At 45.6% G+C, this 54,091-nt stretch overlaps 1 protein-coding gene across 4 annotated transcripts; it reads right to left on the minus strand.

Moving 5' to 3' along the window:
• Positions 1-14,224: 14,224 nt before the first annotated feature.
• LOC127336741 (beta-fructofuranosidase, insoluble isoenzyme 7) lies at positions 14,225-46,966 on the minus strand. 4 transcript variants are annotated; one of them, XM_071826798.1, is made up of 5 exons: positions 46,701-46,966; positions 46,555-46,563; positions 15,042-16,314; positions 14,844-14,937; positions 14,225-14,752 (listed from the first exon to the last, which is right to left on the minus strand). In XM_071826798.1, the coding sequence occupies exons 1-5, from the start codon at positions 46,870-46,872 to the stop codon at positions 14,516-14,518; spliced, it is 1,785 nt and encodes a 594-aa protein (XP_071682899.1). In that variant the 5' UTR covers positions 46,873-46,966; the 3' UTR covers positions 14,225-14,515. The 4 variants fall into 4 exon arrangements, with proteins under 4 accessions (XP_071682899.1, XP_051219545.1, XP_071682898.1 ...); XM_071826797.1 differs by lacking the exons at positions 14,225-14,752; positions 14,844-14,937; positions 15,042-16,314 and adding exons at positions 42,929-43,456; positions 43,548-43,641; positions 43,746-45,018; XM_051363585.2 differs by lacking the exons at positions 46,555-46,563; positions 46,701-46,966 and adding an exon at positions 17,754-18,188.
• Positions 46,967-54,091: the final 7,125 nt, after the last annotated feature.

The following is a 54,091-nucleotide window of genomic DNA, read 5'->3' on the forward strand; positions in this document are numbered from 1 at the left end:
CGGCAATTGAAAAAATAAAGACCATACATGACAAGATGATTACTATGAGATTTATTTGGGCATTACAACAAGATTCATAGACCGTAATCCAACTGCGTCTATGACTAATAATCCACCTTCCGGTTAGCATCCGCACCCATTTCAGTATTAAGTTGCAAGCAACAGATTATTGCATTAAGTAAAGTGTGTAAAGTAACGATAGAATTATCCTTGGATAAAGCATTGTTGTTTTCTCCCTAGTAGCAACAACACATCTACAACCTTAGAAGTTATTGTCACTCTCCCAGATTACTAGAGGCATGAACCCACTTTCGAGCATAAATACTCCCTCTTGGAGTCACAGGCACATACTTGGCCAGAGCATCTACTAGCAACGAAGAGCATGCAAGATCACAAATAACATATGACAAGTATATAATCAATCTTAACCATAGTATTCATTATTCATCGGATCCCAGCAAACACAACATGTAGCATTACATAAAGATGATCTTGATCATGATAGGCAGCTCACAAGATCTAAACATGAAGCATAATTGGAGAAGACAACCATCTAGCTACTGCTATGGACCCGTAGTCTAGAGATGAACTACTCACGCATCACTTCGGAGACGGGCATGGCGATGTAGAGGCCTCCGGTGATGATATCCCTCTCTGGTAGGGTGCTGAGAAGAGCTTCAGAACCCTCTCGAGCTAGGGTCAACGATGGCGGCGGCGACGAAACTTTTCATGGATGGAGGCTCGGGTATTTAGGTTTTTCCTGAACAGATGAATATATAGGCCGAAGGGCAAGGTCGGTGGGCGCCCGAGGGGCCCACACCATACCTAGGCGTGGCCAGGGGGTGGGCCGCGCCTAGGGGTGGTGCGGCCACCTCCTGGCACTTCTCCGACTCTCCTCTCGACTCCGTCTTTGTTACAGTAAAATATGAACTTCAGCTTTCGTTTCGTCCAATTCCGAGAATATTTCCTGTACAACTTTTCTGAAATACAAAAACAGCAGAAAACATGAACTGGCACTATGGCATCTTGTCAATAGGTTAGTTCCAGAAAATGCATAAAAATGCCACGAAGTGTAAACAAAACATATAGAAATTGGTGTAAAACAATCATGGAGCATAAAAAATTATAGATACGTTTGCAACATATCAATGAACAGGCCAGCCACAGGGTGATCAATTCCCGTGGCGACGCGTGACGCTCGATTTCGATGCCAGTAATGGCGACGCGACGATCGGCTTCCACGAGAACGAATCGTTTGACTTTAAGTCCCGGCATGTGTCACCAGCCGGGACTAAAAGGGGTACCGCAGGCGCAGTGGGCCGCAAAACCCTTTAGTCCCGGTTTGGGATACAAACCGGGACAAATGGGTCCTAACGAACCGGGACCTATGGGTGCCGTACGATTGGGAGGATTCGGGGCGACGTGGCCAGGCCTTTTGTCCCGGGCCAGGACACGGCCGGGACCAAAGGGGCCTGACGAAAGGCATGTTTTCTACTAGTGCCCAATCACTCCCCATTTTCTCCCACCCCACCCCCAACCCTTCCTCCTCTCACGACGACCAGACCCCATGGAGGGAAAACTCCATGAAAAAGTAGAATGAAGACCACCAGCAATCAAGAACAAGATGAAGGGATTCAGGGAACGAACGGATCTGATGGGAGCATCAAGTACTACCCATGGTGAGTAGATCTCGCATTCGGAACATCCATTGATCTTTCTCTCCTTCTAGTTTATCTTCTTAGAATCCACTCCTGCATCGATCCACGTTCCTGTGCGAAATTTAATTAAATACAACTCGAAAAAATGATCATCTTGTAATCCCATGTAGGTTTAATGAATACAGGAGGAATCAGCACATACTGGAGTAAGAAACATGTATCCTTCAATGTTGGTAAACCCTTGAAGCATATTTACTGTTGTCAAAATCCTTGGAAAATGTTACTTGCAAACAAAAAAGAAGTAACATTATTTTTTGGGAAGGTATAATGAACAACTATGGTGATTACCTGCTAGGTACACAACATGATATAACACAAGTACAAGATAAACATGAGACATCACTATTTCACAATGATCTCGACATAGGGAAATTCTTCCATGGTTGTCACTTTTGGTTAAACTAGATGATTAATTCGCGCGTTGCAGCGGTACTTGTTATCCATGAATTGAAATGAAAAAAAAAACATAAAGATGACAACATGGTGTATATTCTGAACTTAACGGATATATCGAGCATAATCGCTAATTTACGTTACACCATACTATTTTAAAATATAATTTAATTGACTTGTTGAATCGAGATATCTGTATGAGGTTCCAATATTCTTCTCGCGTGGTAGATACTAACAACATAATAAATAGCTAGTGCATGTGCTGGCTCTTTTCTTGAGGAACTAAATCCAAAATTTAGTAGAATAAAATAGACTTGTGAGTGTGAAGCAGAATATGAGTTAATTGACATCTCGCAAATATATATTTAAAAACATATAGAGTGTACATAAGTTTGTAGTAAGAATATTAACCGAACTGAACAGATTAACAGTTGTAGCAAATATTCTGCATGCATAGAGAAGAGCATGAACTTGATATGAAGAAACTCCCATTTGGATCAGTGGTTGATATTTCACGACGGAGACCGAAAAAATATGTTACAACAGATAATGAATAGACTCAAGACTCAAGACTCGAGAGTTCTAGACACTACATACCACAATGACAATAGGCAGCTTTGTTCCGTGTATTTGCTCCCATGACTCTAACGATGTATCCTGCACCAATGAAAAAAGAATCAGCAACACATTCATTGATAGATGTAGGCGTTCGCCAAATTTTGTTACCAAATCTCGGTGTCATTTGTTGTGATTGTTTGTCCTCGTGTGATCTATTGTGCGCCTCCAACGTTAACAGTGTAGGTGCCCTTCCCTGATACAAACTAATTGTCACCATTCTCCTTATTTTGGTGGGTTGTGTCGTTTCTTCCGAGTTGGTCTTGTAATTCTTCTTTGATCCGGTTCGGGTTCGTTCCGTTTGTTCAGCTAATTTCCTTGTGGGGTGGGGTAGGGCACGTGTAAGTCATCGACCAAACCGACTAAATTATTCTCATAATTACGAGTGATTGTTTCTCGGTCAACTTAAAACTAGGTATTTATCCAAGCATATTCATATATATGTCCAATGAAGATCTTCTCGTGCCTTTGTAAGTTCCAATGAGGGTTGAGAAAGACGGTGAAGGTAGGGTGCGTGCGTGTGAAGGTTTTAATGTTGCGTTCTTGAAAAAAATATCGCACCTAACAATGAAGACAGAGATGAGTGTACATCCATGTTTGTGAGCGAGAATCTGCGTTGTAGTGTTTACTACAAAAAAAAGAAGGCGGCCATATGAAAATAGGAGATATGGGCCACTGGTAGAAAAAGGGGTTTCCATACGACCCCTTTAGTCCCTAAAATGTCAGAACCGCGACTAATGGGGTCTTTAGTCGCGGTTCGGGAGGCGAACCGCGACCGAAGGTCTGGGCCCAGCGGGCTCGGTCGACAGGTGGTGGACGGGAGAGGCTTTAGTCCCGGTTGGCCTGGCCAACCGCGACTAAAGGTCCTCATGCCTGCCCCGAAGGCCTTTAGTCGCGGTTGGCCAGGCCAACCGGGACTAAAGGCCCACCCCTATAAATGCACTTCAGTACACTTCACTTAGCAACTTGGTGTGCCACTTCTATTCACAAGGGGTGGTGGGTTTGGCTTGGATCCTCTTATGCACACAAGGTGTTCGATGAAATGCGCGAGAGCATGAAACAAACATGATATGAAGTGTCCGAGCCACACTTAAGATTTCTCATTTATTTTTCCTCCTCGATCACGGTTAGCAACTTGAACCTTTCATGTGTCATTGATAAAATATGCATGTGTGTAGTTCATTGTTTAATTTCTATTATTTCTAGCTAGTTAGTTTAACAAATACATGATGGTTAATTATATACTTTATATAATAATAATGCAGATGAATCGGCAATGGATGTACGGTAACCGACTCTCGGGCGAGTTCATTACGGGTTTGAATGATTTCCTCGCAGTGGCTAATGCGAACAAGCAGGGGGGTTTTGTTATATGTCCATGTGCTGACTGTAAGAATCAGAAGGGTTACTCTTCCTCAAGAGTCGTTCACGTGCACCTGCTTCGGCACGGTTTCATGCCAAGCTATAATTGTTGGACCAAGCATGAAGAGGGGTTAGAATGGAAGAAGATGAAGAAGGGGATGATATCGATGACAACTATCCTGATCATTTCGGTGATACTTTCATGGAGGATGCTGAAGGAGGGGAAGCAGAAGGGGAAGGTGAAGGGGATGGTGAAGAAGAGGCACGTGATGAGCCCGCTGATGATCTTGGTCGGACCATTGCTGATGCACGGAGACGCTGCGAAACTGAAAAGGAGAGGGAGAATTTGGATCGCATGTTAGAGGATCACAAAAAGTCGCTGTACCCAGGATGCGATAATGGTCTGAAAAAGCTTGGCTGCACACTGGATTTGCTGAAATGGACGGAACAGGAAGGTGTAGCTGACTCAGGATTTGAAAAGTTGCTGAAAATGTTGAAGAATATGTTTCCAAAGAATAACGAGTTGCCCGCCAGTACGTACGAAGCAAAGAAGGTTGTCTGCCCTCTAGGTTTAGAGGTTCAGAAGATACATGCATGCATTAACGACTGCATCCTCTACCGCGGTGAATACGAGAATTTGAATGAATGCCCGGTATGCACTGCATTGCGTTATAAGATCAGAGACGATGACCTTGGTGACGATGTTGAGGGCGAGAAACCCAGGAAGAGGGTTCCCGCCAAGGTGATGTGGTATGCTCCTATAATACCACGGTTGAAACGTCTGTTCAGGAACAAAGAGCATGCCAAGTTGTTGCGATGGCACAAAGAGGACCGTAAGTCGGACGGGGAGTTGAGACACCCCGCTGATGGAACGCAATGGAGAAAGATCGACAGAGAGTTCAAAGATTTTGCAGCTGACGCAAGGAACATAAGATTTGGTCTAAGTACAGATGGCATGAATCCTTTTGGCGAGCAGAGCTCCAGCCATAGCACCTGGCCCGTGACTCTATGCATCTACAACCTTCCTCCTTGGTTGTGCATGAAGCGGAAGTTCATTATGATGCCAGTGCTCATCCAAGGTCCGAAGCAACCTGGCAACGACATCGATGTGTACCTAAGGCCATTAGTTGATGAACTTTTACAGTTGTGGGGCAGACCTGGTGTACGTGTGTGGGATGAGCACAAAGAAGAGGAATTTGACCTACGAGCGTTATTTTTCGTAACCATCAATGATTGGCCTGCTCTTAGTAACCTTTCGGGACAGACAAATAAGGGATACAACGCATGCACGCACTGCTTACATGAGACTGAAAGTATATATTTGGGTAATTGTAAGAAGAACGTGTACATGGGGCATCGTCGATTTCTTCCCCGACATCATAACTTAAGAAAGAAAGGCAAGCATTTCAACAGCAAGGCAGATCACCGGCCGAAGCCTGCGGAACGTACTGGTGCTAAGGTATTTGATATGGTCAAGGATTTGAAAGTCATATTTGGAAAGGGTCCTGGCAGACAATCAGTTCCGCAGGGAGTTGACGGGCACGCACCCATGTGGAAGAAGAAATCTATATTTTGGGAGCTAGAATATTGGAAAGTCCTAGATGTCCGCTCTGCAATCGACGTGATGCATGTTACGAAGAATATTTGCGTGAAACTGCTAAGCTTCTTGGGCGTGTATGGGAAGACAAATGATACAAAGGAAGCACGGCAGGACCAGCAACGTTTGAAAGACCCAGAAGACCGGCATCCGGAATGGTTTCAAGGTCGTGCCAGCTACGCTCTTACCAAAGAAGAGAAGGTCATCTTTTTTGAATGCCTGAGCAGTATGAAGGTCCCGTCTGGCTTCTCGTCGAATATAAAGGGAATAATAAATATGGCGGACAAAAAGTTCCAAAACCTGAAGTCTCACGACTGCCACGTGATTATGACGCAATTGCTTCCGATTGCTTTGAGGGGGCTCCTACCGAAAAATGTTCGAGTAGCCATTGTGAAGCTATGTGCATTCCTCAATGCAATCTCTCAGAAGGTAATCAATCGAGAAGATCTACCACGGTTACAGAACGATGTGGTCCAATGTCTTGTCAGTTTCGAGTTGGTGTTCCCACCATCCTTCTTCAATATTATGACGCACCTCCTGGTTCACCTAGTCGAAGAGATTTCCATTCTCGGTCCTGTATTTCTACACAATATGTTCCCCTTTGAGAGGTTCATGGGAGTATTAAAGAAATATGTTCGTAACCGTGCTAGGCCAGAAGGAAGCATCGCCAAGGGCTATGGAAATGAGGAGGTAATTGAGTTTTGTGTTGACTATGTTCCTGACCTTAAGCCGATTGGTATTCCTCAATCGCGGCACGAGGGGAGACTAAGTGGAAAAGGCACGATCGGAAGGAAATCAACGATATGTATGGACGGCCATTCTATGACTGAAGCACACCACACAGTTCTGCAAAAATCCAGCTTGGTGGCTCCGTACTTCGAGGAACACAAGAATATTTTACGCTCGGACAACCCGGGGAAGCCTGAATCCTGGATTAGAAAGGCCCACATGGAGACTTTCGGCGGTTGGTTGCGAAAACATTTAATGAATGACAATGATGTTGGAGATCAGCTGTACATGTTGGCCAAGACACCATCTTCGACTATAACGACTTTCCAAGGGTACGAGATAAATGGGAATACATTTTACACGATTGCCCAAGATAAAAAAAGAGCACCAACCAAAACAGTGGTGTCCGCTTTGATGCAGCAACCGGGAATGGGCAAAAGGTCACATATTATGGTTACATAGAGGAGATATGGGAACTTGACTATTAAGGTCCCTTTGTTCCGGTGCAAATGGTTCAAGCTAACAGGAGGTGGGGTAAAGGTGGACGAGCAATACGGAATGACAATGGTGGATTTCAACAATCTTGGTTACCTTGACGAACCATTCGTCCTAGCCAAAGATGTCGCTCAGGTTTTCTATGTGAAGGACATGAGTAGCAAACCGAGGAAAAGGAAAGATAAGAAAACGAGTACATCATGTGATGATCCAAAGCGCCACATTGTTCTTTCAGGGAAAAGAAACATCGTGGGAGTGGAGGACAAGATAGACATGTCAGAAGATTATAATATGTTTGGTGAAATTCCGCCCTTCAAAGTGAACACTGATCCAAGCATTAGGTTAAATGATGAGGATGCTCCATGGATACGGCATAATCGTAAGCAAGGGACACAAGGGAAGAAATGATGTGTAATAATTTATTGTACCAAACTTTGTTGAATGGATCATGTGAATTATATTATATGTGATGTGTTTGGTGTCCATTTTCGAATGATTCGATTGATTCGAGATACCACTGATGATACATGAAATTTGATAGGCCTAGGAGTACATCTTGGAATGTTGGAGTGATTTAGTCATACTCCTGCCTAGGCCTATAATATGCATACTCGTAGTCTTCGTAGTCGCCGCCGTTGTACTGGTAGTCGTCGCCTTCTAAGTTGCCGCCGTCGTCGTCGCTGCCGTCGCTGTCGTCGTCGCTGTCGTCGGGCGGCGCTCGTGGGTCGAACCTCGACTGGTACTGAGGGTAGCGCAGGCGGGGGATATCGCCGGCCGTGATGTAGTCCATGACTCTCTGTAGAGTCCGGCCGCCCCACCATAGCCGACGGCCGGCCTCGTGGAAGTTCCCAGGAGGCAGACCGTCCTCCTCATACCTGGCGAGCGCCCTCTCACGCCGATTGATGAAGAAGGCGTCCCGAGTCTGCTGGTTGTCAGGATGCCAGCGGGGATTCATCCGCTGCTCCGGCGTGAGGTCGAGGTAGTAGTGGTTCGTGATGGCCGCCCGGCGCGTAGTACCCTGAGGGACGGGAGGGACCGGCACGCCTCCGGCTCTTAGGCTCCAGCCGGCGGGGACGCGGTAGCCCGGTGGGCAAGGGTAGTTCGAGGCGCAAAGCTCCTCCACCTGCTGGTAGGTTAGAGTGGGTACGGTGGAAGCCATGAGAGAGTGATGAGAGATTGAGATGTGATAATGCTGGCCAAGCCGGGCTACATATATATAGTGAGAAATGGCGGGAAAAATAGGGGCGGGAAGACAGGAGGCGGGAAGAAAGAGGCAGGAAGAAAGAGGTGGGAAGAAATGGCGGGAAGCGGGAGGCGGGAAGACATGGAAAGCGGGAAGACAGGAGGCGGGAAGAAAGAGACGCGAAGAAATGGCGGGAAGCGGGAGGCGGGAAGACAGAGAGGCGGGAAGAAATGGCGGGAAGAAATGAATTAGTTTTATTTTTCTGAATTTTTTCATATATTAATTGTATTTTTATGATTTTGAAATGAATTAGTTTTATTTTTCTGAATTTTTTGATATATAATTTGTATTTTTATGATTTTGAAATGAATTAGTTTTATTTTTTTGAATTTTTTGATATATAATTTGTATTTTTCTGATTTTGAAATGAATTAGTTTTATTTTTCTTAATTTTTTGATAAATTATTTGTATTTTTCAGATTTTGAAATGAATTAGTTTTATTTTTCTGAAATTTTTGATATATTATTTGTATTTTGCTGATTTTGAAATGAATTAGTTTTATTTTTCTGAATTTTTTGATATATTGTTTGTATTTTTAAGTTTTGAAATGAAAAGTAATTGGAAAAAGACCTTTAGTCACGGTTGGTGAGACCAACCGCGACTAAAGGGTCTTTCCGCGGGAACCCAAATCCCGGCGAAAAAACCCTTTAGTCGCGGTTGGTGTCACCAACTACGACTAAAGGGTCCCCGCTATAAAATCTCGTGGGCGCGGAACGGCCGCGCACTTCTTACATCTCCCGAACTTACAGACGAAGTCGACGAAGACGACGCCGACGAAGAGACGCCCCCGTACGCCGTCAGGCTGCCCAGCCGCGCCCTCGCCGACCGCCGCTCGCCTTCCCTCGCGCCGCCGCCGTCGCCCGCCGCGCCGCCCTCGTCGTTTGATCTCGCCATACGTCACCGCCGTCGGCCGCCGCCTCTCTCCTTCTTCCCGCGCGCCGTCGTCTCGATCGATCTCGCCGTCGCCGCCACGCCGCTGCTCGGGCCCCAGACGGCCGCCGCTGCTCGCGTGCTCTGTAGGCGCCGCTGCTCGTCGGTGTGTCGCCGCGCGCGTGTTTCGCAGGTGCCGGCCAAACAGAGAGAGAGGACGGAGAGGGCGCGCGCCCGGCCGGAAGGAGAAGAGAGGAAGAAGGACTTTTTTGTGTTTTTTTTGTGTTTTTTTGTTTTGTTTTTGTTTTTTTAGAGAGAAATCACCGCCACCCGCAGCGCCGGCCACCAGCACAGCTAGCCAACAAGGAGATAGAGAGAAATCACCGCCGCGCCTGCGCTCTCTGCCCGCGCGCTCGCCTAGCTCGCCGCCGATTTCCTCCCCCGCCGACATTTTTTTGTAACTTACATTTTTTTTAGTTTTTTTTAACTATAAATTTTGTAAACTTAAATTCGCCGGAGAACGCCCGACTTCGCGCGACGTCTCCTTCTCTTCTCCCTGTTTGCCTTTATGATCTTCGTCTTCTGCTCGTTCTAATGCGCCGCCCCGCGTTGTCCAGGACCCTCTGTAATCGCCGCCATCGTCGATCGTCCAGGGACGCCTGCGGAGAAGAACTCGTTGCGAGGAGTGGTTGCTGCTAGCTAGGGTGGGAGAAGACGCCGAGCTGCCCCTGGATAGCGCCAGCACCCCGCCGCCGCCCTCTCTCTTTTGCTCGCAGCAGAGCAGGTAATACGTGCCCTCCTCGCCTCCCTCGTCGCCCTCTCTCTTTTTTCCTTTACTTAATTAGTTTTTACTACATGTCTTCAGGAGTGACATATGGCGGACGATAGAGACCCAATTTTGGAAAGCTATGATCCGGATGCTGAAGCACATATAACCGCCATCATAAACGGCGATATTCCTTATGTGCCGGAAGAAGATGAAGAAGACGATGTCTCTTCTTATCTAAACATTGACGGTGAAGGTGAAGGTCGACAAGGGGATGATGAAGGAATGGACATTGTTGATGGAGGGCAAACATCGACAAACGACGATCTCGAATTGCAATTAGCAACCACCTCCCGCGAGGTATATATATACATTGAGCCTCTGGTGATACAAATTTACTGATTTGAATAAATATGTATTAACGCGACTCTCTTTCTTTTTTTTAGCCCTTGGCCGGATCGTCGAAAAAATTGAGTACAAAGCCGCGTGGCAAAACCAAGACGATGAGACAAGGAGAAACATATACCATCGATGTTGTCAGTGAACACGGCAGGCCGTTGGAGCCCAAAAAGCACTACACAAAGTTTATCAACCAATGCGGAGTCGTTGTTAGAGACAACGTCCCGATCACCGTCCAGGAATGGAATGAGCCAAAAAAGGCACGTGTTGGTTTCAGTTTTGTCGACAAGAGAACAAAAAAGGATTGCTGGAGAAAGCTTATGGAACATTTCATTCTACCTCCGGAATTCAACAAACGCGATAAAGAGGGTAACGAGATTCCGGGTGGACGTGAGAAGAGGAGGCTAGTCAAAGAGTTCGCTCTTCAGAAGATGACCGAAGCATTCCGGAACTTCAAGAAAAATTTAGCCCGTGAGTATGCCGCGCAGAACAAGACTCCGGATTTCACAGGACAGTATGAGAAACTGAAAGATTATTGGCTCAAATTTGTGAAGCAAAAGCAATCGGAGCATTTCAAGGCCATATCGGAAAAAAATAAGGCAAATGCGGCTAAGAAAACGTACAATCATATTATGGGGCCAGGAGGATACTGCCTTTCGGAGCCTAAGTGGAAGAAGATGGAGAACGACCTGAGGGAGCGAGGAATCCCTCTAGGTACAGAGGGATGGGACCCAAGGGCCAAAAGCTGGTGGTACGGGCATGGGGGATCGCTAGACCCCGAGACAGGGAGGTGTGTTCACCAGAAGAAAGTGTTTACTCCCACCCAAGCCCTTATTGACGCAATGGCCCAAGCTCAAGAGGGGAAGATCAAGTTCAACAGAGAGAACGACGCGCTGACATTAACCCTCGGGAATCGTGAACACCCAGGACGTGTACGAGGCAAAGGCGTCATTCCGTGGAAAGTAGGGTTTCCCTAGGACAATGACCCGTACAGTTACAGAAGCCGTAAGAGAAAGACGGAACGGGATGCAGATCGTATGGGGAGGATGGAATCAGAACTATTTGAGGTGAAGCAGATTGTGCATGAACTAGTAAAAGAAAGATCGGCACGGCCGCATGAAGATCGTGCAGCGGATGTCGGAAGCCAGCAGCATAGAAGCAGCGTGGCTTCCACGGAGGCCCCGGCTGGTGCTAATGCATCGTTGCTGGCCCCGGCTGGTGCTAATGCACCGACGATCGAGATTCGTGCACCGGAGCCTCACTACCCCGTGGATGATGTAAAGGAGATGAAAGAATGTGAGCTGCATTATCCAATGGGGAACATTTCCATGAAGGTAGCGATCGGCAACGCTTTACCTTGTACACCTGGAGCACTCCACCACAACAACCCCATTCAAGATGGCTATGCTTGTGTCACGGTGGAAGACATAGTCCAAGGGTGTGAGGACCTGGAGATTGACTATGCTACACCCGAAGGGGATGTGAGACTTCGAGATGTCAAGCGCCAGTTCATTCTATGGAAAAAGAAGTACATAGTGTTTCCAGGCGAGGCGCCAAGGCCAACAAGTCCACCCCCCTCCGGTGGTGGTGGTGGTGGTGATCCACCTACACCTCCTTCACGTCAGCCGACGCCGCCCCCCAATCCACCTTCGGCGGGTAAGCAGCCGCCGCCCCCCCCAGTCCACCTCCGGCGGGTACGCCGCCACCCAGTCCACCTCCGGCAAAGAAGCAGAAGCAGGCGGTTACGGGGGACAGCAAGGCAACCCCCTCCTGGACTATTAACCCGGAGCCTTATGTACCTAAGACCACAAGGGTACCAATGCCATCACTGAAGCCTCTCCTCCCGAGACCTTGAGAACTTAGTGTCGAGGAAACCAACGTGGCCGCGGCTGCTCACCATGAGAAATGGAAGGCGGATATCAAGGCGAAAAAAAGAGCCTGAGCCCAAGCCGGTATTCACTGAGAAGCAAAAGAAGTGGGCTAAGGATTTTTTGACGACACCGTCCCAAATCCAGCAGAATCTGCCAGACGACTATGGACGTGAATTTCGTAGGCAAGTAGCAATATTGGCGGAGAAGAAAGGCTTGGAGGAGAAGGAGAAGAAAGCCTTGGAGGAGAAGAAAGAAGCAAGTAAAAAATGCGGGAAACAAGTTTCTCAGCTCGGGGAACAGAAAAAACAATCGATCCCCCCGCTCATAGTGGAAGCCGGTACTTCCCTTACGGCGTCCTTAAGAGCCGATATGGATAAGGAAATGGAACTATTGGACCCCGATATCCTAGCAGCTGCTACAGCTCAGGGAATGACTGTAACGGCGGCCAAAGAAAGAGCGGCTGAGTTCGGTATGACTCTTCGTGCATTGTTAGGCCTTGAGGATGCTCCAGTAAGTGAGGTAGCATTTACATATGTGCGGAATGGGCCTCTCGTCGAGCCTGCGCAGGAAGCAAGTCTACCAACACAAATGCGAGGTCTGCTACGCTGGTACAAGAATTTCATAAAAAATAAGGCGTCCGACGAAGAATATATTTATGCGGAAGTTAGAGAGGAGCACCACTTCAAAGAGTACTGTGTACAAGTTCATATGAGTGAATTGTTCCAGTTGTTCAATCTACGGGAGCTCGACAAATCTATCCTGAGGTGCTACGTTCTGTAAGTGAATTATTTCTATAATTAAATCTTTACATCATCTCGTTCATTGCCTGCACTATATTGTCCTAACTATATTCTTGTGTACGCTATTATGCAGAATGAAGCTTGGGGAATGCAGAAAAAAGAACATCCTTGATGTTGGGTTCATTGACCCACATATCATTAATGGATATGTGTTAGAAAAACACCCCCAAGACGTGGAGAAAGACCTGTACGAGTTTCTTACAAAGCAGGAACTCAAAAGTGAAATTCTATTTCCTTACCATTTTGGGTGAGTGTTTCTGTCTTGTGCACATTCTCTTTTGTTTACTCCATGTTATGTCTAATCGATGAGTACTTATGCATGACTGTGCGTGTAACGTGTGTCCGCAAGTTCCACTGGATTCTGCTAACAATTCAGTTTGACAGCTCCAAAGTTCTCGTCATGGACTCTTTGAATATGGAACCAAAGCATTGGATCGGCATAAGATTAATGCTGCAAAAGTAATTATTTTCAATCATTTGCGCACTATATCGGCCTCTTTCCTTCATTTCCTGATATCAAGTAACTAATAACTCTCTTGTTCATTTAATTTCTTTGCCCTGTAGGGTTTGGAAACGGTTCAAAGAAGACATAACCGGTGAATTCAAAGATGAGCTAACATTTAGAAGGTTAGCTAATGTGGATACTCAGCCACCGGGGAGCAATCTATGTGGATACTATGTTTGTGAGTTCATCCGGGGACACACCTCTGAGCGGAGGGCTGAGGATATCAACTTGCGGAGGAATGACTTGCGGAAGAAGCTTAATCCAGAAGCTCGCTTCCGACCAATTCAAGAGGAATTGGCAGGATTTTTGATGAGGGAAGTCCTCCATCCTACTGGAGAACACTATTACGAGGACTAAGAACTTCTGCTGCCGTAAATTGTATATGGAAACTTGTTTGAAGTTGTATATGGTCACCCGAGATTGAATATTATATATTCCTCTTGAATTCTTCTTGTTTGAAATTTTAAACTTGTTTGAAATTGTACATTCATATGCATCAAAGTGTAACGTGTATATAGTAGCGTAGAATATGTGTACTGAAACTTCTTTGAAATTAAAATAAAACATAAAATAAAATATAAAAGAAATGAAACACAACAAAAAAAACCAGATTTAGGGGGGTAAAAACCCTAAACCTGTGGAGACCTTTAGTCCCGGTTGGTCCGGCCAACCGCGATTAAAGGTCCTCCGCCCCGACGGACGCCTGCCGGCCACGTGGATGAGCCTTTAGTCACGGTTCGTAAGCAACCGCGACTAAAGGGGGAGGCCTTTAGTCTCGCATAATTAGTCCCGGTTGCGCAACCGGGACTAAAGCCCGTTACCAACCGGGACTAAAGCCCCTTTTTCTACCAGTGGGCATGGAAATGTAGAACATATGTACTTTCTCTATTTCTTTTGTACAAAAATAAACATGACGCGGACTGTTGGCTGACATGTGTTAATCAGCAAACACTCTTGGAGTACTCTTCTTTCTTATGGGCTTTCTTATACTACTTACACACTATCCTGAGAGATACTTACTATCCTGACATACACAACTAAAAAATTTCCCAAATACACCCCCAAAAGACCATAATTTGGCCACGGAAATCCAATCGGCCGCGTAATTGGCCATCCACCGAACCGAAGGAACTACTAATCACAATATCCTCCTAATACGCTTCGCGTAGGTGCATCGAGGAGGCAGCGGTGATGAGCCCGTCGCCCGGGAGGTTCACTTTGGCCGGCGCCAGCTCCCAGGCGTCGAGCTTGGACACCTTGATGGCGCCGGTGCCGTTGTTGAACATGAAGAGGCGGCTGTTGGCCGTGGCCACATGCTCCGGATACGCCCGCGCCGTGATGACCGTCCGGCCGCCGCCGCCGTAGCTCTCCACCACCGAGTGGTCAACCTGTTGCAAGGATAGAACACATGTTAGCACTCGATTTTTACAGTGCAGATAAGCATTTGAATCTATGCTGCGTTTGTGGCCAAGAGCTCACCAATGTCCTGAGCGATATGCTCCTCTCCTTCTCGATGTCGATGTCCACGAACCCTCCGTACGGCGGCTTGTACACGTCAGCTCTCGTAGTCGATCTGCCAAAGTTAATTTGCAGGATGATTGTTAGTGTGAGTATGATTTTGCTGTCACCGCGCATGCCTATATGTTCAGAACTGAGAGAGCTCTGTTTTTTATGTACCTTCTGAGGTCGGTGCACATGAGAACCTTGTACTTGCCATCGTGCCTGAACACTCTGAAGAAGACGGAGGTGTGCTCCTGCAGGTCGCCGGACGCCAGGACGATCAGCCCGAACGGGCCGACGCCGCCGAGCACCGACGCGCCCTTCTCACCGCACAGCCTCTGCGGGTCAAGCAGCTGGTTGGGGTCGAGGTTTTCAGCGCCCTCTAGGGATGGGACCTCGAAGACCACCTCCACATCCGCCTGCATGCCGGCGACGCCGATGATCTCATTCATGCCACCGGCATTCATCTCCGCTCCCAGAAACCCGACCCGCGTCTTCCTCAGAGTCTCGATCTCCTCGATCGGCCACTGCAGCAGCTGCTTCCCGTCGTTGGAAAGCCAGATCCTCCTCGGGACCGTCTGGACGCCAGCCCAGCCCCTGGCGATGTAGTCGGCCTCGGGGTCGGACTCGTTGGCCCAGCTCCAGAGCACACGCCGGTTCTTGCCCGCGTCGTAGAAGGACTTGGACGCGTAGACGTGGCCGTAGTCGAAGCGCTGCCAGGTCCGGCAGTCGTTGTCCGCCTCCACCGGCGAGAAGGTGTCTGCAGCGTCGTCGTACCGCCCCAACACGTAGTAGTCGCTGAGCGTGACCATCACGCTCTGCTTCAGCACGTGCCTCACCGCGGCGCTGTTCGAGGGCGTGTAGTCGAGTCCGTTCTGGTCGCCGGGCCCAGCCACGGGGAACAAGTCCGGGCACTCCACCATGCCGGTGACGCCCGACGAGTAGAGCGGCTCGGCATTCCGCTCCCACTGCCGGAAGTCCTTGCTGCGGTAGACCAGCGTGGACCCCGTGCCGTCCTTGAGCCCTGCGGAGACGGCGACGCGCCAGAGGCCGTCCCGGCCGATCCACGCCGTGGAGGGGTCCCGGAAGTTGTCATGTACGACGTCGTCGGGGAGTGCGATGACGGGGTTGTAGCTGGGCTTCACCCACTCGCGGAGGAGCGGGTCAGAGGCGTTCTTGGGGAAAGCAACGTTCTGGACCTGGTTGTTGTTGGCGTCGATGCCAGTGTAGAGGAAGGCCGGGGTGCCGTCGGCGAGGAAGGTGGCGGAGCCGGACCAGCATCCGTTGATGTCGAAGGAGGAGTCCGGGTCCATGGCGTTCTCGAGGGCGGACCAGTTTATGAGGTCGACGGAGACGGAGTGACCCCAGGAGAGGTTGCCGTTGCCCCAGGTGGCCCGGTAGGGGTTGTGCTGGTAGAAGAAATGGTAGACACCCTTGTAATACATCGGCCCTGTACATTCAAAGGAAAAAAAAAATGACCGTCAGTTGAGTTCCCAGTGCTCTGTTTTTCTGCAGTTTCAGTGCTCTGTTTTGCAAGCAGACCCAGTGTTCTCTAACTACTTAAGCAGAAAAGAAAATCAGCAATCTTTCATGGCCGGGTAAAACTTGCTACATCTACAACCCGTTTGATCACTAAGAGAGATGACAACATAACTTTGAACAGAGCGGTCAGAACGTGTAAAGTTCAAGTACACACTAGTCTGGTGCAAAACATGACTCTGTCAATCAAATGTGTTATTAAGGCTTTTGTCTGACTTAATGACGACAAATCGTTTAGTACGTTTCTATGTGGCTGAAAACCAAAGCATATCTTCCTTCCGTCTCGGGGAAGAAAAGTAAGTATATCAAACTTTAATCAACCGACCAGGAGACACTAGAAACAATTTAGCTGTCCTTTGTAACTTTGTAAGCAAGCTTTTGAACTAGTACTGGATACGTTGCCACTTTGCCCACGGTAGCGACCAAATGAACATTGGCAGCAACACTTGGACGCAAAGACAATTCAGCTGTCCTTTCCGAGCAAACTTTTAAACTTTAGATACGTTGCCACTTTGCCCACGGTAGCGACCAAATGGATCACTTGGAAGCAACACTTGGACGCAAAGACAAGAAGCGAAGCCACACTTGGACGCAGAAACAAGAGCAAGCAAGCAACCTTTGGACGCAAGGCGCCAACCAGACCGCCGTGTCGCTGCGGGCCACACAACACAAGCCTAACCGTAAAATCCAGTGTTCACCGACGACGACATCCGAAAGTTCATTCCAGGTAGAATTTCAGACGGCCAGGAAACTAAGAAAAATCCCAACACATGTTTGGAGGAAAGAGTTGTACAGATTTTTTACTAACAACTTATGCTAGGTAACCAAAGTCTAACTTGCATCTTGGGGACGAAGAGTATAGCTCCTTTAATCCAAAGTCTAACTTCCTGTCTTGTAGAGGGGAAGGATACAACATGTTTAGAGAGCCGCGCGCTGTTACTTGTCTAAACAAACATGCATGTGAACAAGAAGACGGAGGCGTGAGGCGAGGAGGTCACGTCAGGTAAGGTGCAGCCACATCAGCGCACACGACAGACGACACGGACGTCAGACGCATGCTATTACAGCGTCCTACTAGTAGAGGCACGCACGCGCACGCGTACACTGGCATGGCCCCTGCCTTTCTCCACCATGTATCTATGGACTATGGATAATTCCCGCCCCGCAATAGGAAGGAAGGAAGTAAGTAAATCTATCCGCGGATAAACATATATAGTAAGCGTGTCCCGTGTTCTCCGATGGCGACGTCCCATAATTCCGGGGTAATCGTAAATTCGCGGGAAATCTAATATAGCAAGCAAGCGAGGAGGGAGGTTAATGAGAGAGAGAGAGAGAAGCGCGCGCGCGTACCATTTGGATCTGATCCGCATGCAGCATCAAGAGGAGGCCGCCATGAATCCAGCCGCGATCGACGGATACACACAGAGGAGAAGATCCAGGTTAGCCAGCCGAATGAACAATACATAGTTGGGCGGAGCGAATAGGGGAGCTTGGATTCCATACCGTTCTGCCAGTTCTCGGCGGGCTGGAAGTGGTAGGCGGTGCGGAAGCTATCGTGGCCTTGGCCGGTGGCGGAGGCGGCGGTCTCCGGCGCGGGGTCGGCTAGCCATCGGAGGGCGGAGGAGGGCGAAAGGAGGAGGCAGAGGTGCACGGCGGCGACGGCCGCGGCGAGTCGGAGCCCCGCCATGGCGAACCAGCCAAGTTGGCAACGGAGAGCGGGTGGGAGGTACGAGGTCCAAGTGGACAGGTAGGCACACGGCTGGGTACGGTGGTTGCTCTGCCTCTCCCGCCTCGCCTCGGGGTCTGCATTTATACTGCTTGCCATCCACCTAGAACAAACAGTATCCATATTTCTTTTTCTTTTCTTTTTTGGAATTTCGGTGTCTAAGAGAGTCGGGTCGGGTCCTCGGAACGAAACGGAACGGAACGCTGGTCCCTGGTTCCTTCCTTTTTTTTCCTTTCCTCGGAGTCGGAGGCCACCGGCCAGTCGACCGACCAATCACGATTTTTCGACCGGCGGATGGGATTGGGATCTACGCCTGCTTCGCCGCCGCGCGCGGCCAGCCAGCGACGCCGACGCCGACGCCGACGTTTTTTTATTTATTTTCCTGCACGCGCACCCCACCGAACTAACTTTCTTTTGAAAAGGACGCTTGACCAAACTAAATCACCAAATGAAAAGCGTTACGTCGGCCACGTGTACCTCGACACCTTCTTATCACCAAATGAATCATATTTGTTTTTTTTAGAACATGGAGGTGTGGCATCTGATAATGAGATGCGGGTGCAACTAATTGCAAATGGGAGTTTCCCTAGGTCTACGCTTTATCTGACGTATCTGTCGATAACGTTGTTTTCGGGTTCTTCATCTATTGAATGCACGGTTTGGACTTTGCTTGGATTTGATTGTTGGGGTGGAAACTCATATTCCGCCCTTAAGTGGTTTGATTCTGCAACAATGATGGTTACACGTCGGTCATTTTCTGGAGGCGTTGCTTTTGAAAAAAAAATATTCTTGTAGTCCACGTGTCATAAAAGGATGGTCGGTGTTGCTATTCACAACCTATCACCGTTGCTCTTTTTAAAGAAGAAGAAGAAGAAGAGGCCATGTGCCCCAATTCATGTAACACGGCCTTACGTAGGAAAATTTGGAACGGTCGGTGTTATAGTATGGTCCCTTTCTATAGAAAATATGACTTTACTTTTGTGTAGCTTTCTCAAGTAGCCGGTCTTGAGCTCCAGGATGGAAATCCTAGGTCGAAGCTTTATTGGACGTATCTGTCAATGACGTTGTTTTTGGATTGTTCATCTATTGAATGCACTGGTTGGAGTTTGCATGAATTTGATTTTCAGGTGAAAACCCGTGACCCGCCGGCCATCAATGGGTTTTATTCGGCAACAGTGACAGTTACGCGTTGGTCCCTTTCTGGAGATGTTGCTTTTGAAGAATCATCGGTCCACGTGGTATTAAAGGATGGTCGATGTTGCTTCTTAAGAATCATCAGTTCACGTGGTATTAAAGGATGGTCGTTGTTGCTACTCACCGTCGATCACCGATGTTCTCTTTTTCCGCATTAATTTGGTTCTTCGCGTCCTCGATGCCTTGACTAGCTTCTGATACCATGTTCCCTTAAAGACTGGTTGAAAAAATTTCTTGAGAATGTAGACCGTATTCTTGATAGTAATATATGGACATATTGCCCCCTTGCCGGGAAAAGGATGGTCTAACATCTTTTCATTTATGCTTCATGTAGGAAGAAGACTCCTGGAATACTAATATATAGCCCCTCAAGTCTACTCTTTGTCACAAAATTTATTGCAAGTATGACTTCTCCCCAGGTTCTATAATAATCCCTAGTACTTTAGCACAAGAGGCAAGTTTGTATGCCAATAGTTCCGACCTCGGATGCACACATGTTGATAGTTGATTTTTTCGCACCTAGATTCCTAGCACATGGGGGTAGATTTACAGGTCTCTATTTCAACAAATGACTTGGAATTTGTTTTTTAAAGGCACGGCACAAAAGACAAATTGGAAACCGGGCTGGAATCACATGCTCCATGATCGATGAGTCATACCTTCTCCTCTAGCAACAAAATATATTCAAATTAATTGGAAGTGTTCGGACATCTTTTATCTGGATTTTTTTCAGTGCCGAACAGGACGCTTCAACGAACTTTATCAAACGAAAAGTGTCACGTCGGCCACGTGTATCTCGACGCCTTCTTATCCGGCAGGAGCCGACGTGGAAAGAGAGAGCGGACAACGACACCCCCGATGAGTGACTAGGCATCCGGTGGTCCTCGTGGAAGAAAGGCGATATTGTTCTTTGCCAGCGGTGACGAACGTCCAGCACCAACTGGGATGAATCTTGGGCAGGTATTATCTGTTAATTGCCATGGTGGCCCAGGTATGTCTTCCCGGATGCTTAACACCTAGCCATTCTGCATGGGCTTTGCTGACCTCTGATTTGTGAGCTCAATTATTCTAGTGTTTAGATTAGGAACGCCATGCAGAGAGTTGCTTCAAACGAACTACTACTCTTAGAGCTGACTGCTTTGGGGCAGAACCAAGGTCTGTGGCTTGTAGACCTAACTTAGGCATTTCATCGAACACCTTATTAGCACTAGAAAAATAATACGAGTTAAACTAGCAAAGAAATGAGCTAAATTAGGAACGCCGGAAGAAAGGATGATATTGTTAACCCTTGGATAGCTGGATGTCGTTAATCTTGTTAAAATGGTGGAGAAAAAAAGAAGATTTGTTGGAGCGTGAGAGGTGCAAAATTTTTAGAAATGTGTGAGAGAGAGAAGGAAATGGGAGAATGAGAAAGGGTCGGGCGCGCTGAAGAAATAGGGCAGGGACCCTTTAATACCGGTTCCTTAGATGAACCGGTACTAAAGGTCCAGCCCTGGCCCCACCTCCGCCTGGAAACTGGGCAGAAACCCTTTCGTACCGGTTCGTAACACGAACTGGTATAAAAGGCCCTCAACGAATCGGTATAGATGTTCCTCGCCCGGCTGGGCAGAGGAACCGGTACTAATGCCCCCTTTAGTACCGGTTCGTAAGGGAACCGGTACTAAAGGCTTAGACGGATGCCCATTTTTCTACTAGTGTGTACTAACACACTTCTAGTGATACAATACAAGAGAGATTGCGGCCCTGATGTGAGTCATGTTTGTTGTTTAGCTCAACTGAGGTAGCGCGTAAGCAACAATGAGTGTTCAGGTCTTTGGAGATGTGCGAACAAGTTTGTCACGTTACACTTCAGATGAAATGTCCATATAGAAACCTACGGTATGTTCTTTTTTTTTGTACATGTCCTACTCGGCTGCAGAAGGAAGGACGATTTCTAATGGACGATCTTAAAATCAAAAGGCCAAGGCTCTATGAAATCACGTCGATACTTTCACAAGTTATCTGTAGTCATAGGCTACATCACTATTTTTCTCTAGGGTCTATATTATTACTGCTTAGCTTTTAATTTGCCTATGACCATCAAAGTAAATGTGTATATACTGATTTGAAAAGGGGCGACTCTGGCCAATGGTTAAGTTGTTTCAAGCTTGTGAAGACTCACGTGCCTGCCGGCATTATAATTGTCAAGTTCTTATTGAGGAAAAAATGCCACGGTCCGTGCCATGGTTTGGTTTCTTCATACATAGGAGGTGTCACTGCAATTTGGTGTTGCTTTCTCGAGTACTTGGAATTTCGGGATCAATATATCTGACTTTTGTTGGTTGTACCTACCAAAAATGATGGTGTTATTGCATTACTCCCGGGTTAAAGGCATTGTCGTGTGTTTGCGCAGACGTGCATGCGCTTCAGGATGAAAACCCAGACCTCGCCTTAAATGGTTTGATTGGGCAACAACAACGGTTACACGTTGGTCCCTTTCTGGGGGCGGTGCTTTTGAATAAACATTCTTGTAGTCCACTTCTCATAAAAAAGATGGTCGATGGTTGATTGTTTGTATATCATCGATGTCTTGACTGCCTTTTGATGCCATGTTCTCTTAAAGACAGGTTGTAATTAATATTCTTCATAGTAATAAGTCACCCCTTGCCAGGAAAAGGATGGTATAACATCATTTCATTTAAGTTTTCATGTTCAAATAAGACTGCGAGATTAACAGCCCCTCAAGTCTACTCTTTGTCACCAAATTTATTGCAAGTTTGGCTTCTCCCCATGTTTTGTAATACAGGAGTAGTATTTTATCATGATAGGCAATTTTCTATTCCAATAATGACGACCTCGGATCCACACAAAATGATAGTTGAGTTTTTGGCATCCAGATTCCTATCACATGGGGGTACATTTACAGGTCTTGATTTGAACATATGATTTGGTATTTGTGTTTCAAAGGCACCGCCCAAAAGACAGATTGGAAACGGGCCTGGAATCACAAGCTGCATGATGAGTCATACCTTCTCATCTAGCATCTTATATCAGATTTTTTTTTTCAACCGAAACATTTCATTTTAGGCCGAGGAAACGAGAAGAAAACCCGAAGCATAGAGTGTCCCTTATGCCGGACGACTGACTAGGCATCAAGTCCTCGTGAAAGGAAGGCCATGTTCGTCTTCGCCAGAGCCAAACAAAACGTCTAGCACCAACAAAGGTGAGTCTAGATCTCGGCCAGTTCATGCGTGGTGGTGGGCCCAACTTTATCTTCCCATATGTGTAGTACCACCTGGCCATCACACATTCACACGGTCCTATCTTGTCTACATGGCCTTGCTAACTTCTGTTTTGGGGGCTCAATGATTGTATTGTTTAGATTAGAAATGGCATGCAGAGAGTTGCGTCAAAGGAAGTGGTACCCCGAGAGCTGCCTAGATTGGGCAGAATCTTGAATCTTGATAAGTGGCTTGTATCAAAACATATGGGAAGCGTTGCCCTAATCAGGGTCGCCGGTGTATTTATATATATGGACAAGGTTACAGGAGTTCTACCTCTATACGAGGAGAATACAAGTCACGGTACAATACAGGAGATCTATACAAATACTACAGCTAGCTATACAGGATGTTTAACACTCCCCCTCAATCATAACTTATCTAAGTTAAGATTGCGACGAAACACAGCTAGCTGTCTTGAGGACAGTGACTTTGTGAAACCATCAGCCACTTGATCTCCTGAAGGAACAAACCGTATGTCCAAAAGCTTCCGAGCTACTCTCTCACGAACAAAGTGATAATCTATCTCAATATGCTTTATCCGAGCATGAAACACTGGATTAGCAGAGAGATACGTAGCTCCAATATTATCACACCATAAATATGCCGTTCTATCCTGCGGCACACCCAACTCATTGAGTAAACTCTGCACCCATATAACCTCCGCTGTGGCATTAGCTAGAGCCTTATACTCAGCCTCTGCACTTGATCTAGAAACAGTAGCTTGCTTCCTTGCATTTCAAGAGATCAAATTTGACCCCAGAAATACTGCAAATCCTCCAGTAGACCGTCTATCATTTGGGCAACCTGCCCAGTCAGCATCAGAAAAAGCACTGACTGTAGTGGAGGAGGATTTGCTCAAACGTAATCCAAGGGATGTTGTGCCACGAAGATATCTCAGAATACGTTTCACAGCTGTCCAGTGAACTATGGTAGGTGCATGAAGGAACTGACAAACCTTGTTCACAGAAAACGCAATATCTGGTCTGGTCAGTGTAATATACTGCAAAGCTCCAACAATACTCCTATATCGAGTAGAATCCTCACTACTCAACATCTCACCATCTGTCACAGATAGTTTTTCAGACACAGATAAAGGAGTATCAACTCACTTGCAGTCTTTCATGTTCACCCGGCTCAACAACTTATTTGCATATTTTTCCCGAGAGAGAATTATACCATCATGTACCTTGTTTACCTCAATGCCAAGGGAATAGTGCAAAGCTCCCAAGTCCTTCAAAGCAAATGCTAGGCCAAGATCATGAAGTAAAGCATCAAAGGCCTTCTCTGATGAACTTGCAACAACAATATCATCAACATAGATAAGCATAAATATAGACACTCCCCCTTTGTTGTAGAAGAACAAAGAAGTATCAGCCTTAGATGCAGAAAAACCAATAGAATGAAGCTTGGAGCTGAGCCGAGAGTACCATGCTCGAGGCGCTTGTTTCAGACCATACAAAGCTTTATCGTGCTTGCAAACATGTCCCACACGCTCCTCATAACCAGGAGGTTGTCTCATGTAGACCTCTTCTTCCAGAACACCATGTAAAAACGCGTTCTTCACATCTAGTTGGCGAAGATGCCAATCACGAGAAACTGCAAGGGATAACACCAGGCGAATCATCGCCACTTTGACTACAGGACTGAAAGTATCCTCATAATCGATACCATAGCGCTGTTTAAAACCCTTAGCAACAAGACGAGCTTTATACCGTTCAACTGAACCATCAGCTTGACGTTTGACTTTGTAAACCCATTTGCAGTCAATCACATTTTTACCAGTACTAGCAGGGACCAAGTGCCATGTTTTATTTTCCTTCAGTGCCGTGTATTCCTCATCCATGGCAGCCTTCCACTTGGAATCAGTAAGAGCTTCATGAAGATTAGCAGGTTCACCAGTGCTGCAGTAGTTAGCGAAGCGGACACGGTCATAACGGACATGACCATCAGTAATAACCTTCGGCTGCGAGATACCACTCTGAAGACGTGTATGCGGACGAGCAGGAGCAGACACACCCGAAGCTACAACAGGATGAGGAGCAGATGATCCAGATGAATCTGCAGAAGAGGACAAACCATCACTGTTCGCCGCAGATGATCCTGTGGCCTGCTGTTCTGATGCGGAGGCTGCCGCAGAAGATCCTAGCGAGGCATCGGTGGAAGCAGCCGACGCGGACGTGCGCGCAGGCGGAGATTCGGTGCGGGCCCTAGCCGAGGAAGATGCTGGCGAATGCGAGGACGCCACGCAAGAGGGGACCGTGCCAGGCCCATACTGCGTTGAAGCTGGCGACACAGATCCCGAACCAGATCTTGTCGATGTCTGGGCGGGAGAATCCTCTCTGATTCCTGTGCCCATGGAAGAAACAGCACCAAAAGACTCCCCTGGAACAGAATTTTCAACAGATTCCTGCACATATGACTCAGCAACAACAGGGTCAGCAGGATTAGCGTCATTGTCAGGCTGTAATTCATATCCCTCATGATCATGCAAATGAAGAGGTTGCAAATTGGATAAGTTGATCCATCTAAACTTTCTATATTATGCACACATACTGTCCTGCTATTCTCTGTAGGTTCATAGCATCGACGACAACAAACAGCGCCACTACCAGGCGCAACAACAACAGCAACACGGTGGCGGCAGCACGAGCAAAGAAGCACAAGGGCTGATCGACGCCGGGGTGCTCAAGGGTGTCACCGGCACAGTCATCAAGAGGGGAGGGGAGAGGAGGGGAGGGGAGGGCTCACCGATGGCAGGGGTCGAGGAAGAAGCAGAGGACGACGGCAGGGGTCGAGGAAGAAGCAGAAGACGCGCGGCTCCTCTTCCTCCTCGATGCGGCGGCTCCTCCTCCTCCTCGATGCGGCGGCTCCTCCTCCTCCTCCCGCAGGATCCGTGTCCACGCCGAAGCGGGCTCTGCTGCTGGTGGCCGCGGAGGAAGGCGGCGGCGGCAGCGTGCTCCATTGCCGTCGCGGAGGAAGCAGGCGGCGATTTGTCGTGGGGGAGGGAGGGGTACGGGCGAGGGAGGGGGTACGGTGGATGTGATATAAGGGGTTCTATTTCTGTGGCGCACTAGACACGGTGCGCCACAGAATGCGCTATTTCTGTGGCGCACCAGCACCAGTGCGCCACAGAATGGTCCTGGTATGCCACAGAAATAGCGAAACCAATTATTGGGGCTGGCAGGGTGTGGGCCCCACCGAGTTTCTGTGGCACATGAGCTTTGGGTGCGCCACAAAAATAAGCTATCTGTGGCGCATGAGCAGCTGGTGCGCCACAGAAATAGAATCCCATCTATAAGGCTTTTCCTACTAGTGAGATCCTTAGTGAGAGAAGCATGAGCAACTTCAAGTTCCTTCTTTGAAGCATCCAGCTCTTGTGCTATTAGTTGATCCCTTTCAATAGTTTCTAGGTCCTTGACTTTATCTAGTTCAAATGTTTCAACTAGTTTCTTAAGGCATTGAGATATCCACCTTTCATTTTTCAGCTCTTGTCTTAGGATATTGAATCTCCGTTTCTCATCTTTCATATGAGATTCTAAATCCTCAATGGACTCGTCCCTTTCATTGAGGGAGTCCATCAAGAAATCGAACTTGACAAGAGCATCACCACGAAGAGTGCATCTAACTTTGAAAAGACACTTAAGAATAGCCTCTTCATCTTGATTATCAGTTTTATCATCATCAAGAATGCTAGATAAAGAAGGTGGGGATTCCATTACCTTTGCTTCCCTTGCCATAAGACAAGAGCCAACGATCGTAGAGGAGGAAGAGTCATCGGAGTCATCATCATGAGTCATTCTTGCCATGAAGGAAGAACCAATAACATTTGGAGTTGAAGACTCCGTGGAATAATCCTTGAAGTAATCATATGTGAAGAGTGACCCGGGTTCGGAGAAAGCCAAACCAGCCACTCCAGCCTCCTTCTCCTCATCTTCTCCCTCTTCATCGGAAATGTACTCAGTACCAACAAAGGCTCTTCCCTTGTTCTTCTTGTATTGCTCATTGATTGGGTTTGGCTTCAATCTTGGCTTGACACCTTTGACAAATCTTGGCTTGTCCACCCTCTTCTCATAAGGGCACTCATTTGCAAAGTGATTATCTTCATCACAGTTGTAGCACGTTCTCTTCTTCTCATTGGACGAGATTGGAAATTCTTCTTGTACTTCTTGACAAAGAAAGCAAAATCTGTGCCAATGTCACTAGTTGAGGTCATCTCCTCTTCTTCTTCGATCTGATATACTTCTTCCCTTTCTTGGTCTGCCCTGACCTTCAAAGCAAGGTTGTGGGAGAGGCCATCGACACGGTTCATCACCATGAGTCTTTCTCCTTCTTTGGCCATGTTGTCATTGGCAGCCACATAAGAGACAATATCATCTGCGGATAGATCTGCTTGTTTGGTGAGGATTTGCAAATTGAGAGCAAGGTTGTTGTCCTTCTGTTTTACAGCAATCATGGCAACGACCTTGGACTTTATGAACTCTTCATTCATTTCAAAGCCATCATTGTATTTATCACAACCAAGGCCCTTGACCTTCACCCGAAGAGCTCCAAGTCTTCCATAAGCCTCAGCTACAGTCTCCCCTTCCTTAATCATGAACAAGGTAGCCTCAGTCTTGGCTGACTCATAAAGAGACTTTTGGATAAGATTGGTTCCCTCTTGGAGTACTACAATCCTATCCCAAAGCTCTTTAGCTGAGTCAATATCATTGACTTGGTCAAGCAGCTTGCGGTTGATGCCACTTCTAATTTTGTCACATGCAGAGGCATTGAGTTGACGGTTGTAGAATTCGGTGGAGGTCAACCTAATGGGATCTTTTGGCTTCCGGTATCCATCAACAATGATCTCCCACATCTCCACACTGCAGCTGCGAATATGAGACTCCATAGAAGATTTCCAAAAGGAAAAGTGAGTTCCATCAAAATGGGGAACATTCCCACTATGGTTTATATGAGGCATGGGTGAAGTGTTTTTAGGATAGTCATGATTGACCTGATTGTAGGACTCCCCAGGGACAGCAGCCCTACTAGAAGTCCCACCACTTAGCCTCTTAAGCATGGCACTCATGTCTGCCATTTGGCTCTGGATATCATCATCCTTTTTCTTTTTCTCAGCTTCATATGCTAAGAATCTGGATTTCATCTCCTTAACCGAAAGGTTAGAATCTTCATCCAAACCCTCGAATAGTTTATCCATCTCACTCTTAAGGCTATAAGGCTTAAAAAGAGTCCAGGCTCTGATACCAATTGAAAGTTCAGAGATGGTAAACCTAGAGGGGGGGTGAATAGGTTTCTACAAATTTTAATTCTTTCTTTGCAATATTAGGCTTTGCGGAATATAGATGTGAGCCTAATGCAAACTAGGTGAGGCAACCTAGATGATAATACAAGTGTCTCAAGCACGAAGGCTCTCACAGGATATATAACAGAAGTAAAGAGTTCGGTTAGAAATAACCGAAAGCACGCGGAGACGAAGATGTAGTCCCGTGTTCCCTTCCTTTGCAAGAAGGTACGTTACGTTTGGAGAGGTGGGGATCCCACGAAGGATTTCCCAACGCCACGAAGGCTCACCTTATTCTCCGAGCCTATCCCACGAAGGAATAGCTCTTTCACTTGTGGTAGACTTTAAGGCAGCCTCCAAACCTTCACAATCTTGTCAGGAGCAAATCCACAGCCCGGATGCTTCCGGACGATTTTGCCCACCTAGGATTTCCAAGAAACCCTAGAGAGCAGGTATCTCGAAGAATACAAGGGGGAACAAGATTTGACTCGGTGGAACTATAGATAAAGACCTCCTCTAGCTTTTCCCCGGAGGGATTTGAGTTTGGGTGGAGGAGGAGGGAGATCTGAGGCTTTTGGTGTTTCCAACAATGGAGTATGAGAGAGAGAGAGCTCAAGAACAAAGTGTAGTGTAGTGCCTAACTGTTCTGAGCTAGGAGAAGGGGTATATATAGCTTCACTTGAAATCCAACCGTTGGGAACTTGTCCAGCTCAGCAGTAAGTCGAGAAGGCCGGTCTGCCGGGCCAGGCGCCGGACTGGCCGGTGGCACACCCGGTGCTGCCGGGCCACAGACCGGGCTAGCCGGCAGCCACCGGGCCTGGCACTGGGCCTGTACCGGACGAGCATCCCAGCTTACTGGAATGCGCCCGGTGTGCACCGGCGCCACAGCCGGTCTGTGCCGGACTGGCCGGTGCTGCACCCGGTGCCGCCGGACCTGGTGCTGGGCAGAGGGAAAACTGGTGTTCCCCTTTTTCATCGAAGTGGTGGGTCTCCCTTCACCTTCTTGTTCCATTGATACACCATTATGCCTGATAGACTAATACCTAAGAATAATCTTGTAGGCATGTATTAGTCCGATTACTCTAGCTACGGTGTCATTGTTACCAAAATAATGGGTAAGGGTAAAATACCCTTACAATGTCCCCCTTTTTGGTATACGATGACAAACCGAGCTAGAGTCACATATAAATATTATGATAAGCTCAAAACCTTGATTCCATATAAGATATTAAGACAGCTCCCCCATAATGTATGCACTTGGAGAATTTACGTTTGAATGCAAAGTGCACCATTTGTAAAATATGAGAAGCTCCCCCTATTGTTGGGATTCGTAGCATAGAAAACAAAAAATTTCCTACCGCAAGAACGAATAACAAGCCAAGATCTAATCTAGTAGATGGTAGCAACGAGATGAAGATCATGAGACTAACCCTCGAAGATTCCAAAGCCTACGAGATTAGATCTCGTTGTTGGTGTAGTCGATCACTTGCCGCTTTCAAAAGCGCGTAGAAGATCTTGACGGTGCCACAATCGGGCAGCACCTCTGTAGTCGGTCACACGTTCGGTGTTGATGACGACGTCCTTCTCCCCGTTCCAGCAGGCAGCGGAAGTAGTAGATCCTCCTCGGAATCCCGCCAGCACGACGGCGTGGTGGCGGTGGTGGTGGAGATCTCCGGCAGGGCTTCGCCTAAGCTATGCGGGAGAAAGAGGGAGGAGGGAACCGCTAGGGTTTTGGGAGAGGGGGTGGTGTGGGGCGCCGGCCTTGGGAGCCTCTTGAGGTGCGGCTGAAGTGGTGGTCAGCCCCCTCCCTCTCCCTCTCTTTATATAGGTGGAACCCCCAAGGGTTAGCCCAAAGATTCGAATAAGAGTCCAACTCAAAAACTTACCAAAGGGTGAAACCAAGGGGGAGTGGGACTCCTCCCTTTCCTTGTCTCATGGCCGGCCAAGGAGGTGGAGTCCACCATGGACTCCACCTTCCCTCTTGGTTGGCTGGTTTAGGGTTGGTGGAGTCCTTCCGGGACTCCACCTTCCATGGTGATTTCTTCCGGAAGGTTCTAGAATATTCTACCGCCTTCCATAAATGCACCGGATCATTTCCAAACTTGGAAAGTGACTTCCTATATATGAATCTTATTCTCCGGACCATTCCGGACCTCCTCGTGAGGTCCTGGATCCCATCCGAGACTCCGAACAACATTCGAACTCCATTCCATATTCCATATCTACTTAAAACGACATCAAACCTTAAGTGTGTCACCCTACGGTTCGTGAACTATGCAGACATGGTCGAGACTCCTCTCCGACCAATTACCAATAGCGGGATCTGGAGATCCATAATGGCTCCCACACATTCAACGATAACTCAGTGATCGATTGAACCATTTACATACGATAACTATTCCCTTTGTCACGCGATATTTTACTTGTCTGAGGTTTGATCATCGGCATCTCTATACCTAGTTCAACCTCGTTACCGACAAGTACTGTTTACTCGTACCGTGGTATGTCATCTCTTGTGACCTAGTCACATGCTTGCAAGCTAATTAGACGACCCTCCACCGAGAGGGCCCAGAGTATATCTATCCATCATCGGGATGGACAAATCCCACTCTTGATCCATATGCCTCAACTCACACTTTCCGAATACTTAATCCCATCTTTATAACCACCCATTTACGTAGTGGCATTTGATGTAATCAAAGTACCCTTCCGGTATAAGTGATTTACATGATCTCATGGTCAAAGGACTAGGTAACTATGTATCGAAAGCTTATAGCAAGTTTGAACTTAATGACTTGATCTTATGCTATGCTTACTATGGGTGTGTCCATCACATCATTCACCTAATGATATGATCTTGTTATTAATAACATCCGATGTTCATGATCAGGAAACCATGATCATCTATTAATCAACAAGCTAGTTAAATGAGAGGCTTACTAGGGACTCTGGTTGTTTACACAACACACATGTATCAATGTTTCCGGTTAATACAATTATAGCATGGAGTGTAAACATTTATCATGAACACTAAGATATAACAATAACTATTTTATTATTGCCTCTCGGGCATATCTCCAACAGTCTCCCACTTGCACTAGAGTCAATAATCTAGTTTACATATGTAAAGATATAACACCTTGGCATTCTGGTGCTTATCATGTTTTGCTTACGGGAGAGGTTTCAGTCAACGGATCTGACACGCTCAGAAACGTATGTATTTTGCAATTTATTTGCGTCTTCACGCATCACTCATTTTCCAAATGAGTTGGCATTAATCGTATATGTTCGGTCTTCTGGTAGAACCTTAATTCCGTGGTCTGAAATATGTCACTAATATTGTCACACACAATATAGCTTCAAAGTTCTGACACTATCGGAACTACACCAAGTTCTCAAAGAACTTCTCGACTTTAACATCCTCAGTCATTGTCAAAACAATTACATACTCTGTCTTCGTTTGTAGAATCCGTCACAATATTTAGAACTCATCTAAATCTAGCAGTGTGCTACCTTTTAATGAACACTTAGCCTAACTGAGATTTGAAATTTATTTTTATATGTGACCAAACTAATATCGGTGCAACACCTTACAGCGATTTGTTTGTCATTTCCCCATACAAAACTAATATCCTTGGTTCTTCTAAAGCACTCAGGGATATTCTTACTGTTGTCCAATGATCATCACATGAATCATTCTGGTATATGCTCCTAACTTTTTAGAGCACAGGATATCTGATTGTGTACATATTATTCGTGATCTAAAATCACTCATGTGTTTTTACTCATTGAGTGTCAGATACACTCAAGTCTTGTTAAACCTTCACATGAAAAGAACACCTTCTTAATATTTTTATATTGAACTACTTCAATATTCATTCTATATACTTTGACTTAAACTTATTATGCGTTTCAATATATCTTCATAGATCTTGACGCTAAATATGTTTCAGTCCATATCCTTTCATTGAAGTTAATTCTCAATGAAACCTTTTAATCACATCAAGTACATGATTACAATATTTATAATCAACGATATGTCATCTACATAAAGTATTATAAACATGTCTCAGCGCTCCCACTTAATTTCTTGCAAATGCAAGCTTCTTCATCGTTTCTGATGAAATCATAACTCTTTGATCATTTCATCCGGCGAAGATTCCAACTCCGTGATACTCACTTCATCCAGTGAAGTTTGTATACCTTTTTAGTATTCTACGGACTAGCAAAACTCTCAGTTGTATCTTGTATACACCTTCAATACATACTTCTGTTAAGTAATGTATTTTGCCATCCTACTAGCATATCTCATAAAAGAAATATGTAGCGATTACTAGAATAATCCACATAGACTATAAGCATCGCTACGGAAGATCTAATCTTATCGTATTCAACTCTTTGAACTTTGTCGTAAACAAATTTTCGACAAGTCGAGCTTCTTCAATGATATTTCATCCAAGTCCATCAATTTTATAGATCCATTTACTTTCAAAAAGTATTCACCTATCTTGGATTTAATGGCGCTTAGCCATTTTAACGGAGTCAGGGCCCATCATAACTTCTTTGTATGTAGTTGATTCATTATTGTTCAAAATCAATCCTTTGTCCACAAATCATTTATTTGATCACAAAGTAAACCATACCTACAAGGTTCAATGGGTACTTCGATCTCCATGACTATAACTCTTTGTAGACATGGGAGCTATGATCTTCGTGGCCGCTTCCGGAACCATTTCCGATGCTGCGCTACTCTGATCATCATCCTCAGGTTCATAAACCTTATCAAGTTCCATTGTTCTCCCACTCAAATACTTCGCTAGAAACAATTTCTTGGAAATAAGTAAGAAACATCGACAAACACTTTTGTCTTTGTCTCCATAGTGGAAAGAATTCCCAATCAATTCTCTGGGATAACCTACAAAGACATTCATCCGATTTTGGTTGTAAACTTATTTACTTATGCTATGCATACCAAAATTTAAGAAAGGACTATTAGGGTTTATACCCATGCCATAACTCGTATGGTGTCATTTCAACGGATTATGATGATGCTCTATTTAGTGTAAAAGCGGTAGTCTCTAAAGCATAATCCACAAAAATATAATGGCGTCAATATTTTATCTCATCATTAATCCAACAAGGTTTGGATACGTCTCTCGGATACTCCATCATCACTATGATACTCCAAGAAACGTGAGTTGTAGAACAATTTCATAACTCTCTTAGATGTTCGCTAAAACTCGTAATTCAAATATTTCCACCATGATCCAATCATAGATATTTGACTTTTCTATTACGATGATTTCCACTTCATGCTGAAATTTATTTGAATCTATTCAAATGTTTCAAACTTCTTCCTTATTGAATAAATATATCCTTATATATACACTCAATTCATTGTTGGAAGTTTTCATGAAGTAGAAGAATCTCCCGCACACAACTATGCCCAGTGAACCACATACATCATCATGTATGTTTCCACTAAGTTAGTTGCCCGTTCAACTCTTGGCCTATGAACGGTATTTCAGTCATTCTCTTTTAGAAAAGATTTGCAAGTGCCAAACGATTCAAAAATCAAATGACTCCAAAATTCCATTTGCATGGAGTTTCTTCATGCGTTCTTTTCTAACATGACCTAAATGGCGGTTCCACAAATAAGTGGAATTCAAATCATTTGCCTTATGGCATTTTAGCGTCAGTGTTATGTATGTGTGTTTCACCATTAAGATTTATAATAACTTATCCATCGTACATGGAGTAAGGCCACAATTTTAACAACTCATTGTTTTTATTTGACCAGAGCAAAATAACAATTATTAAGTTCTTTACTATAAATCTGAAGGGCCAGGTAGAATGCCAACGACGAACATAATAACACTTTATTTTTGTTCCAGACGTGCATTATTGCCACATTCCTTATCAGTCACTTAGGCCATTGTATTCTTGTATTGCGTTGTGTTGTATGACATCTCATACCAACCAATATGGTACAAATACCCAAGAACTTCATTGTGTGACCAATCAAAGAATACATTCATAACATGTATATCATCTATATACACCTTAGCTAGACTTTCTAGTCTTTTCTTTCTTTCTGCCAAAAACTTTTGTAGTTTCTCTTTTGGCTTTCCTCATATTTCAGAAAACACTTCAACATCAATAACTTCTAGGTTTGTTGGTCAATTACCAATAACCTTGAGGTTCTTACTTTGAAGTTGATCATCACATGACAAGTGTTCCGGATTTCACTATTAGTAACCTTTTAATGTGATGAACAATTTCACTCATAATTTTTATCCATCAAATCATGACGTCTTTCCGAGACCATGTCTGTACATGCTAGGCTCGTCAAGTTTAACCTCAGTATTCGCATGTGCAAATCTGGCTTGCGCCCGTTGTATGCACACGTAGAATCTATAACACCCGATCATCACGTGATGCTTCGAAACGACGAGTCTTAGCAACGGTGCATACTAAGGACGATCACTTCATGGATATGCGAATATCGTTAGTGCCCAACTAGTTGGAGGATTGGCACGCCTAGCGTCTTCAACCTTCGTACATTCCCATAAAACTTATGAGTTTATGTAGTCTCACTAAATTATATTCTATCATCTTGTAATAAGGTCTTAGATATCACATATATCTCACACCTTGCTTATTTCTGAAAACAAACTTTCCAGCTCCTTACTTTTCAAACGGATTTGAACTTTCAAGTTTCACGGAGACAAGATGATTTTAGGTACTAATTGAAACCATTGCTCTAATGTGAGTTTTACCAAAAATTTGCAATAGGACTTAATCATTACTTGATTCTTTAACAATACGGTACCAGTCCGTAAAGTTACTTGTTAGATTTAACAGTATCTCAATTATAAGACTAGCGCATGGTAGATAACGGATGCCAATTCTACAAATTTAATTCAAAATACTATTCATACTATGTTCATGATAATTAGTTCAAGTTTTAATCTAATTACTAAAGAACTCCCACTTAATACAACATCCCTCATAGTTGTTTAGTGGCACACGATCCATATCCACTACACCAAAACCGATCATCACGTGAGATGATGTAGCTTCAATGGTGAACATCAACATGTTGATCATATCATCCATATGACTCGTGTTCAACCTTTCGGTTTCCTGTGTTCCGAGGCCATGTCTGTACATGCTAGGCTCGTCAAGCAAACCCAAGTATTTCCGCGTGTGCAACATGGCTTACACCCGTTGTATGTGAACGTAGAATCTATCACATCCGATCATCACGAGATGCTTCAAAACGACGAACTGTAGCAACGGTGCATACGAGGGGAGAACACTTTATTATCTTGATATTAATGTGAGGGATCATCTTATAATGCTACCGTCGCGATCTAAGCAATATAAGATGCATAAAAGGATTAACATCACATGCAATTCATAATGTGATATGATATGGCCCTTTTGTCTTTGCGCCTTTGATCTTCATCTCCAAAGCACGGACATGATCTCCATCATCAACGGGCATGATCTCCATCATCGTCGGCGTAGCGTCAAGGTCCATGGCGCCGTCTTCATGGTTGTCCACCACGTGTAGCAACTATTACAACTACTTTGAAATAATACTACTACAAGAAATATAAAGACAACCATAAGGCTCCTGCCGGTTGCCACAATACAATAATGATCATCTCATACATATTCATCATCACATCATGGCCATATCATATCACCAAACCCTGCAAAAACAAGTTAGACGCCTCTAATTTGGTTTGCATATTTTACGTGGTTTAGGGTTTTCGAGTAAGATCCAATCTACCTACGAACATGAACCACAACGTTGATACAAGTGTTATCAATCGAAATTGTAAATTGAATCTTAACTATGGTGAGAGAGACAGACACCCGCAAAGCCACTTATGCAATACAAGTTGCATGTCGAGCGTGGAGCAAGTCTCATGAACGCGGTCATGTAAAGTTAGCCCGGTTCGCTTCATCCCACCATCCCGCAAGATGCAAAGTACACATAACAAGAGACAACAAAAGCATCAACGCCCACAAAACCATTGTGTTCTACTCGTGCAACCAATCTATGCATAGACATGGCTCTGATACCACTGTTGGGATTCGTAGCATAGAAAACAAAAAATTTCCTACCGCAAGAACGAATAACAAGCCAAGATCTAATCTAGTAGATGGTAGCAACGAGATGAAGATCATGAGACTAACCCTCGAAGATTCCAAAGCCTACGAGATTAGATCTCGTTGTTGGTGTAGTCGATCACTTGCCGCTTTCAAAAGCGCGTAGAAGATCTTGACGGTGCCACAATCGGGCAGCACCTCCGTACTCGGTCACACGTTCGGTGTTGATGACGACGTCCTTCTCCCCGTTCCAGCGGGCAGCGGAAGTAGTAGATCCTCCTCGGAATCCCGCTAGCACGACGGCGTGGTGGCGGTGGTGGTGGAGATCTCCGGCAGGGCTTCGCCTAAGCTATGCGGGAGAAAGAGGGAGGAGGGAACCGCTAGGGTTTTGGGAGAGGGGGTGGTGTGGGGCGCCGGCCTTGGGAGCCTCTTGAGGTGCGGCTGAAGTGGTGGTCAGCCTCCTCCCTCTCCCTCTCTTTATATAGGTGGAACCCCCAAGGGTTAGCCCAAAGATTCGAATAAGAGTCCAACTCAAAAACTTACCAAAGGGTGAAACCTAGGGGGAGTGGGACTCCTCCCTTTCCTTGTCTCATGGCCGGCCAAGGAGGTGGAGTCCACCATGGACTCCACCTTCCCTCTTGGTTGGCTGGTTTAGGGTTGGTGGAGTCCTTCCGGGACTCCACCTTCCATGGTGATTTCTTCCGGAAGGTTCTAGAACATTCTAGCGCCTTCCATAAATGCACCGGATCATTTCCAAACTTGGAAAGTGACTTCCTATATATGAATCTTATTCTCCGGACCATTCCGGACCTCCTCGTGATGTCCTGGATCCCATCCGAGACTCCGAACAACATTCGAACTCCATTCCATATTCCATATCTACTTAAAACGACATCAAACCTTAAGTGTGTCACCCTACGGTTCGTGAACTATGCAGACATGGTCGAGACTCCTCTCGACCAATAAACAATAGCGGGATCTGGAGATCCATAATGGCTCCCACACATTCAACGATAACTCAGTGATCGATTGAACCATTTACATACGATAACTATTCCCTTTGTCACGCGATATTTTACTTGTCCGAGGTTTGATCATCGGCATCTCTATACCTAGTTCAACCTCGTTACCGACAAGTACTCTTTACTCGTACCGTGGTATGTCATCTCTTGTGACCTAGTCACATGCTTGCAAGCTAATTAGACGACATTCAACCGAGAGGGCCCAGAGTATATCTATCCATCATCGGGATGGAAAAATCCCACTCTTGATCCATATGCCTCAACTCACACTTTCCGAATACTTAATCCCATCTTTAGAACCACCCATTTACGCAGTGGCATTTGATGTAATCAAAGTACCCTTCCGGTATAAGTGATTTACATGATCTCATGGTCAAAGGACTAGGTAACTATGTATCGAAAGCTTATAGCAAGTTTGAACTTAATGACTTGATCTTATGCTATGCTTACTATGGGTGTGTCCATCACATCATTCACCTAATGATATGATCTTGTTATTAATAACATCCGATGTTCATGATCAGGAAACCATGATCATCTATTAATCAACAAGCTAGTTAAATGAGAGGCTTACTAGGGACTCTGGTTGTTTACACAACACACATGTATCAATGTTTCCGGTTAATACAATTATAGCATGGAGTGTAAACATTTATCATGAACACTAAGATATAACAATAACTATTTTATTATTGCCTCTCGGGCATATCTCCAACACCTATATCTTTAGGAAGCAAGCATGGCATAGACAAGTATATAATCAAGATATAAGCAACAAGCATAATCATCCCACATAGAGATTAAGCATACAATAACTTGTCCACACACGAATTATTAAAAGTAGCAATAATTCCGGAAATGCAAGCAAGCAAATAGCACAAGCCAAATAAGAAGCAAATAAAGTAGCAATGGCTTGTGCAAAACATCAACATCCGTCCAGGAAACCCGTAATCCTAGACTCTACTCTCTTCTCCCCCTTTGGCATCGGAACACCAAAAAGGCAGGAGAGAGCAGGAATGCTAGCGTTCCCATCAATAGAACTCTTCCCCAGTAGGTGGGGACTCCTCTTCATCATCATCTTCATTGTCTTCATCATCTCCAGACCCATCAGAGCCAGACCCAGCAGCATCAGGAGCAGGAGCAGTCCTAAACCTAGTCCTGGGAGGAGGAACACCATGTGAAGATCCACCATGAGCAAACAGGGATAGGTCAAAGTTCTGGAACATGGCATCCTCAAGGAGTTTTGTTGCAGCCCCCAAAGTAATGGACATAAAGGTACCTCCAGCAGCTGAATCCAGAAGGTTTCTTGAAGAAAAATTCAGTCCTGCATATTTTTTTTGGATGATCATCCAAGTAGCCAGTCCATGAGTGGGACAATTCTTTACCAAAGATTTCATTCTTTCCCCAGCTTGAGCAACATGTTCATTATCAAATTATCTAAATTTCATTATGTCACTTCTCAAGGACATAATGTTAGCAGGAGGATAATATTTTCCAATGAAAGCATCTTTGCATTTAACCCAAGAATCAATACTATTTTAGGCAAAGATAGCAACCAATCTTTAGCTCTCCCTCTCAAAGAGAAAGGAAACAATTTCAGTTTAATAATGTCTCCATCTACATCCTTATATTTTTGCATCTCACAAAGTTCAACAAAATTATTAAGGTGAGAAGCAGCATCATCAGTACTAACACCAGAAAATTGCTCTCTCATAACAGGATTTAACAAAGCAGGTTTAATTTCATAGAAAGCTGCTTCAGGAGCAGGTGGAGCAATAGGTGTACAAATGAAATCATTGTTGTTTGTGCTAGTAAAGTCACACAACTTAGTGTTCTCAGGAGTACTCATTTTAGCAAGATTAAAGCAGAGCAACAAAAATAAAAGCTATAATAGAAACTATTTTTTTTGTTTTTGATATAAAGAAGCAAACAAGACAAAGTAAAATAAACTAAGAAAAACAATAACAAAGTAAAGAGATTGGAGATGAGAGACTCCCCTTGCAGAAATCCTCTTTCTCCCCGGCAACGGCGCCAGAAAAAGAGCTTGATGTTGTGCAAAGCACACAGTTGGGAAACCCCAAGAGGAAGGTATGATGAGCACAGTAGCAAGTTTTCCCTCAGTAAGAAACCAAGGTTTAATCGACCAGTAGGAGAAAGAAATCACTTCTGAAAGTGTTGCTAGCTGACTTTGGCAGGGCGCACTACCGGTGTCAGCAACAACGTGGAACCTGTACACAACACAACCAAAATACTTTGCCCCAACTTACAGTGAGGTTGTCAATCTCACCGGTTTTGCTGAAAACGAAGGATTAGACGTATAGTGTGGAAAGAGATGTTTGTTTGCAGTGAAATAAAGAGAACAGTGTGTGGATGCCAGAAAAAGAGTTGTTGCCGTGGGATTTGGCAATAAAAAGAACAGGTATTTGCAGTGTAAAAGAAAGGACCGGGGTCCACAGTTCACTAGAGGTGTCTCTCCATAAAGATAAATAACATGTTGGGAAAATAAATTAAAGCTGGGCAATTGACAAAATAAAGACCATACATAACAAGATGATTACTATGAGATTCATTTGGGCATTACAACAAGATTCATAGACCGTAATCCAACTGCGTCTATGACTAATAATCCACCTTCCGATTAGCATCCGCACCCATTTCAGTATTAAGTTGCAAGCAACGGATTATTACATTAAGTAAAGTGTGTAAAGTAACGATAGAATTATCCTTGGATAAAGCATTGTTGTTTTCTCCCTAGTAGCAAGAACACATCTACAATCTTAGAAGTTATTGTCACTCTCCCAGATTACTAGAGGCATGAACCCACTATTGAGCATAAATACTCCCTCTTGGAGTCACAAGCACATACTTGGCCAGAGCATCTACTAGCAACGGAGAGCATGCAAGATCACAAATAACATATGACAAGTATATAATCAATCTCAACCATAGTATTCATTATTTATCGGATCCCAGCAAACACAACATGTAGCATTACATAAAGATGATCTTGATCATGATAGGCAGCTCACAAGATCTAAACATGAAGCATAATTGGAGAAAACAACCATCTAGCTACTGCTATGGACCCGTAGTCTAGAGATGAACTACTCACGCATCACTTCGGAGGCGGGCATGGCGATGTAGAGGCCTCCGGTGATGATATCCCTCTCCGGCAGGGTGCCGAGAAGAGCTTCAGAACCCTCCCGAGCTAGGGTCGACGATGGCGGCGGCGACGAAACTATTCGTGGATGGAGGCTCGGGTATTTAGGTTTTTCCTGAACAGATGAATATATAGGCCGAAGGGCGAGGTCGGTGGGCGCCCGAGGGGCCCACACCATACCTAGGCGCGGCCAGGGGGTGGGCCGCGCCTAGGGGTGGTGTGGCCACCTCCTGACACTTCTCCGTATCTCCTCTGGACTCCGTCTTTGTTACAGTAAAATATGAACTTCGGCTTTCGTTTCGTCCAATTCCGAGAATATTTCCTGTACAACTTTTCTGAAATACAAAAACAGCAGAAAACATGAACTGGCACTGTGGCATCTTGTCAATAGGTTAGTTCCAGAAAATGCATAAAAATGCCACGAAGTGTAAACAAAACATATAGAAATTGGTGTAAAACAAGCATGGAGCATAAAAAATTATAGATACGTTTGCAACATATCAATGAACAGGCCAGCCACCGGGTGATCAATTCCCGTGGCGACGCGTGACGCTCGATTTCGACGCCAGTAATGGCGACGTGACGATCGGCTTCCACGAGAACGAATCGTTTGACTTTAAGTCCTGGCTTGTGTCACCAGCCGGGACTAAAGGGGGTACCGCAGGTGCAGCGGGCCGCAAAACCCTTTAGTCCCGGTTTGGGATACAAACCGGAACAAATGGGTCCTAACGAACCGGGACCTATGGGTGCCGTACGATTGGGAGGATTCGGGGCGACGTGGGCAGGCCTTTGGTCCCGGCCCAGGACACGGCCGGGACCAAAGGGGCCTGACGAAAGGCCTGTTTTCTACTAGTGCCCAATCACTCCCCATTTTCTCCCCAACCCACCCCCAACCCTTCCTCCTCTCACGACGACCAGACCCCATGGAGGGAAAACTCCATGAAAAAGTAGAATGAAGACCACCAGCAATCAAGAACAAGATGAAGGGATTCAGGGAACAAACGGATCTGATGGGAGCATCAAGTACTACCCATGGTGAGTAGATCTCGCATTCGGAACATCCATTGATCTTTCTCTCGTTCTAGTTTATCTTCTTAGAATCCACTCCTGCATCGATCCATATTCCTGTGCGAAATTTCATTAAATACAACTCGAAAAAAATGATCATCTTGTAATCCCATGTAGGTTTAATGGATACAGGAGGAATCAGCACATACTGGAGTAAGCAACATGTATCCTTCAATGTTGGTAAACCCTTGAAGCATATTTACTGTTGTCAAAATCCTTGGAAAATGTTGCTTGCAAACAAAAAAGAAGTAACATTATTTTTTGGGAAGGTATAATGAACAACTATGGTGATTACCTGCTAGGTACACAACATGATATAACACAAGTACAAGATAAACATGAGACATCACTATTTCACAATGATCTCGACATAGGGAAATTCTTCCATGGTTGTCACTTTTGGTTAAACTAGATGATTAATCCGCGCGTTGCAGCGGTACTTGTTATCCATGAATTGAAATGAAAAGAAAAACATAAAGATGACAACATGGTGTATATTCTGAACTTAACGGATATATCGAGCATAATCGCTAATTTACGTTACACCATACTATTTTAAAATATAATTTAATTGACTTGTTGAATCGAGATATCTGTATGAGGTTCCAATATTCTTCTCGCGTGGTAGATACTAACAACATAATAAATAGCTAGTGCATGTGCTGGCTCTTTTCTTGAGGAACTAAATCCAAAATTTAGTAGAATAAAATAGACTTGTGAGTGTGAAGCAGAATATGAGTTAATTGACATCTCGCAAATATATATTTAAAAACATATAGAGTGTACATAAGTTTGTAGTAAGAATATTAACCGAACTGAACAGATTAACAGTTGTAGCAAATATTCTGCATGCATAGAGAAGAGCATGAACTTGATACGAAGAAACTCCCATTTGGATCAGTGGTTGATATTTCACGACGGAGACCGAAAAAATATGTTACAACAGATAATGAACAGACTCAAGACTCAAGACTCGAGAGTTCTAGATACTACATACCACAATGACAATAGGCAGCTTTGTTCCTTGTATTTGCTCCCATGACTCTAACGATGTATCCTGCACCAATGAAAAAAGAATCAGCAACACATTCATTGATAGATGTAGGCGTTTGCCAAACTTTGTTACAAAATCTCGGTGTCGTTTGTTGTGATTGTTTGTCTTCGTGTGATCTATTGTGCGCCTCCAACGTTAACAGTGTAGGTGCCCTTCCCTGATACAAACTAATTGTCACCATTCTCCTTATTTTGGTGGGTTGTGTCGTTTCTTCCGAGTTGGTCTTGTAATTCTTCTTTGATCTGGTTCTTGTTCGTTCCGTTTGTTCAGCTAATTTCCTTGTGGGGTGGGGTAGGGCACGTGTAAGTCATAGACCAAACCGACTAAATTATTCTTATAATTACGACTGATTGTTTCTCGGTCAACTTAAAACTAGGTATTTATCCAAGCATATTCATATATATGTCCAATGAAGATCTTCTCGTGCCTTTGTAAGTTCCAATGAGGGTTGAGAAAGACGGTGAAGGTAGGGTGTGTGCGTGTGAAGGTTTTAATGTTGCGTTCTTGAAAAAAATATCGCACCTAACAATGAAGACATGAATGAGTGTACATGCATGTTTGTGAGCGAGCATCTGCGTTGTAGTGTTTACTACAAAAAAAAAAGGCGGCCATATGAAAATAGGAGAGATGGGCATGGAAATGTAGAACATATGTACTTTCTCTATTTCTTTTGTACAAAAATAATCATGACGTGGACTGTTGGCTGACATGTGTTAATCAGCAAACACTCTTGGAGTACTGTTCTATCTTATGGGCTTTCTTATACTACTTACACACTATCCTGACAGATACTTACTATCCTGACATACACAACTAAAAAAATTCCCAAATACACCCCCAAAAGAACATAATTTGGCCACGGAAATCCAACCGGCCGCGTAATTGGCCATCCACCGAACCGAAGGAACTACTAATCACAATATCCTCCTAATACGCTTCGCGTAGGTGCATCGAGGAGGCAGCGGTGATGAGCCCGTCGCCCGGGAGGTTCACTTTGGCCGGCGCCAGCTCCCAGGCGTCGAGCTTGGACACCTTGACGGCGCCGGTGCCGTTGTTGAACATGAAGAGGCGGCTGTTGGCCGTGGCCACATGCTCCGGATACGCCCGCGCCGTGATGACCGTCCGGCCGCCGCCGCCGTAGCTCTCCACCACCGAGTGGTCAACCTGTTGCAAGGATAGAACACATGGTAGCACTCGATTTTTTCAGTGCAGATAAGCATTTGAATCTATGCTGCGTTTGTGGCCAAGAGCTCACCAATGTCCTGAGCGATATGCTCCTCTCCTTCTCGATGTCGATGTCCACGAACCCTCCGTACGGCGGCTTGTACACGTCAGCTCTCGTAGTCGATCTGCCAAAGTTAATTTGCAGGATGATTGTTAGTGTGAGTATGATTTTGCTGTCACCGCGCATGCCTATATGTTCAGAACTGAGAGAGCTCTGTTTTTTATGTACCTTCTGAGGTCGGTGCACATGAGAACCTTGTACTTGCCATCGTGCCTGAACACTCTGAAGAAGACGGAGGTGTGCTCCTGCAGGTCGCCGGACGCCAGGACGATCAGCCCGAACGGGCCGACGCCGCCGAGCACCGACGCGCCTTTCTCACCGCACAACCTCTGCGGGTCAAGCAGCTGGTTGGGGTCGAGGTTTTCGGCGCCCTCTAGGGATGGGACCTCGAAGACCACCTCCACATCCGCCTGCATGCCGGCGACGCCGATGATCTCGTTCATGCCACCGGCGTTCATCTCTGCTCCAAGCAACCCGACCCGCGTCTTCCTCAGCGTCTCGATCTCCTCGATAGGCCACTGCAGCAGCTGCTTCCCGTCGTCGGAAAGCCAGATCCTCCTTGGGACCGTCTGCACGCCGGCCCAGCCCCTGGCGAGGTAGTCGGCCTCGGGGTCGGACTCGTTGGCCCAGCTCCAGAGCACGCGCCGCTTCTTGCCCGCGTCGTAGAAGGACTTGGACGCGTAGACGTGGCCGTAGTCGAAACGGTGCCATGTCCGGCAGTCGTTGTCCGCCTCCACCGGCGAGAAGGTGTCGGCGGTGTCGTCGTACCGTCCCAGCACGTAGTAGTCGCTGAGCGTGACCATCACGCTCTGCTTCAACACATAACTCGCCGCCGCACCGTTCGAGGGGGTGTAGTCGAGCCCGTTCTGGTCGCCGGGCCCCGCCACGGGGAAAAGGTCCGGGCACTCCACCATGCCAGCGTCGCTAGACGAGTACAGCGGCTCGGCGTTGCGCTCCCAGCTCTGGAAGTCCTTGCTCCGGTAGACCAGCGTGGACCCCGTGCCGTCCTTGAGCCCTGCGGAAACAGCCACGCGCCAGAGGCCGTCACGGCCAATCCACGCCGTGGAGGGGTCTCGGAAGTTGTCATGTACGACGTCGTCGGGGAGTGCGATGACGGGGTTGTAGCTAGGCTTCACCCACTCGCGGAGGAGCGGGTCGGAGGCGTTCTTGGGGTAGGCCACGTTCTGGACCTGGTTGTTGTTGGCGTCGATGCCGGTGTAGAGGAAGACCGGGGTGCCGTCGGCGAGGAAGGTGGCGGAGCCGGACCAGCATCCGTTGATGTCGAAGGAGGAGTCCGGGTCCATGGCGTTGTCGAGGGCGGACCAGTTTATGAGGTCGACGGAGACGGAGTGACCCCAGGAGAGGTTGCCGTTGCCCCAGGTGGCCTGGTAGGGGTTATGCTGGTAGAAGAAGTGGTACACGCCCTTGTAATACATCGGCCCTGTACATTCAAAGGAAAAAAATGACTGTCAGTTGAGTTCCCAGTGCTCTGTTTTTCTGCAGATTTGAACAGAGTGGTCAAAATGTTTAAAGTTCAACTATATCACTAGTCTGACGCAGAAAGTGACTTTGTCAATCAAATCTATTAGTCCGTTATTTGTCAGACTAATAAAATGACTAAAAATCCGTAGCGACCAAATGGATCCCTTGGAAGCAACACTTGGAGTTGGACGCAAAGACAAGAAGCAAAGCCACGCTTGGACGCAGAAACAAGAGCAAGCAAGCAACGCTTGGACGCAAGGCGCCGGCCAGACCGCCGTATCTCTGCGGGCTACGCAACACAAGCATCGATCGGCCTCTCCAGGATTTCCTCTCGCTTTCCCTACCCTCTACGGATGGATAAACCTAACCGTAAAATCCTGTGTTCACTGACGGCGACATCCGAAAATTCATTCCGGGTAGAATTTCAGACGGCCAGGAAACTTAGAAAAAACCCAACACCTGTTTGGAAAGGAAAGAGTTTTACAGATTTTTACTAACAGCTCATGCTAGGCTAGGCATGCGATGCGTGTAAACTTGGTATGACTTGCCAATCAAATTGGTTAATATGTTCTTGTCTGCGTAACCAAAGTCTAACTTCCGTCTGGTAGAGGAAGAGTGCTTTAATCAACCCACCCGGAGATAGAAACTAAGAAAGATCCGACACCTAGCCTGTTTGGAGAAATTTCTACCCGTACAATGGCAGGAAAGGCATGCCTTTCCTTAGCCCTCCCGTTATTTAGAGAACGCAGTAGATATATAGAAGCTGTGTGGCTATTACAGTGTTATCTAAGAGTATTCTCATCCGTAAGTATTGTTATCTAAAATGATCTGCTAACTTTCGTGTGGCTTGCCAACCAAATTTGTTAGCCGTACGTGTTTTTTTTTTGTCCTCGTATCCAAAGTCTAACTTCCGTCTTGTAGGGGAAAAAGGATACAACTTGCCTAAGGTGGTGTTACTTGTCTAAATAATTAAACTTGTAAACACTAAGAAAAGTCGCCGACGACGTGGAGGCCGGTGGGTGTCTGAAAAACAAGGATACAGCTTGCCTAAGCTGCTGTTGCTTGTATAAATAAACTTGTAAACACTAAGGAAAGTCGGTGACGACGGAGCCATATGGAGGCGTGTGGCGAGGAGGTCACGTCAGGTAACGTGTAGCCACATGACCGCACACGAACACGACACGGACGTCCGACGACCATTCTGCGTACGTCCAAGCGCTGCGGGCCACACAAGGATCAGCGTATGCCTATCTATGGACTATGGATAATTCCCCGTCCGTAATAGGAAGTAAATCTATCCGCGGATAAACAAACTCAAGCGCGTCCGGTGTTGACCGATGGCGACGTACGTACGTACGTACCATAATTCCAGCAAAATTCGCGGCAACCTGAAAGTCTAAGCGCGTGCGTGCGTCCGGATGATAAATTTAGCAAGCGCATGCACGAGATTGATCCGATGAATGGAAAGATGGAGGAAATAAAGCTGGGCGCGTACCATTCGGATCTGTAGAGCAGCAGCACCATGCATGAAGGAGCCGTCGCGATCGACAGGAAACAGAGAAGATTCAGGTTAGCCGAGTGAATGAATGAACCCGTGATTGGGCTTGAGCAACACGACGGAGAGAGGCGGTGATTCCCTACCGTTCTGCCAGTTGTTGGCGGGCTGGAAGTGGTAGGCGGTCCGGTAGCTATCATGTCCTGCGGCGGCGGCGGCGGTCTCCGGCGCGGGGTCGGCGAGCCAGCGGAGGGCGGAGGAGGGCGAGAGGAGGACGCAGAGGAGCACGGCGCACGCGGCGAGACGGAGGCCCGCCATGGCGACCAACCAAGTTGGCAACGGAGAGCGGGTGGGAGGTACGAGGGACAAGTGGACAGGTAGGTAATCGGCTGGGTTGCTATGCCTCTACCGCCTCGCCTCGGGGTGCATTTATAGATTCCATTTTCTTTTTCTTTTTCTTTTCTGGAATAGAATAGGATTTGGGACCTTGGAACGGAACGGGTCCTTGTTTGCGGCCACTGCCACCGGCCAGTCGACCGACCAATCACGTTTTTATTATTATACTCCTGAAGAAACTTTCGGGACGCTAGACAAAACTAAAGGAAGGATCATCGAACGAAACGAAACGCGTAACGCCGGCCACGTCTGCCGTCTTATCCGGCGCCGACGTGGAGCGGATCAGACCGACGTGACGAGCGGGTGACTAGGCGTCCAGTCAGGGCGTCCAGTAGTGGTCCTAGCCACAGCGCTAAACATGGCTCCTGGAATCTGCGACCGGCCAACACGGATGAATCGTGCCAGCTGATGAATACCTGCAACGATAACCGCCGTGGTGGGCCCGACTTTATCTGCCCGCCCGCATGCTCAGCTCAACACCTGCATGCCCATCACACATTCACACGCTCCTATCCGTTCTGCTAACTTCTGTTTTGGGATCTCGCTCAATCAATCATTCATTCTACCATTGTTTAGATTAGCAGCGGCATGCCAAGAGTTGCGTGAAAGGAACTACCGCGAGAGATGCCTGGATTGGGCAGAACCTTGAATCTTTGCTCCATGCCTTGTACTAACACACACTTTATTTTTTTAAGAGACACATTTCTAGTGATATACTATGCTCCTGATGTCAATCATGCTTGTAATTTAACCCTGAGATGTCAATCATGCTTGTAATTTAACCCTGAGATGTAGCGCGTAAGCAAAAGCGAGTGTTTAGGTCCATGGAAACTCAATCTAACAAGTAGTATTTTGTTTTGTTTCCTTTACCTTTTTTTCTTTTTTGCTTAGGGTTTTTGTGCTCTGCGGAAAAAGGAGGATGCTTTCTAATTGTCCATGGAACGACCTTATAGTATGGCACGGTCGGTCCGCCGGTGTTATACTATGGTCCCTTTCTATAGAAAATGTGACTTTATTTCTATGTTGCATTCTCGAGTACCAGGTCTTGAGCTCCGTGATGAAAAAAAAACCTAGGTCTATGCTTTATTGGACGTATCTGTCAACGGCGTTGTTTTCAGGTTGTTCAACTATTGAATGCGATGTTCGGAGTTTGCTCGGATTTTATTTTCAAGGTGAAACCCCATCATCCGCCCTTAAATGCATGGTTGCATTTGACAGCAACAACAACGGTTACAACGCCGGTCCCTTTCTGGATGCGTTGCTCTTGGAGAATATTTCTTGCGGGCCCACGGGACACAAAAGGATGGTCGATGTTGCTACTCCCCGTGGATCACAGATTCTCTTGTTTTCCTCCTTGATTTGGCGGTTTGCATCATTGGTGTCTTGACTAGCTTTTCATACAATGTTCTCACAAAGACCGCTTAGAATTTATACTCTCGATAGTAATACACCGCCCCTTGCCGGGAAAAGGGTGGCATTTATGTTTCATGTTCGAAGAAGACTCCAGGATTAATAGCCCCGGGAAAAGGATGGTCACTATTGTGTTGCTTTCTCGAGTACTCGGTCTTCAGCTCCGGGATGAATTAATATGTCGGGATTTTATTGGTTGTACCTGACATTTTTCGTGTGTTTGCGAAGACATGCGCTTCGGGATGAAAACCCATGTTCCGCCCTTAAGTGGTTTGATTTCGCAACAGGGACGCGCCTGTCCCTTTTTGCAGATGTTACTTTTGAAGATCACACTTGCAGTCCATGTATGCGTCATAAAACGATGGTCGATGTTGCTGCTCACCGCGGATCACCGATACTATTTTTCCCACCTTAATTTGCCTGCTCTCAGCCTCGGTGTCTTGACTAGCCTTTGATACCACGTTCTTGCAAAGACCGGTCGTAATTGATATTCTTGATAGTAATATATTACCCCTTGCCGGGAAAAGGATGGCCTCACATCTATTCATTTATGTTTCATGTTTGATGATGACTCCTAGATTAATAGCCCCTCAAGTCTAATCTCTATCACCGATTTTATTGCAAGTTTGACTTCTCCCCATGTTCTGTAGTACTAGTACTTTAGCACGGCCGGGAGGCAATTTTGTTATCAAATAATGAAGTCCTCGGATGCACACGAGATTCTTTCAAAAAAAAAAAGATGCACACGAGATGACACTGTAGTTGAGTTTTTGGCGTCTTGATTCCTATCACATGGGGGTAGATTTACAGGTCTCTATTTCAACATAAGATTTCGTACTTGTTTTTGAAAGGCGCACCGCACAAAAGACAAATTGGAAACCGGGCTGGATTCACATGCTCCATGATCGATGAGTGATACCTTCTCCTCTAGCAACAAAAAATAAACTGAAACGAATCGGATGTTCAGACATCTTTTATCTGAATTTTTTCCACTGCCGAACATGACGCTTGAACGAACTGTATCAAACGAAAAGTGTCACGTCGGCCACGTGTATAGCGATGCCTTCTTATCCGGCGGGAGCCGACGTGGAGAGAGAGTGACTAGGCATCCAGTGGTCCTCGTGGAAGAAAAAAAAAAGGCCATCTTGGTCTTTGCCAGCGGTGACGAGCGTCTAGCACCAACTGGGATGAATCTTGGGCAGGTGATGCATGATGATCATGGATATACTACTACCGGTATTATGTGTTAGTTTCGGTGGTGGGCCCAGGTTTATCTTCCCGGATGCTTAAGGGCACGTACAATGCGGTGATGTCAACCTTCTCTTAGAGATGCCACGTTAGATTTTTGCTTAGTTGGAGGAGAGAGAATGAAGAGATAGAAGGTTGTCTTCCCTTAGCTAAGGGATCATCTCTTAGAAAATAAGGGAAGACTATTTTTTCCATTGTATCACATATGTCTTCCCTTAGCAACAAATTTCCTACCAAAATTTAATTATTCGTATTAATTGCTAGAGATGGATGTAACAGATAATGCATTGTATGACTCATATCTAATGCTTTCTCTAGCTGATGTGGCGGGGTAAGGGAAGACATTCCTTCTCTATCATTGTACATGCCCTAACACCTCGGTCCTACCCATTCTGCATGGGCTTGGTAACTTCTGTTTTGGCAACTCAATTATTCTGTAGTATTGTTTAGATTTGGAACGCCATGGAGAGAGTTGCTTCAATTCAAAGGAACTGGTGCTCTGAGAGCTGCCTGGTTTGGGGCATAATCTTGAATCAAGGTCTATGGCTTGCACTGACACACTTCCAGTGATTCAATACAAGCGACATTACGTGTCCTGATGTGAATCATGTTTGTTGTTTAGCTCAACTGAGGTAGCGCGTACGCAACAATGAGTTTAATAATGTCTCCATCTACATCCTTATATTTTTGCATCTCACAAAGTTCAACAAAATTATTAAGGTGAGAAGCAGCATCATCACTACTAACACCAGAAAATTGCTCTCTCATAACAGGATTTAACAAAGCAGGTTTAATTTTATAGAAAGCTGCTTCAGGAGCAGGTGGAGCAATAGGTGTACAAATGAAATAATTGTTGTTTGTGCTAGTAAAGTCACACAACTTAGTGTTCTCAGGAGTACTCATTTTAGCAAGATTAAAGCAGAGCAACAAAAATAAAAGCTATAATAGAAACTATTTTTTTTGTTTTTGATATAAAGAAGCAAACAAGACAAAGTAAATTAAACTAAGCAAAACAATAACAAAGTAAAGAGATTGGAGATGAGAGACTCGCTTTGCAGAAATCTTTTTTCTCCCCGGCAACGGCGCCAGAAAAAGAGCTTGATGTCGTGCAAAGCACACAGTTGGGAAACCCCAAGAGGAAGGTATGATGAGCACAGTAGCAAGTTTTACTCAGTAAGAAACCAAGGTTTAATCGACCAGTAGGAGAAAGAAATCACTTCTGAAGGTGTTGCTAGCTGACTTTGGCAGGGCGCACTACCGGTGTCAGCAACAACGTGGAACCTGCACACAACACAACCAAAATACTTTGCCCCAACTTACAGTGAGATTGCCAATCTCACCGGTTTTGCTGAAAACAAAGGATTAGACGTATAGTGTGGAAAGAGATGTTTGTTTGCAGTGAAATAAAGAGAACATTGTGTGGATGCCAGAAAAAGAGTTGTTACCGTGGGATTTGGCAATAAAAAGAATAGGTATTTGCAGTGTAAAAGAAAGGACCGGGGTCCACAGTTCACTAGAGGTGTCTCTCCATAAAGATAAATAACATGCTAGGTAAATAAATTACAGCTGAGCAATTGACAAAATAAAGACCATACATGACAAGATGATTACTATGACATTCATTTGGGCATTACAATAAGATTCATAGACTGTAATCCAACTGCATCTATGACTAATAATCCACCTTCCGGTTAGCATCCGCACCCATTTCAGTATTAAGTTACAAGCAACAGATTATTGCATTAAGTAAAGTGTGTAAAGTAACGATAGAATTATCCTTGGATAAAGTATTGTTGTTTTCTCCCTAGTAGCAACAACACATCTATAACCTTAGAAGTTATTGTTACTCTCCCAGATTACTAGAGGCATGAACCCACTATCGAGCATAAATACTCCCTCTTGGAGTCACAAGCACATGCTTGGCCAGAGCATCTACTAGCAACGGAGAGCATGCAAGATCACAAATAACATATGACAAGTATATAATCAATCTCAACCATAGTATTCATTATTCATCGGATCCCAGCAAACACAACATGTAGCATTACATAAAGATGATCTTGATCATGATAGGCAGCTCACAAGATCTAAACATGAATCATAATTGGAGAAGACAACCATCTAGCTACTGCTATGGACCCGTAGTCTAGAGATGAACTACTCACGCATCACTTTGGTGGCGGGCATGGCGATGTAGAGGCCTCCGGTGATGATATCCCTCTCCGGCAGGGTGCCGAGAAGAGCTTCAGAACCCTCCCGAGCTAGGGTCGACGATGGCGGCGGCGACGAAACTTTTCGTGGATGGAGGCTCGGGTATTTAGGTTTTTCCCGAACAGATGAATATATAGGCCGAAGGGCGAGGTCGGTGGGCGCCCGAGGGGCCCACACCATACCTAGGCGCTGCCAGGGGGTGGGCCGCGCCTAGGGGTGGTGTGGCCACCTCCTGGCAGTTCTCCGTCTCTCCTCTGGACTCCATCTTTGTTACAGTAAAATATGAACTTCGTTCGTCCAATTCCGAGAATATTTCCTGTACAACTTTTCTGAAATACAAAAACAGCAGAAAACATGAACTGGCACTGTGGCATCTTGTCAATAGGTTAGTTCCAGAAAATGCATAAAAATGCCACGAAGTGTAAACAAAACATATAGAAATTGGTGTAAAATAAGCATGGAGCATAAAAAATTATAGATACGTTTGCAACGTATCAATGAACAGGCCAGCCACCGGGTGATCAATTCCCGTGGCGACGCGTGACGCAAGATTTCGACGCCAGTAATGGCGACGCGACGATCGGCTTTCACGAGAACGAATCGTTTGACTTTAAGTCCCGGCTTGTGTCACCAGCCGGGACTAAAGGGGGTACCGCAGGCGCAGCGGGCCGCAAAACCCTTTAGTCCCGGTTTGTATCCCAAACCGATCCAAATGGGTCCTAACGAACCGGGACCTATGGGTGCCGTACAATTGGGAGGATTCGGGGCGGCGTGGCCAGGCCTTTGGTCCCGGCCCAGGACACGGCCGGGACCTAAGGGGCCTGACGAAAGGCCTGTTTTCTACTAGTGCCCAATCACTCCCCATTTTCTCCCCCCCCCCCACCCCCAACCCTTCCTCCTCTCACGACGACCAGACCCCATGGAGGGAAAAATCCATGAAAAAGTAGAATGAAGACCACCAGCAATCAAGAACAAGATGAAGGGATTCAGGGAAGGAACGGATCTGATGGGAGCATCAAGTACTACCCATGGTGAGTAGATCTCGCATTCGGAACATCCATTGATCTTTCTCTCCTTCTAGTTTATCTTCTTAGAATCCACTCCTGCATCGATCCACGTTCCTGTGCGAAATTTCATTAAATACAACTCGAAAAAAATGATCATCTTGTAATCCCATGTAGGTTTAATGGATATAGGAGGAATCAGCACATACTGGAGTAAGCAACATGTATCCTTCAATGTTGGTAAACCCTTGAAGCATATTTACTGTTGTCAAAATCCTTGGAAAATGTTACTTGCAAACAAAAAAGGAGTAACATTTTTTTTGGGAAGGTATAATGAACAACTATGGTGATTACCTGCTAGGTACACAACATGATATAACACAAGTACAAGATAAACATGAGACATCACTATTTCACAATGATCTCGACATAGGGAAATTCTTCCATGGTTGTCACTTTTGGTTAAACTAGATGATTAATTCGCGCGTTGCAGCGGTACTTGTTATCCATGAATTGAAATGAAAAAAAAAACATAAAGATGACAACATGGTGTATATTCTGAACTTAACGGATATATCGAGCATAATCGCTAATTTACGTTACACCATACTATTTTAAAATATAATTTAATTGACTTGTTGAATCGAGATATCTGTATGAGGTTCCAATATTCTTCTCGCGTGGTAGATACTAACAACATAATAAATAGCTAGTGCATGTGCTGGCTCTTTTCTTGAGGAACTAAATCCAAAATTTAGTAGAATAAAATAGACTTGTGAGTGTGAAGCAGAATATGAGTTAATTAACATCTCGCAAATATATATTTAAAAACATATAGAGTGTACATAAGTTTGTAGTAAGAATATTAACCGAACTGAACAGATTAACAGTTGTAGCAAATATTCTGCATGCATAGAGAAGAGCATGAACTTGATACGAAGAAACTCCCATTTGGATCAGTGGTTGATATTTCACGACGGAGACCGAAAAAATATGTTACAACAGATAATGAACGGACTCAAGACTCAAGACTCGAGAGTTCTAGACACTACATACCACAATGACAATAGGCAGCTTTGTTCCTTGTATTTGCTCCCGTGACTCTAACGATGTATCCTGCACCAATGAAGAAAGAATCAGCAACACATTCATTGATAGATGTAGGCGTTCGCCAAACTTTGTTACCAAATCTCGGTGTCGTTTGTTGTGATTGTTTGTCCTCGTGTGATCTATTGTGCGCCTCCAACGTTAACAGTGTAGGTGCCATT

Source organism: Lolium perenne, chromosome 2 (genome assembly GCF_019359855.2).
Source record: "Lolium perenne isolate Kyuss_39 chromosome 2, Kyuss_2.0, whole genome shotgun sequence".
NCBI classification, from domain to species: domain Eukaryota; kingdom Viridiplantae; phylum Streptophyta; class Magnoliopsida; order Poales; family Poaceae; genus Lolium; species Lolium perenne.

Bases quoted from the DNA above. Each gene is read 5' to 3' on its own strand.
- LOC127336741 (XM_051363585.2), bottom strand. From the start codon at position 18,090: ATGGCGGGGCTCCGACTCGCCGCGGCCGTCGCCGCCGTGCACCTCTGC. The intron at 16,315-17,753 runs GTACGCGCGCGC...TTGAATGTACAG, and splicing joins ATGCGGATCAGATCCAAATG to GGCCGATGTATTACAAGGGT. The intron at 14,753-14,843 runs GTGAGCTCTTGG...TCCTTGCAACAG, and splicing joins GCATATCGCTCAGGACATTG to GTTGACCACTCGGTGGTGGA.